Source organism: Homo sapiens, chromosome 11, assembly GCF_000001405.40.
Source record: "Homo sapiens chromosome 11, GRCh38.p14 Primary Assembly".
NCBI classification, from domain to species: domain Eukaryota; kingdom Metazoa; phylum Chordata; class Mammalia; order Primates; family Hominidae; genus Homo; species Homo sapiens.
This window is the reverse complement of record NC_000011.10, coordinates 58,266,368-58,338,456: the sequence shown is the minus strand read 5'-3', so window position 1 is coordinate 58,338,456 and position 72,089 is coordinate 58,266,368. Positions and strand designations below refer to the sequence as shown.

General features: G+C 37.4%; 1 protein-coding gene and 2 pseudogenes across 1 annotated transcript; all 3 read left to right on the top strand.

Moving 5' to 3' along the window:
• On the top strand, positions 19,984-20,817 carry OR5BC1P (olfactory receptor family 5 subfamily BC member 1 pseudogene; annotated as a pseudogene).
• On the top strand, positions 45,686-46,628 carry OR10Q2P (olfactory receptor family 10 subfamily Q member 2 pseudogene; annotated as a pseudogene).
• On the top strand, positions 70,197-71,665 carry OR10W1 (olfactory receptor family 10 subfamily W member 1). Its single transcript, NM_207374.3, has one exon. The coding sequence runs from the start codon at positions 70,599-70,601 to the stop codon at positions 71,514-71,516; it is 918 nt and encodes a 305-aa protein (NP_997257.2). The 5' UTR covers positions 70,197-70,598; the 3' UTR covers positions 71,517-71,665.
• The last annotated feature ends 424 nt before the right edge of the window (positions 71,666-72,089 follow it).

Below are 72,089 nucleotides of genomic sequence, written 5' to 3'. Positions count from 1 at the left end.
AGAGATAGAGCTAGTATATATAGAATACATACATATTAATATATGCACACAACTACACTTATTTTTATATCTAGAAAGTATATGTGTGTTTATATCTATATCCCATTGCTATTAAGCTAAACATGGCTTCCTATCAATATTTCTGACTCCAATCCAGTTCATTTAATCTTCCCCCCTTTCTTATCTATGACTTCCCTTTCTGACAGTTAGAAACTTAGCTCTCCACAACCCCTATTTATAGACTTATTTTTTGACTCCAATACACAAGTAAGGCAGTTCCATAGTTGTTCATCATAATGAGAAGCAACTTTAGCAACAACAGAACCATATTTATGTATAATTCCTTTTACTTTTAGACAAAGTTTTTGGTCAACACACTGTTTTCCAATGTTACTTAGATCAACGTTTTTTTTTTCTCGTCTACCTTCAATGAAATTATGTCATACATTTGTAATACAATTTAATTACTTCATCATCATCTGCTTAAAGGTTAAGCAATTATTATTCTCAATAAAGATTTTTACAAACATTTTGAAAGAGGTTTATGGGAACATAGAGTTTTAGTTTACACTTTACATTTAGTTCCTTTTTGGCATATGGACAAACAATTGTTGTGGCACAGTTTGTTGAGAGAATATATTTTGTCTTTGTTCATTTGTGCTGGCTGCTATAACCAAATAGCACAGACTGGATAATTAATTATAATGAACAGAAATTTATTGGTTCACTGTTCTAGAGGCTAGGAACTCCAAGATCCAAGGGGCTGACATTTGGTAAGGGGCTTCTTTCTGCATCATTTCATGATGAGAAAGCAAAGAGAAGGTAAGAGAGAACAAGAGGGGGAAAGCTCACCCCTGCAATAATGAACCCATTCCAGTGATAATGACATTAGTCTATTGATAGGGTACAGCCTTCATGACTTAAATATATCTGAAAGATCCCACCTTCCAATACCATCACAATGGCAATTAAATTTCAACCTGGGTTCTGGAGGAACAAATGCTCAAAACATAGCATATTTTCTCCATTGGTCTGTCTTTCCATCTTTCACAAAATTCAATTTATTATCTACCTGTGGATCAATTTCTGTATCCCGTAATCAATTCCATTGATTTATGTGCATACCTTTTGCTCAATACCATATTGTATTGACTTCTATTATAAAGGTAAGACATGAAACCAGGTCATGTACATGCTTCAGCTTTGTTCTTTTATAATTATTTTGTCTATTCTGCTAGGTTTGCTGTTATGCAAAAAGTTATAACCAGTTTGTCAGTATTTACCCAAAAAAAAGCTCACTTGAGTTTCAGTTGAGATCATATAAAGTCTGGAAAATAGTCATCTTGAAGTCTGCCGATCCATGAATATAACATATCTTTATGCTCATTTAGATGTTTTATTTTTAACTGGTGTTCTGTACTTTTGGCATTTTTAAGACAAATATCTTAAATATGTTCATAGAGCTAAAGGAAGTCTTGAACAAAGAACTAAATGAAACCAAGAAAACAATGTATCAAAAAGTTTCTAAAAATTAATAAAGGGAGAGTAATTATAAAATATTACCATAATAGAAATTGTGGAACAGTAACCAATAAGAGATTAAGTATACCATGAAAAGTAATGGCTCAGATTGCCTGATTTAAAAATATTAATATCTTTTATGCTATCAAACTACTGTCATTTTCATTGCCACATGAGAGTAGGAGCACAGCTTATGAGGAGGGGTAGAAGGTATCTCATTTTGTGAATTAAGAAGATATGGCCATGGCAAATCTATACCCAGCTCTTTATGAACAGACCTAGGATTATAATTGATCTTGTGTTTTGCAGTACAATTTTATCCACATGCCTGCATATCTGAATTTCTAGATGAAAAACAGTCATTTCTTGCTGCTTTATACCTAGAAGTATATATAAGAGAGTGGGCAGTGCATTGGCTTCTTGGTATTTTAGTGGAATACAGAAATTAGTTATTTTTCAAAAATAACTTTAATTAGATGAACATTTTATATGTTTTATCACAGTGTGGCAACTCACAGAAGAAGAAAATTCATGTAGGGTGCTCTGGCACATTCTGAACATTTTCATGGTGATTTCATAACATATTATAGAGATATTAATTATATCACTTATTACTGTTTGGGTGCTTATTTACAGAGCTTATTGGCTCTGCCCCCATAATAAGTAATCACGTTATTCACTTTTTAATAACAGTGATTAACACAGAAACTGTTATAAAGTCAGAATTCAGTTCTCCTTAAATGTATTAGGTCAAAGAGATTCAAGCTATGCCTTCTGTGTTAGAGCTGGGAAAACTTTATATTTTAATTCTGAGCACATGGTAGAACATATTTATTATAAAGTGATCACAAGTTCTAAAGCTTTGCATATGTGCAAATCTATCTAGGAGGAGAATGAGTACTTAGTCTGAAGCAAACATTACACTAAGTATTCTATATAATCTATTTTATTTTATTCATCTATTATAAAGGGAGAAAAATATTATTTTTTCAATTGTACAGATGAGGAAAGTAATACATAGAAAAGTTAATTAATGTGACACAGAATTTTGGAAAGATGGTTAAGATTGTGCACTTTAGATGGAGTCTAATCTCATTTAAGAGTTGGAAACAAATGAAACAAAAATAGCAATGTGAAATATGAAAAGAAAACCAATAAGATAACATAAAAAATATACATTCACAACAGTTTTATACAATTTTTGATTGAGGGGATAAATATTAAACTAGACAAAGTTAAATTGAGAAATATAGTTCAAAATACAGTTCAGAGAGCAAAGAGATAGAAAATACAAAAAAGAATTTAAGTCAGGATGTAGAGATGCCAGCAAGATGGCAGAGTAGAAATGCCCAACTTTGTCTTCCACAGAAACACCAATTTGCCATGATGTGTGGATCAAAATAACTTTACGGGAAGTGCAGAATCTAGTTAAATAGTTGCAGTACCCCCAGACAAGTACAAAACTAAGAACAGTCACATTGAAACATGTAAAAAGAGCAATTTCACTTTACCATATCAGCTCTTTTTTCAAGTTGTCACAGCTCGGCACCAACTGAGAGATTGCCTCAGTCTAAAATTTTCTCTCGGAGGGAGAAGAAAGTGGGGCATATATTCAATCTTCTAGTCTTTCAGCATGCTGCCAAAGCCAGTTTGTAAAGACTGGGAAAGGGGACTTTTTATTCAAACACAGACACCAAGGCAAAGCTACAAGAAACACAAAGAATCAGGAAACCATGACACAATCAAAGGAATGAAATACATGTCCAGTAATGAAATGTAATATAAGGTTATTCTTTGTTGCCTCAGTGGCTCTAAAGTAGTTGCATTCTCTCTGCTTGTTTTAAACTTTTACCTAGTCATTGTCCACTACCAAGCACTCATCTCTCAACATATGTGGCCAGGCAATAAGTCATATGATGACCTTTCCATTTGATGTCTTCCTTTCCCTGTTTTGACCTAGTTACATTTAAATTAACCAACAAAAATACTGCCTTCATGCTATGGCTGCACCACCTATGACTACCCCCAATAAAAATGCTCACCCATGAGTCATCTCCTCTGTCTGTTTTCCTGACAACCAAGCTCAACCCACAGCTTTTGGTGAATTATGTGACCCTCTGGTAATACTGTGCCTCTTCTTTAAGACCTGTGAGTATAATAAAATTTTAAGTTTTTATGTTTCTCTCAGTGCTTTTGATCTGTGTAGAAGTGATCCTTGAAGGACCCCAACAAGGGTGCTTAGCCCTGTTTACACAATACTGACCCTAATGTAATGGAGATCTATAACTTTCTTGTCAAAAAAGATAATGATCTTAGAGGAGCTAAGTGAATTAGAACACAGATGATAAAAGAAAATCAGGGAAATGATACAGGAACAAAATAAGAATATAACAAAAAGTAATGATAAAAAGGAAACACATAGAAATTCTAAACCTGAAGAAAAAAATAACTGAACTGAAAAATTTATTAGAGGGATTAAACAGAAGACTTCATCAAGCAGAGGAAAGAATCATTAAACTTATAGACGACTCACTTGAAATTATACAGTCAGAGAAAAAAACAAGGAATAAAAAAGTGAAGGAAGCCTAAGGGAATTAGGATGCAAAATCAATTGAAACGATATACATGTTATGGGAGTTTCAAGGACTCAACAGATAGAGAAAAGAGCAAAAGATTTATTTAAATATATCATGGCCCCAAATTCCCAAATCTGGGGGAAAAAATGAATATCCACATTTATGAAGCCCAAAGGACCTCAAACAGGATTACCCAAAGACACATTATAATCAAATTGTCAAAAGCCAAGGACAAAGAGAGAATTTTGAAAGCAGCAAGACAAAAGTAATTAGTGAAGTACAAGTGAGCCTCCATTAGACTACCAATGGATTTTTCAGAAGAAATGTTGCAGGTCAGAGGAAGGGGATAAAATCTCCAAAGTGCTAAAAGAAATAGAAACTACCAATTAAGAATACGATACCTAGAAAAACTGTCTTTCAGAAATGAAGAACAGCTAAAGACCTTTCCAGAATGCCAAAGGGGAGAGAGTTCATCATCACAAGACCAGTCTAATAAGAAATGCTAAAGGAGGTACTTCAAACTAAAATGAAAAGACATGGTGGGGCGTGGTGGCTTACCCCTGTAATCCCAGCACTTTGGGAGGCCAAGGAGTGTGGATCATCTGAGGTCGGGAATTCAAGCCCAGCCTGGCCAACATGGTGAAACCCTGTCTCTATTAAAAATACAAAAAATTAGCTGGGCGTGGTGGCAGGTGCCTGTAATCCCAGCTACTCGGGAGGCTGAGGCAGGAGAATCGCTTGAACCTGGGAGGTGGAGGTTGCAGGGAGCTGAGATCATGCCACTGCACTCCAGCCTGGGTGTGACAGAGGGAGACTCCATCTCAAAGGAAAAAAAAAAGAAAAGAAAAGAAAAAGAAAATATACTAAAAGCAACATGAAACCATATGAAAGTATAAAATAAAGGTAAGTCCATAGATAAATACAGAATACTGTAATACTGTAGTGGCAGCGTGTTAATCAATTTTAATTCTAGTATAAAAGTTAAAACACAAAAGTATTAAGAATAACTATAATTAAAGAATATTAATATGTTAATGGATACACAATATATGAATTGTGACATCAAATATGGAGGGTGGACAAAAATAAAAATCTAGAGCTCTATGTGATGGAAGTTATTATCAGTTTAAAACAGACTGTTATATGATGTTGTATGTAAGCCTCATAATAACCACAAGAAAGATAACTGTGGAATATAGACAAAAGATAGAAAATCAGAAATTAAAGCATACTAGTATAGAAAATCATCTAATCCCAAAGGAAAATAGCAAGAGAGAAGAAAGAAAGGATTTACAAAACAACCAAAAAAATTATTAAAGTGTCAGTAAAAGTTCTTACCTATTAATTACCTTAAATGTAAATGGACTAAATTCTTCAGTCAAAAGACATAGAGTAGCTGGAAGGATTTTTTAAGAGATACAGTTAAACTCTGCTGACAAGAGACTCAAGAGATTCACTTTGCCTTTAAGGACACACATAGATTGAAAGCAAAGAGTTGGAAAAAGATTTTCTATGGAAATGGAAATGAAAAGAAAGCAGGAATAGCTATATATATGTGTGTGTATATGTGTGTATATATATCATATAAAATAAATTTCAAGTTAAAAAACTATAAAAAGAGACAAAAAGGTCATTATATAATGACAAAGAGGTAGGTCCATCAAGAGTAATTGTAATTGTAAATATACATATTTACAATTGTAAATATACATATACGAACACCCTACATTGGAGTACCTAAATATATTAAGCAAATATTAATAGATACGAAGAAAGAGATAGCCTATAATATAATAATAGTAGAAGGCTTCATTACCCCTCTTTCAACAATAAACAAATCATTCAGACAAAAAATCAGTAAAGCAAAACATTGGACTTGAACTACATTTTCAACCAAATGGAGCTAACAAATATAAACAACATTTCATCCAACAGTAGCAGAATACACATTAATCTCAAGCACATACAGAACATTCTCCAGGGGTAGATCATATCTTAGGTTACAAAAAAGTATTAATAAGTGTAAGAAGGTTGAAATTATAGCAGGTATCTTTCCAACCACAATGGTATGAAACTAGAAATCAATTATGGGCAGAACTTCAGAAAGTTCACACATACATGGAAATTAAACAGCACGCTCCTCAACAACTAATTAGTCAAAGAATAAATTAAAAGATAAATTATAAAATATCTTGAGGCAAATAAAAATGGAAAAACAATTTACCAAAGCTTATGGGATATAACAAATGCAGTTCTAAGGGGGAAGTTCATAGCAACAAATATTTTATTTCATCCAAAAAAGAAGAAATAATTTAAGTAAACAATATAATTTTACACCTCAAGAAATTAGAAAAAAGAAGAATACTATAAGCCCAAAATTAGTAAAAGCAAGGAAATTTTAAAGATCAGAGCAGTGATAAATAATTTAGAGACTAAAAATGATCAACAAAAGTAATAGTTGGTTTCTTGAAAAGATTAAGAAAATTGACAAACCTTCATCTAGACTAATTAAGACAAAAATAAAGAAGACTAAAGTTTAGAGATAAGAGATGCCAGAACTAATATCAAAGAAATGCAAAGGATCATCAGTGACTACTGTAAACAATTACATGCCAAGAAATTGGATAACCTAAAAGAAAGAATAAATTCCTAGACTCATATAGTCTACCAAGATTGAATCATGAAGAAGTAGAAAATCTGAACAGATCAATAACAAGTAGAGATATTGAATAAATAATAAAAATTCTCCCATCAAAGGACAGCTCAGAAACTGTTGGCTTCACTGTTGAAATCTACCAAACATTTAAAGAACTAATATGAATCTTTCTCAAATTCTTTCAAAATATTGAAGAATAAAAGATGCTTTTAAATTCATTTTAGAAGGCCAGCATTACCTGGATACTAAAACCAAACAAGGACACTACAAGAAAAGAAAATTACAGATGAATATTCCTGATTAACATAGATGAAAAATCTATTCAAACCAAAATACTAGCAAACCAGACTCATCAGCACCTTAATAGGATCATTCACCATGATTAAGTGAGATTTATCCCTAGAATGCAGATGATTCAACATACAAAAATCAATTTTGTAAACACACCACATTAACATAATAAAGGATAAAAATTATATGATCATTTCAATCATTGCAGAAAAGGCACTTGATAAAATTCAACATCCTTTCATGATAAAAACACTACAGAAACTAAGTATGGAAGGAATGTACCTCAAGACAGTACGGTCTGTGTGAAAACCCCCAGCTAACATCTTACTCATCATAATGTTATACTTACTGTGGTAATTTGTCTGAAAGGACAAACATAGAATTTGGACTACAAATAGGAATGAAGATTACCAAGATTCAGGAGAAAGTTGAAACCCAATTCAAGGAATCCAAATAATACGATAAAGTGACACAGAAGCTGAAATTCAAATTTGCCATGTTTTTTAAAAAACAACCAAACTGATCTGATAGAGCTGAAAAATTCACTTCAAGAATTTCACAATACAATCACAAGTATTAACAGCAGAATAAACCAACTTGAGAAAAGAATCTCAGAGTTTGAAGAATGGTTCTCTGAATTAACTCAGTTGGAAAAAAAATAAAGAAAAAAATGAATATAACCTCTGAGAAATACAGAATTATGTAAAGAGACCAAATCTAAGACTATTGGCATCCCTAAAAGAGAGGGTGAGAAAGAAAGAAACATGGAATACATATTTGAGGATATTATCCATGAAAATTTTTCCAACCCCACTAATGAGGCCAACATTCAAACTCAGGAAATGCAGAGAACCCCTGTGAAATACTACACTATACAAGATGACCATCCTTAAGACACATAAGTATCAGATTCTCCAAAGTCAACATGAAAAAAGATAACATTAAAGGCAGCTAGACAGAAGGAGTGGGCACCTATGAAGGAAACCCCATCAGGTTAACAGTGGACATGCATTCTTAAAGAAAAGAAACCCCAACCAAGCATTTTATAACCAGCCAAACTAAGCTTCATAAGTGAGGGAGACATAAGATCCTTTTCAGACAGGCAAGTGATCTGCCTTATAAGTAGTCCTTAAGGGAGTGCTAAATATGGAAATGAAATACTGTTACTAGCCACCACAAAAACACCCTTAAGTACATAGACCATTGACACCATAAAGCAACTAAAAGTCAAGTCTACTTAATAACCAGCTGACATCATGACAGGATCCAATCCATGCATATCAATATTAACCTTGAATGTAAATGGGCTAAATGCCCCCAATTAAAAAGCACAGAGTGGCAAGTTGAATAAAGAAGCAAGACCCAGTGGTATGCTGTCTGCAAGAGATCCACCTCACTTGCAATGACAATCATAGGCTCAAAGTAAAGAGACAGAGAAAAATATACCAAGAACACAAACAAAAAAACAAAAAGCAGGGTTTGCAATTCTAATTTTAGACAAGACAGACTTTAAATCAATAACAATACAAAAGACAAAAAAGGCATTATAATAGTAAAAGATTTAATTCAACAAGACTTAACTCCCCTAAATATATGTGCTCCCAAAACAAGAGCACTCAAATTCACAAACCAAGCTCTTAGAGACCTACAAAGAAACTTAGACAACCACACAAAAATAGTAGGAGACATCAACAACACACTTCAGTGTTAGGTCACTAAAGCAGAAAACTAACAAAGATATCTCAGACCTGGTTGGATGCAGTGGTTCACACCTGCAATCCCAGCACTTTGGGAGGCTGAGGTGGGCAGATTACTTGAGTCCAAGAGTTCAAGACAAGCCTGGGCAACATGGCAAAACCCCCTCTCTACAAACAAAACAAAACAAAACAAAAAAACCAACCTGAACTCAACACTTGACAAAATGGACTGAACAGACATCTAAAGAGCTCTTCACCCAAAAGCAACAGAATATACATTCTTGTCATCTGCACATGGCACATATTCTAAAATCGACCACAAAATTTGCTACAAAATCATCCTCAGCAAAATTAAAAAAAAAGCAATATCATATAGAACACATTATCAGATCACAACACAATAAAAATACAAATCAACACTAAGAAGATTGCTCAAAACCATACAATTACATGGAAATTAAACCCCATGCTCCTGAATAACTTCTGGGTAAACAATGAAATTAAGACAGAAATCAAGAAATTATTTGAAACCTGTGAGAACAAACATGTAACACCAGAATCTCTGGGACAGAAATAAAGCAGTGTTAAGAGGGAAATTTATAGCACTAAATGCCCACATAAAAAATTAGAGATATTTCAAATTAACAACCTAACATCACACCTGAAAAGTGAGAAAAACAAGAGCAAACAAATCCTAGAGCTAGCAGAAGGCAAATAATAACCAAAAAGAACAAGGAAATTGAGACATGAAAAAATATAAAAAAGATCAACAAAACAAAAGGTTTGTTTTTTGAAAGAATAAATAAGAATGAAAGACAGCTAGACTAATGAAAAAAGACAGAAGATACAAATAAAGAAAATCAGTAATGACAAAGGGGGAATCACCACCAACCCAACAGAAATACAAAAAATATTCGGACACTATTATAAACACTTCTATGCATACAAAACAGAAAACACATGAAAGGGAGAAATTCCTGGAAACAAACAACCTTCCAAGACTGAAACAGGAAGAAACTGAAACCCTAAACAGACCAATAACAAGACCCCAAATTGAATCAGTAATAAAAGCCTACCAACCAGAAAAAGCCCAGTACCAGAAAAATTCACTGCTGAATTATCCTAGATGTATAAAGATGAGATTATACCATTCTTACTGAAACTATTCTAAAAAATTGAGAAAAGGCTTCTTAATTCTTTTTATAACACCAGCATCCTTTGGATATCAAAACCTAGCAAAGACAAAACAATAAAAAAAGAAAACTTCAAGCTGAAAAATTTGATAAATGTAGATGCAAAATACTAGCAAACCAAATCCAAGAGCACATCACAAAGCTAATCTACAATGATAAAGTAGGCTTTACCCCTGGGGTGTCAAGTTGGTTGGCAAATCAATAAATATGATTCATCAGATATAGAGAATTAAAACAAAACCTTATAATCCTCTCAAGTGTCGTAGAAAATGGTTTTGATAAAATTCAACACTTCATGTTAAAAACTCTCAAAAATAGGCATTAAAAGAACATACTTCAAAATAATAAGAGCCATTTATGACACAGCCACAGCTAACATCATACTGTATCAGCAAAAGTTGGAAGCATTTCCCTTGAGAACTGGAGCAAGACAAGGATGTCCACTCTCACTACTCCTATTCAACATAGTACTGGAAGTCCTAGCCACAGCAACTAGGCAAGAAAAAGAAATAAAAGGCATTCAAATAGAAAGAGAGGAGGCCAAAGTAACCCTGTTGGCAGACAATATGATTCTATACTGAGAAAACCCCATGGTATCTGTCTAAAGGCTCCTAGATCTTATAAACAATTTTAGAAAATTTTTAGGATACAAAATCAATGTAATTAGGACTGCATACCAACAATGTCTGAGCTGAGAGTGAAATCAAGAATGCAATCATGTTTGCAATAGCCACAAAAAGAATAAAGTAGCTAGGAATACAGCTAGCCAGGGTGGGGAGAGATCTCTACAATGAGTTACAAGACACTGCTAAAAGATGTTATTGATAACAAACAAATTGAAAAACATTCCATGCTCACGGATACAAAGAATCAATATTGTTAAAATGGCCATACTTCCCAAAGCAATTTATAGATTTAATGCTATTCCTGTCAATCAATTAATGAAATACTTCACAGAATTAGGAAAAACTGTTCACAATTCATATGGAACCCCCCAAAAAGCCCGAATATCCAAAGCAATCCCAAGAAGAAAGAATAAAGATGGAGGCATCATATTACCCAATTTCAAACTATCCTACAAGACTGTGGTAGTCAAGACAGCATGGTACTGACACACACACACACACACACCAATGAAACAGAGTAGAGAGCCCAGAAGTAAAGCCATACACCTACAACTATCTGATATTTGACCAAGCTGACAAAAACAAGCAATGGGAAAGGACTCTCTATTCAATAAATAGTGCAGGGATAACTGACTAGCTATATGCAGAAGATTGGAACTGGACTCCTTCCTTACACCATATACAAAAATCAATTAAAGATGTAAATGTAATACCTAAAACAAAACCTAGGAAATACTATTATGGACATAGGCCTTAACTAGTGTTTCATGATGAAGATGCCAAAAGCAATTGCAATAAAAACAAAAATTTAAAAATAAGACCTAATTAAACTAGAGCTTCTGCACAGGAAAAGAAACTATCAACAGAGTAAGAAGACAACTCACAGAACAGAAGAAAATTCTTGCAAACTATGTATCCAATAAAGGTCTAATATCCAGAATCTATAAGAAATTTAAACAAATTAACAAGCAAAAAACAAACAACCTTATTAAAAAGTGAGCAAAGTACAAAGTACAAAGAAGACATACACATGGCCAACAAGCATATGAAAGAAATGCAATCCTAAGGAAAAATAACAAAACCAGAGGCATCACATTACCTGACTTCAAACTATACTACAAGGCTACAGTAGCCAAAACAGCATGGTACTAGTACAAAAACAGACACATAGACCGATGGAACAGAAAGAACCCAGAAATAAGGCCACACACCTATATATACCTGATCTTCAGCAAACCTGACAAAAACAAGCAATGGGAAAGCATTGTCTATTCAATAAATGGTGCCGAGATAACTGGCTAGCCAGCCATATGCAGAATATTGAAACTGGACCCCTTCCTTACACCATATACAAAAATTAACTCAAGATGGATTAAAGACTTAAATGTGAAACCTGAAACTATAAAAACCCTGGAAGACAACCTAGGCAACAGCAATTTGGACATAGAAGCAAGGATTTCATGATGAGGATTGCAAAAGCAATCACGACAAAAGCAAAAATTGACAAATGGAATTTAATTAAACTAAAGAGGTTATACACAGCAAAGACATCTATCAAAAAAGTGAACAGATAACCTACAGAATGGGAGAAATTTTTTGCAAACTATGCACTATCCAGCATCCATAAGGAACTTAAATTTACAAAAACAAACAAACAAAAAAAAAACAGGCACTTTTCAAAAGAAGACATACATGTGACCCACAATCATATGAAAAAAAAGCTCATCATCACTTATTAGAGAAATACAAATGAAAACTACAATAAGATACCATCTCACGCCAGTCAGAATGCCTATTATTAAAAAGTAAAAAAAAAAAAAAAAAAAAGATGCTGGTGGGGTTGTGGGAGAAAAAGGAATATTTATGCACTCTTGGTGGGAGTGCATATTAGTGTAACCATTGTGGAAGGCAGTGTGGCAATTCCTCAGAGACCTAAAAACAGAAATACCATTCAACCCAGTGATTCCATTACTGGGTATATACTCAAAGAAATATACACTGTTCTATTATAAAGACATATATGTGCATATGTTCATTGCAGCACTATTCACAATAGCAAAGACATTGAATCAACCTAAATGCCCCTCAATGGTAGACTCATAGACTGGATAAAGAAAATGTAGTACATATATACCATGGAATACTATGAAGCCATGAAAAAGAATGAGATCATGTCCTTTGCAGGAACAAGATGGAGCTGGAAGTCATTATCCTCAGCAAACTAACACAGGAAGAGAAAACCAAATATAGCATGTTCTCACTTATAAGTAGGAGCTAAATGATGAGAAAACATGGACACAAAGAGGTAAAAAACCACACTGGGGCCTATCGAAAGGTGAATGGTGGGAGGAGGGAGAAAATCAGAAAAAAATAACTAGTCAGTACTAAGTTTAATACCTTGGTGACAAAATATTCTATACAGCAAACCCTCATGACACAAGTTTACCTATATAACAAGCCTGCACATGTACCCCTGAACTTAAAATAAAAGTTAAATTTAAAAAAACAATCAATGGCTCAAAAATAGACCTTAAGAAAAATTATAAAATTCTTAGTAATTATTAAAATAAAAACAGTATAACAAAGCATGTAGCATGTAGCAAAACCAGTGGTCAGCAGGAAATTTAAAGCTGTAAATGCCTACATTAAAAAGAAATAAGTCTAAAATCATTAAACTAATTTTGCGCCATGAGAAACTAGAAAAAGAAGAGAAAGCTAAACCCAAAGCTAGCAAAAGGTAGGAAATAACAAAGATTAGCATAGAGATAAATAAAACTGAGAACAGAAAAACAAGTAAAAGAATCATTGAAACCAAAAGTCGGTTATCTGAAAAACTTAAAAAATGAAAAATTTTTATTTTATTGACAAAGAAAAAAAGAAGACACAAATAACTAACACCCAAAATAAAAGTGGTGATATTACTACTGACCTTATAGAAATTTAAAGGATTATAAGAGATTTGACTAACAATTGTGTACAAATATATTAGGCAGTAATTAAAATAAATTCCTAGAAACACAAAAATTACCTGAAATGACTCAGGAAGAAATACAAAATCTTATCGAATGGACGTGTCTCAAGTAAAGAGATTAAATCAGTAATAAAAAACCATCCATAAAAGAAAAATCCAGGACCAGATGGCTTCCCTAGTGAATTCCACTACACATTTAAAAAAAAATAACATCAATCCTTCTAAAATTCCAAAATACAGAGAAGGGAACACATTCCAACTTATTATCTGAGGAAAACTTTGCCCTGACATCAAAGCCAAATAAAGACATCACAAGAAAAGAAAATTATGAAGAAATATCCCTTACTAATATAAATGCATATTTTAAACAAAATATTAGCAAACCAAATCAAACAGTATATTAAAATGATTATGTACTATAACCAAGAAATATTTATCCCAGGAATGCAAGGGTGCCTCAACATGAGAAAATCAATCAATGTAATACACTACATTATTTGAAGAAGGAAAAAAATCACATGATCATCACAATTGATGAAAAATTGCATTTAACAAAATCTAACACCCTGTTAAGAATTAAAAAAAAAAAAAACGAAATCTAGGAATAAATAGAACCTCCTCAACTTCTCAAGGGTATTTATAAAAAATTCAAGGCTAACCTCATATTCAATGATGGAAGAACTGAAAGCTTTCTCCCTGAGATGAGGACCAAGAAGCAAGAAGCTAATAAATGAATTTAACTAAGTTTTCAAGGTACAAAAGCAACATGAAAAAAATCACTTGTGTTTTTATACACTAGCAATGAACAATTTGAAAATGAGATTAAGAAAGCAATTTCATTTATAACTGTATCTAAGATAAAGGCTTCTCTTATCAGTAATTGAATACAGCATTTTGATAAGGAGCTAGTATCCAGAATACACATAGAATGCTTACAACTTAACATTAGAAAGATAAGTAGCCAAATTTTAGAATGGGCAGTATATTTGAATGTATATTGCTCCAAAGAAGACACACCAATGTCCAATAAACACAGAAAAAGATGTTCAGCATCTTTAGTAAAAGCAAATCAAATCCATAGTAAGGCAGTATGGTGGTTCATGCTTGCAATCCCAGCACTTTGGGAGGCCTAGGTGGGAGGACCGCTTGGGACTGGAAATTCAAGACCAGCCTGGGCAACGTAGTGATATCTCATCTCTACAAAAAAATCAAAAAATTAGCCAATTGTAGTGGTGCGTGTCTGTAGTCTCAGCTACTCTGGAGGCTGAGGTAGGAGGAGTGCTTGAGCCCAAAAGTTTAAGGCTGCAATGAGCAGTGATTGCACTATTGCACTTCAGCCTGAGTGAAAGAGTGAGACTCTGTAAGAAAAAAAAAATCCACAGTAAGATACCACTTTATACCTGCTAGGATGGCAGTAATGAAGGAAATGGACACAACAAATTTTTGAGTTATTGTGGAGAAATAGGAACCCTAATATCTTGCAGGGGAGGGGGATGTAAAGCAGTCAAGCAGCTATGGTTTGGCAGTCCGCAAAATGTTAAACAGAGTTACCATATATGACCCGATGATTTTGCTTCTAGGTATATATCGAAGAGAAATGAAAACATATGATCAGGCAAAATTTGCATATGAATGTTCATAGCAGCATATTCAAAATTGCCAAAAGGTGAAAAGAACCTAAATATTCATCAAACGATGAATACATGAATTAAATGTGGTATATTCATAAAATGTAATATTATTCAGTCATAAAAAAGAACAAAGTACTGACATGTGTTACAACATGGAAGAACTTTAAAGATGTTATGCCAAGTAAAAGAATCCAGATACCAAAAGACAAATATTATATAATTCCACTTATATTCAATATCTAGAATAGGCAAATCAATAGAAACAGAAATTCGATTACTCATTGACAGCGGATTTGGGGATAAGAGGAATGGAGGTAACAACTAACATATACGGAATTATTTTTTGTGGTGATAGAAATGTTATGAAATAAGATATTTGTGACGGGTACAAAACATTATGAACATGAAAAAACAGATTGTGCACTTTAAAATGATGAATTTTAGATTGTGAATAATATCTCAATAAAAATATTTCAAGGAAAACATATGAAGTTGAATCCTTTCTTCACACCACGTGCAAAAATTAAACTATAGGCATAAATGTTAAGAGCTACATCTGTAATACTCTTAGGAGAAAATAGAGAAGTAAATCTTTGTGAACTTTAGTTGGGAAAAGACTTTTTACATACAACACTAAAAGCAGAACAGCAAAAGAAAAAATAGGTACATTAGATTTCATCAAAATTAGTATATTTTTTGTTCTAGAGGGCAGCATCAAGAAAGTAGTATTTACCCACAGAGCAGGAGAAAATATTTTCAAATCTTATGAAGGTCTTGTATTTAGAGTATATTAAAAATTCTTATATCAATAATAAAAAGATAATAAATGGGCAAATATATGAATAGGCATTTTTCTAAAGTACATATACAAATGTCCAATTAGCACATGAAAAGATGCTCAACATCATTAGCCAATTGGGAAATACAAATCGGAACCACGATGAATATCACTTTCCAGTAGAATGGCTAAAATAAAAAGGATGGATAGTAGTAAGTGTTGGAAAGGGTGTAGAAAAATAGCAACCCTAAAACATCACTGTTGGAAATGTAAAATAGTGTAGCTTGTTTGAAAAATAGTCTGAAAAACATGTTTGAAAAACAGCTCCTCAAAAGTTTAAACCTAAGAGTTATCACATGATCCAGAAATTTAGCTCAGGTATGCACCCTAAAGAAATGAAAGCATATGCCTACACAAAAAAATCATACAAATTGCATAGTTCAAAATTGCCAAAAGTAGAAACAACAAAAATGTCCATCAACTAAAGAATGGATAAAATATGATATGTCCTTACAACGTAATATTATTCAGCAATAAAAAGAAATGAAGTAATGATAAATGCTACAAAATGGATAAACCTTAAAAACATTATTCTAAGTAAAAGAAGACAGTCGCAAATGATGACATATTGTATGATTCTAGTTAGCTGCAATGTTCATGTTAAACAAATATATAGAGACAGAAATTAGATAAGTGGTTTTCTAAAGCTTGTGGTGGGTGGGGGCATGGAAGAAAATGGGAGTGACTGCTAATCAGTACAAGATTTTTTTTTCAGGTTTTAAAAATGTTCTAAAATTGATTGTGGTGATAGATGCATAACCCAAAGTATACAAAAAAATCATTGAAGTTTATATTTTAAATGGATAAATTTTATGGTCAGTTAATTATATCACAATAAGCCTATTATATAAAGAAACAAGAAATGAATGATAAGGAGAGTGGTTCCCAAGAGCATGTCATTTGTTCAAAAAAATAAAATACATAGACAACAAAATGTACTTAGTTTATTATATGTAATAGACTGGGGAGACTAAGTTACACCACCATAACAAATAAACTCAAAAGTCCAATAATTTAAAACTACTAATATTTATTTATTACTTCTGCTAATATATGTGCATCACAGTTTGTCTAGGAAAGGGGCAGTCTCTCTCCACATGTTTACTCAAATACCCAGGCCAATGGAAGTTTTGCCCTCTGTAGCCACATTCTCTGGAAGATGCAGACTCCCCAGTTACCATAGCAGAGGGAGAGGCAAATGGATGGTTTTGCTTGGGCTTTTCTATACTTCAACCCCAAAATAACTCATACTGCTTCTTCTCCAGTCCATTTTATAGAGCTAGTTCATGGTTCTACCTAGTTGCAAAGGGACAGGGAAATATGAGGAGCAGGTGTAATGTTTGAGCACCACAATTTTTGTTCCACATGAGATAGTAATTTTTAATTTATGATGAAATAGTGGTACTTAAATGCATTGATCTCTTGATATGTTCCAGATATCATGACCTGCTTTGTATATATATCATTTCATCTTTATGATTCTCCTATGAGATACATAGGATAATTATCTTATTATCTCCTTTATATAGGTGACATACTGAAGTTTGGAGAGATTAAATAATTTGGCCAAGGTCACATTGCAAAAGGTGACAGGACTAGGATTGAAGCTAAGCCACATGACCACACAGCTCACATTTATAATAACTACACTTGACTGCATTGATAAAAGAGAGATAATTCTGCCTTGTAGTTGGTGGGATCAGAGGCAACTATGCAGAAGAAAGAATGGATTCATTTCCTTAGGTTGAAAAGTAAGGAAAAAGATCCCCAGACCACTCTAGTTGTAAGACAAATAGGTATTTTGTTTTTAAAAAAATAGAAAACAAAAATGAAAGAAAATCCTGGGGAGATCACTAAACATTTGAGAAAAAGCTAGATATGAGAAAGTTTGCATGAGGTCCTGACATTACCTTAGCTAGATATTTTAGTGAGGCTTTTATTTTTGCTCCTTAACATGGCTATGGCACTGATGATTTGATGATTGGAGGCTCTTCCCTCTAAGCTTCCATTTCTCCATGTCTTCATAAGCATTCCCAGCCCAAATGCAAACTATCTTCTGCTGTCTTCAGTCAAGGTCAGATGGGGAGGGCCAACCTGGGATCAGGAACCTCCTGAGATATCCACTGGCAGGATGCTAAATGTTTCTCCTGAGATTGGTCTCTGCCACTGCCTTGATATTTGTAAGAGCACAGCCTAGATTATGTTCCACAACATAGAGTTCCACAGGTGGGGAGTTTCTCTAGCATGATGCTTTTCTGGATGTGGATTTCCAGTCAATGGTCTGGACTTGAAGGTTTTCCATACCCTGTTCTTTGTATCCTCAATTTGTCTGTTCCTAGGACAAAAGTAAGTATCAAAAAAAAAAAAAAAAAAAAAAAAACCCTCACAATCATAGCCAGTTAGAATTGCAAGGGGTGCTAGAAGGTCTAATCATTTTTCTTTACGAACAAATACACAAAAGGAAAATAAAGCCTTCAGCAGTTAGAGTCTACCATAGACACCCTGCTGGCTAGCTGTCTTCTGACTCCTTGTCCACTGCTCCTTCCACTCTACTAAGCTGCTCTACAGCACCCAGATTTCCACACTCATTACCCTCTGATGACTTGTATAAATGGTTGGGGTGACGGTTATACTCAAAAGGGAGACCATACTTCCTAATTTGCTTTTAATTAGAATGTGCTATACACATAGCAGTGCAAAGATCTTACCTCCCTTTCTGAATTTCAGGAGTTGTAACACTTTCAACATCTATTTGGGGATATCAAATATTAGGTTATTTACTTTAGAAACATTAAAGTTTGGAAACTCAATATTGGCTGCTTATACTGCAGTAACCAAGAAGAGATGCAATGAGCTATAAAAAGTAATGGCTCAGATTGCCTAATTAAAATTGTTAGTATCTTTTATAATTTTAAAAGAACCTTCAAATTCATTGTCACATAAGAGCAGAAAAGCATACGAGACAGTTGGAGAATGATTTTCACCTTGGCTAGTCTCAATAAGGGCTATATCATTACCTGCCTTGAATATGAAAGATTATTAAACCAAAAGAAACAACTGTGACTCAAGACTGCAGATTCAGAAGGTCCCTTGAATTGAAAGGGCCTCTCAGTACTATAAACATGGCAACAGAGTAAGATGTCACCTGATCCACCACTGGAAGTAAGTATCACTAGATACACTATGTAATACAGTAGGAGGTCTGTGACTTGATTAAGGGCACGGAGTTTCTAGAGGAGAACAAAAGTGACTTTTTCGATCTTCCCCTATTCTCCCTCCCCACAAATAATGCAAAGACATGGGTGATGGTGGGAGATGAAAACATCAGCCCATAAGAAAAAAAAAAAGATTGTGAGATGAAGAGAAAACACCTAAAGCTTTGCTTCAACCTTTTGAAAACTGTTCCTTTGGTTTTTTAGTTACTGAGTGACACCAACACATCAGTACGAATGTGCATCACAGATCTTGCAGTTTCTTTTAGTGGCCAGTGAAGCACCCAATTAAGGGCCCTGATAAATTAGGCAGAAAAGTGTGGGTGTCCCTAGAGAAGGGCCTTGAATTTTTGCATGTTTTCAGCTATTAAGAACAGATTTTTAAGATGTCTATGAGAGATGGGAACTGCATGTGACAGGACTTGTCAGCATCACATACCAAAGAATGATCAAATATTTCCTGTATTTCGCTTTCTGTTGAGTAAGATTTTTACGTAAATAAGAGGGCTTCAAAGATACGGCAAGTAGTGAAAAAGGGTGTTGTGTGATTTAGTGTAATAGAGTATATCATACACTAGGAAAGCTGAAATGTGCCCCAGAGATATAATACAGACCACTGAGCCAGTCATGGTCAGCAGAGACATGCCAGTATCCACACTGCTTCAGCATTAATGGCCTCACTCAACCCACCCCTACCCAGAATCTGGTCCAACATCTTGCACACAGACTCCTGCACTGGACAGGAAGCTGAGATGTGAGCAAGAGACCTGGCCACACTTTAGCTCCCATGATAGTGATCAGTTAGCATAATTTTGTGTTTTTTCATCATAGGTAACTCTCAGGATAATTCCCAAATGACTTTGATGGATAACATTTCAGAAGTGACAGAATTCGTTCTCGTGGGGTTAACAGATGTCCTAGAGCTTCAGGTCCCTTTATTTATCATCTTTACTGTCATTTATCTCACCACTCTGGTTGGGAACTTTGGGATGATCATGTTGATTCTGTTGGACTCCCGGCTCCACATTCCCATGTACTTTTTCCTTGGCAAACTCTCTCTGGTGGACAGTGTTTGTCCTGCTAGTCACTGGCTCCTACATCTGTGGACTCTTTCAATCCTCCATCCATGTTGCTTTTACTTTCCATCTCTCCTTCTGTCATTCTAATGTGGTTAATCACTTTTTTTGTGATATTCCACCACTCTTAGCTCTTTCTTGCTCTGATATTTACGCACATGAGATTGTGCTCTTCATATTGGCAGCATTTAATATCTTTTTCACTCTCTTGATTATCTTGAACTCTTATGTTTTTATTTTTATTGCTATCCTGAGGATGCATTCAGCTGAGGGACAAAAGAAGGTCTTTTCCACCTGTGCCTATCACCTCACTACTGTTTCCATCTTCTATGGGACAATCACCTTTATGTACTTACAGCCAAGTTCTGGTCATTCCATGGACACAGACAAAATCTCATCTGTGTTCTACACCATGGTCATCCCCATGCTTAACCCTCTAGTCTATAGCCTGAGGAACAAAGAAGTCCAGAGTGCATTCAAGGTGGTTATTGGAAAAGCAAAGTCTTCATTGGGCTTAGCCTACTATTTATAAATTGGTTGCAAACATGTTGAAATTTCACTGGATCTCCAGTGTCTAATAATTTGTTTTATTTTAATTATTTCTTGTCTTTAATTTCTCTGAGCACTTCCTTCACACATGAGATCTGTTCTATTCATATTTTGGGAATATGATTAGGTTAGAGAAAATTTTGGATGTCTTTTACCAGAAATAAAATGCCACTTCTATTTTACTATCAAAATTATAATCCTAGATAGTATAGAATTTCACACTACATCATACTATTAGTGTAAAGTGCTTTGCAGGTAAGCCTCACAGGTGTATAATACCGGAATCATATTCTCAATTCCTAGAATTCAAAACAAATCCATGGTTCTTGTACACAGCAAGGAGCCATCGTTCTTAGAAATTAGTGCAGCTGTGAATCACCCTGAGAGATTCTCAAAAGGCAGAATCCTAGGATCTAATCCAAAATAATCTCTTTTAGTACATCTGTGGTGAATCCAGAAATCCATTGCAGTATCTTTCACTATCCACATCTATCTGGATCCTGAGCTTAAAAACTGTGAGGCTTCCAGTGGTGAATTTGGATAATTAGGAATACTGTATAATCTAAATGTATTTCGTTCCTGAATTTCAAAGATCAAAAACAGAGTTCAGAGGGCAAGAATCAATCCAAAAACATATCTGTATCTCTTTCTTATCTGAATTCTAGACAGAAGTTTAATGATGTCTAACACTTGGACAGCAACATTTCCTGTCATATATGCTTCTGTAAATTTCTAATAAAAATAAAAAATGAATTTCTAAAGCTCGAAATTTGTGTGTGGATTATTTCTGTGAATGGAAGCATTGAGAAGAGAAAAATGAACTCAAGTTTTTCCCCAAACTATTAACTGTGACTTTGACATCTAACAAGACACTGAAGTCAAGATCAACGGTGAGGGGACATCTTTTCAGGTGGGATACAGGGAAATGAAATAATATCATTAGTCACCAAGAGGGGTTCAATCAGGCACAGTCAAACTCACAGCCAAGATGGAGTCATCTGTAAGTTAAAAAATGATCTCTAGAACTGGTAACTAGAGGGAGTTGTGCACTCTTGAGGACTGGCATCAACTCATATATCAGCCCTCTCATTCTTCACCAAGCTTGGTTTTTTATACTATCAAAGTCATTAAATGCCCACTCAATGAAAAAATAAAATAAATCGAAATTATTAAATAATTACATAAATGAATGAGGGAATATATGAGTGGATGATAATATGGGTGAGTAAATGAATGAGTATGTGAGTGAGAGGAAGTGGAACTGAGATGGAAAAGAATGAGTCAGCAGCAAACTGGATCCCTAATAGCTAATCACAGGATTCAAGAGCTACTCATTCTATGTAGCCAGAGAGAGGACACCTCTCAGATCACAAATATGTTCAAATTTTAGGAATCTTTCTGTGCTTCAGTTACCGTGTCAGTAAAATGTGCATAGCAATAGTACCTACTTCATAGGATTGGGTTGATATTTAATGAGATAGTACATTTTAGTCACTTTATTGTAAAGAAATAAATGCAACATATTTTTATTATACTTTTAGCAAAAGCAATAGAGAACCGGACCATCCCACCTCTCTGTTCCTCTCCCATTACAGAACTGCCTCACTTTTTTCTCTATTTCTTTGGATTCTTAACCTGTGCTCATATTCAACCTCCACCTAGAGACATTTTTCTGAAGCCAAGGACCTTACAGATAAACCATAACGAGGACAGATTTCCCTTTCTGCCTTTGTTTAATCTGATCAGTAAAGCAATGTTTAACATTGTGACCTCTGCTGCAGATTCCTCTCATTCTTCTCTGCTTAAGTTGTCCAGGAAATGTGTTAAATATGGAAGACTTTCATGTCCTTCTCAATAGAGGCACTAAAATGCAAATGACAATTTAAAAAACTTCAGGCCGGGTGCGGTGGCTCACGCCTGTAATCCCAGCACTTTGGGAGGCTGAGGTGGGCAGATCACGAGGTCAGAAGATTGAGATCATCCTGGCCAACATGATGAAACCGCGTATCTACTAAAAATACAAAAATTAGCTGGGCATGGTGATGCGCACCTGTAGTCTCAGCTACTAGGGAGGCTGAGGCAGGAGAATCGCTTGAACCTGGGAGGCGGAGGTTGCAGTGAGCCGAGGTCGCACCACTGCACTCCAGCCTGGTGACAGAGCGAGACTCTGTCTCACCAAAAAAAAAATAAATAAATAAATAAATAATAAAAAATAAAAAAAATTCAAATAATGAGATTCATTATATTCTTGGGACATCTGTCCCTGAAACGCATGCACATACCATATAGCCTCTTTACCTCTTTAGTCCTTTCTGATGTTCTAGGAGTCAGATTTACTTTGCAATAACATATGTACATTTTATTAGTGGCTTTCTTAAGACAGTGTTATTTGTTAAGAAATTGAGTGAAGGGTAAAAGCAGAGGAAGCATAGTATAGCAAAGATATTGAGTACATGTAGGTATAAGAGAATATCATAATGTCGTATCATGAGAGGATTTCCTTCTTTTATAATACAAAATCCATTTCCATAAAGTTGTTGATGACTCCATCAAGTAAAGTTTATTCCAATTTCAAATTCAATCATGAGTGTATGTGTCAGCATCATTATATGGGCAAACATTCCCGAACTTATTGATTGGGTTAAACTTTATTGATTGGAAGGTTGGAACATTTTAAACCCAATAAAGGTAATCTGCTGTGTAATATATCAATATTTTCTATAAGGGCCAATTTAAATTTCATCAGTAAGTAGCCCATTAAGCAACTGAAAAGAAAGTAAGGGAAAAATGTCTTCTTCCACTACTCTAAACACATAGAAATTATATACTATGTATTTAAAAATAAATACTTTGGCTCAACACCATGTATACAAATATCTGTAGCCCAGAAAGCACAGGAAACTTCAATGATGAGTGAGATATGAGCCTGTGATCTACTAAGCTCTGGGAATGGAACAAAATGTTGAGCCCTTGATAGAAACATCCCTGGGGAATAATGAACAAACATGTTCAGTAAGTGTCAGTAACAGATTACCTTTGAAAAATAGGAAATCTATATGTGATTCCTTCCCATAACTGGAAGCTAAGTTAAATCTCTTAATACCGTCTTGGTTTATCTCCATAACCAGTCCTCATGCCTTCCTCATTTGCTTGATGAAAAACAGGATCAAACCATCAGTGCCAAAACTCTGATACACTAATGTAAGATCTGTGAATATTAGGAATTTTGGCCATTGAAACTACAAAACCAATTGACAGAGAGAGAGGGCTTATTCAATAAAGAGAAAACAAAGTACACCAATATGAAATGAGCTCTTAAATAAATAGGGGTATATTAAATGTAGGGGAATCCGAATCTCAATAATAAAACACAGTCAAGAGACTCAATAAACATAAAAGATAAGACCCACAAAAAAATATTATGTGCAAAGGGAAAATAAATCATAGTGTAAGACATAAACTTTAAAATAAGCATGCTTAAAATACCCACTAGTTATTAAGTAAGTACATCCATAAAATCAGAGCAATAAACAAATAAAACAAAACATAAGTGGCTACTAATCTGCACAGGAAAAATGAAGAGGAAACAAATAAGAAGACTTGAAAATAAAATTTACTTTATCAAAAATGTTGCAAAATTCTTCAATGAATGGCATATATACAAACGTAGACAAAACTGAATTTGGAATTAGCATATAGATGTTAGAACTTTAAAAATGTTCAAAATACCACTTAGAAAGAAAAAAGATGAAAAATATAAGAGTTGGTTTAAGAGATACACAAGCTATGTTGAGAAACTGGAAACTCTCTTCCCTCTCATTTTCCCTTTCCCAACTTGGGACCCTCAGTGGATATCAGCTATGAATGGAGAAAATTGCAGGTCTCTGACTGGAGCTACACTCTGGTTGAACAAAATGATATCTGTGTGGATACATCTAATAAAATCTGTATTATACCAACATCTACTAGGAATTTCAGAAAGAAAAAACAAAATAAACAGGAGAAAATCAACATCAAAATAGAAAATTATTAAGAAGTTGGTAAATTGAGGAAATTTATAAGTCGCACCAATTTCTGAAAGGGATACATTTTTTAAACCTTTATCTGATCATATTGTTGTGAAATTGGAAAATCAAGAAGAAAACATTTTTAGATGCCAGGGAGAGAAACATACAAAGCATTAATAATCAGAGTGAAAACAGACTTCTCATAAAACCATAAAAGCCAGCAGACAGTGGATTAATATTTTTCAAGGGTTGAGGAAAGTTTAATACCACTCCAGATTTTTATACTCAGATAAAGTATCATTCCTGTGTGATGACAAAATGAGGATATCTTCAGATGTACAAAGATTGAAAGTTACTTTACTATTCACAAGTGCTGAAGTACAAAGAGGGTATTTCAGCAAGGGTGAAGAAAGGCAATTTATCTGATTGGGGATTTGGGAAGAAAGAATGAAGGCTTCCTGGTTCATATGTTTCTCTCTCTTTTTGCTCTCCCTATCTCAGCAAGGGAAACTTCTTGATATGGTTTGGCTGTGTTCTCATCCAAATTTAACCTTGAATTGTAGCTCCCATAATTCCCACGTGTCATGGGAGGGACCAGGTGGGAGGTAATTGAATCATGGGGGTGGGAGATTTTTTTGTGCTGTTCTCATGATAGTGAATAAATCTCACAAGATCTGATGGGTTTATAAATGCGAGTTCCCCCGCACACGCTCTCTTGCCTGCCACCATGTAAGATGTGCCTTTGATCCTCCTTCACCTTCTGCCATGATTGTGAGGCCTCCCCAGCCATGTGCAACTGTGAGTCCATTAAACCTCTTTTTCTTTATAAATTACCCAGTCTTGGGTATGTCTTTATTAGCAGTGTGAGAACGTGAGAGGTGAAGCCAGCTGGACTTCTGGGTCAAGTGGGGACTTGGAGAATTTTTCTGTCTCACAAGAGGAATGTAAAATGCATCAATCAGCACTCTGTAGCTAGGGTTGTAAAATGCACCAATCAGCGCTCTGTGGCTAGCTAGAGCTTTGTAAAATGTGCCAATCGGTGCTCTGTAAAAATGCACTAATCAGCACTCTGTGGCGAGCTAGAGGTTTGCAAAATAGACCAATCAGCACTCTGTAAAATGGACCAATCAGCAGGACATGGGAAGGGTCAAATAAGGGAATAAAAGCTGATTATCCCAGCCAGCAGTGGCAACCCACTTGGGTCCCCTTCTACAGGGTGGAAGCTTTGTTCTTTCCCTCTTCACAGTAAATCTTGTTGCTGCTCACTCTTTGGATCCGTGTCACCTTTAAGAGATGTAACACCATGAAGGTCCACAGCTTCATTCTTGAAGTCAGTGAGACCATGAACCCACTGGAAGGAACCAACTCCGGACACATCTTGGTGACCATGAAGGGACTATCACCAAGTGATGAGTAGCATTGGACCCCTTTCACTTGCTATTCTGTCCTATTTTTCCTTAGAATTCGGGGGCTAAACACTGGACATCTGTTGGCCATTTAAAAGAGACTAACGTGGCCACCAGACTAAAGACACAGGTGTCAGGCTTTCTGGGAAAGGGCTCTCTAACAACCCCTGACTCTTTAGAGTTGGGAGCTTTGGTTTGCCTGGAACCGGCTTCCACTTTTCCTGTATTCCCAGACTGAGCCGAGGGTCGACAGAGGAAAGCCATTCAGCTCCGGGGTCCTAACAAAACATTGGTTAACCCTGCAGCCATGAGCAGAACTCTCAAAGTCACATTACCCAAGTGAGACTTGTCCATCTATCCTATCTATCCTGACCCTTGTGTCCTGGGTCATAATGCCTGTCAGACATATTTCCTCCTGCCTTTCTTCTCTGAGGCTAGTCCCACTTCTAAACACCACTCCCTGTCTCTGGTGCTCTTCTAGTTTCTCCTATAAGAATGACTCCTAGTATAAATTTCAGGACCCCGTTCCTTTCTTTAGGCACTCAGTCTCACCAATCAGAAAGACATAATTTTTGCCCAAAGCCCTGTCAGATGGGGAGACTCTCTGGAATTTTAGGATCCCTCCTCAGACTAGCAGGCCTAACAAAGATTATTCCCGAAGCTAGGATATGGGGAGTCTCAGAAATGATATCCTTCCTATCCATATGAAGAGAAGTAAGGACAAAAGGTGTCACTCTTCCAACCCTGGAGATCCCTTCCCTCCCTCAGGGTATGGCCCTCCACTCCATTTTGAAGCATATCATCTTTGTAGGACAGGAGTAAGGTCCCAATACTAACAGGAGAAAACACTTAGGACTCTAACAGGTTTTCGCGAATATGTTGGTAAGGGCCACTAAATCCGATTTTTCTCAGTCAGTCCTCTTTGTGGTCTAAGAGGAAAGGCAAGGGTGCAGGTTTTTGAGAATGCATTGGTAAGGGCCACTAAATCCGACTTTTCTCAGTCCTCTTTGTGGTCTAGGAGGAAAACTAGTGTTTCTGCTGCTGCATCGGTGAACGCAACTATTCTGATCAGCAAGGTCCAGGGACCGTGGCGGGTTCTTGGACAAGAGAGGGATCTGCTGCCATGTCAGTGAGTACAACTATTCTGATCAGCAGGGTCCAGGGACCGTTGCAGGTTCTTGGGCAGGGCGGGGAAAAAACAAACCAAAACCACGGGTAGTTTTTTTCTTTCAGATGAGAAATGCTCAGGCAAAAACAGGCTCACCCTTGAAATGCATTCTAAGCCATTGGGACCAATGTGACCTGCAAACCCTGAAAAAGAGGCAGCTCATTTTTTTCTGCACTATGGCCTGGCCCCAATATTCTCTCTCTAATGGGAAAAAATAGCCACCAAAGGGAAGTATAAATTACAATACTATCCTGAAGCTTGACCTTTTCTGTAAGACGGAAGGCAAATGGAGTGAAATACCTTATGTTCAAGCTTTCTTTTCATTGAAGGATAATCCATAACTATGCAAAGCTTGTAATTTACATCCCACAAGAGAACCCCTCAACTTACCTCCATATCCTAGCCTCCCTACAGCTCCCCTCCCTATTGATAAGACTCCTCTAATCCCCCCCACACAGAAGGAAACAAGCAAAGAAATCTCCAAAGGACCACAAAACCCCCAGGGCTATTGGTTGTGTCCCCTTCAAACTGTAGGGGGAGGGCAATTTGGCCCAACCCAGGTACATGTCCCCTTCTCCCTCTCTGATTTAAAACAGATCAGGGTAGACCTGGGAAAATTTTCAGATGATCCTGATAGGTACATAGATATCCTACAGGGTGTAGGGTAAATCTTTGACCTCACTGGGAGAGATGTCATGCTATTGTTAGGTAAAACCCTGGCCTTTAATGAAAAGTATGTGGCTTTAGCTGCAGCCCAAGAGTTTGGACATACCTGGTATCTTAGTCAAGTAAATGATAGAATGACAGCTGAAAAAAGGGACAAATTCCCTACTGGTCAGCAAGCCATCCCAGTATGGATCCTCACTGGTACCTTGACTCAGATCATGGGGACTGGAGTCACAAACATCTGTTGACCTGTGTTCTAGAAGGACTAAGAAGAATTAGGAAAAAGTCCATGAATTATTCAATGATGTCCACCATGACTCAGGGAAAGGAAGAAAATCCTTCTGCCTTCCTCAAGCAGCTATGGGAGGGCTTAAGAAAATATACTCCCCTGTCACCCAACTCCCTTGAGTGTCAATTGATCCTAAAAGATAAGTTTATTACCCAGTCAGCCTCAGATATCAGGAGGAAGCTCCAAAAGTGAGCTCTGGGCCCTGAACAAAATCTGGAGGCATTATTAAGCCTGACAACCTCGGTATTCTATAATAGGGACCAAGAGGAACAAACCAAAAAGGAAAAGTGAGATCAGAGAAAGGCCACAGCCATGGGGTGATGGGAGTGGAGCCAAGATGGCTGAATAGGAACAGCTCCAGTCTACAGCTCCCAGCATGAGCGACACAGAAGATGGGTGATTTCTGCATTTCCAACTGAGCCTTGAAGAGGGGAGTGGTTCTCCCGGCACACAGCTGGACATCTGAGAATGGACAGACTGCCTCCTCAAGTGGGTCCCTGACCCCCAAGTAGCCTAACTGGGAGGCACCCTCCAGTAGGGGCAGACTGACACCTCACATGGCCGGGTACTCCTCTGAGACAAAACTTCCAGAGGAACAATCAGGCAGCAACATCTGCTGTTCACCAATATCCGCTGTTCTGCAGCCTCTGCTGCTGATACCCAGGCAAACAGGGTCTGGAGTGGACCTCCAGCAAACTCCAACAGACCTGCAGCTGAGGGTCCTGACTGTTAGAAGGAAAACTAACAAACAGAAAGGACATCCACACCAAAAACCCATCTGTATGTCACCATCATCAAAGACCAAAGGTGGATAAAATCACAAAGATGGGGAAAAAACAGAGCAGAAAAACTGGAAACTCTAAAAATCAGAGTGTGTCTCCTCCTCCAAAGAATGCAGCTCCTCACCAGCAATGGAACAAAGCTGGACAGAGAACGACTTTGACGAGTTGAGAGAAGAAGGCTTCAGACGATCAAACTACTCCAAGCTAAAGGAGGAAGTTCGAATGCATGGCAAAGAAGTTGAAACCTTGAAAAAAAATTAGAAATTAGACGAATGGCTAACTAGAATAACCAATGCAGAGAAGTTCTTAAAGGACCTGATGGAGCTGAAAACCAAGGCACGAGAACTACGGGATGAATGCACAAGCCTCAGAAGCTGATTTGATCAACTGGAAAAAAGGGTATCAGTGATGGCAGATGAAATGAATGAAATGAAGTGAGAAGGGAAGCTTAGAGAAAAAAGAATAAACAGAAATGAACAAAGCCTCCAAGAAATATGGGGCTATGTGAAAAGACCAAATCTACATCTGATTGGTGTACCTGAAAGTGATGGGGAGAATGGAACCAAGTTGGAAAACACTCTGCAGGATATTATCCAGGAGAACTTCCCCAGTCTAGCAAGGCAGGCCAACCTTCAAATTCAGGAAATACAGAGAATGCCACAAAGATACTCCTTGAGAAGAGCCACTCCAAAACACATAACTGTCATATTCACCAAAGATGAAATGAAGGAAAAAATGTTAAGGGCAGCCAGAGAGAAAGGTCGGGTTACCCACAAAGGGAAGCCCATCAGACTAACAGCTGATATCTCGGCAGAAACTCTACAAGCCAGAAGAGAGTGGGGGCCAATATTCAACAATCTTAAAGAAAAGAATTTTCAACCCAGAATTTCATATCCGGCCAAACTAAGCTTCATAAGTGAAGGGGAAATAAAATCCTTTACAGACAAGCAAATGCTGAGAGATTTTGTCACCACCAGGCCTGCCCTAAAAGAGCTCCTGAAGGAAGCACTAAACATGGAAAGGAACAACCGGTACCAGCCACTGCAAAAACATGCCAAATTGTAAAGCCCAATGAGGCTAGGGAGAAACTGCACCAACTAACAAGCAAAATAACCAGCTAACATCATAATGACAGGAACAAATTCAAACATAACAATATTAACCTTAAATATAAATGGGCTAAATGCTCCAATTAAAAGACACAGACTGGCAAATTGGATAAAGAGTCAAGACCCATCAGTGTGCTGTATTCAGGAAACCCATCTCATGTGCAGAGACACACATAGGCTCAAAATAAAGGGATGGAGGAAAATCTACCAAGCAAATGGAAAACAAAAAAAGGCAGGGGTTGCAATCCTAGTCTCTGATAAAACAGACTTTAAACCAACAAAGATCAAAAGAGACAAAGAAGGCCATTATATAATGGTAAAGGGATCAACTCAACAAGAAGAGCTAACTATCCTAAATATATATGCAACCAATACAGAAGCACCCAGATTCATAAAGCAAGTCCTTAGAGACCTACAAAGAGACTTAGACTCCCACACAATAATAATGGGAGACTTTAACACCCCACTGTCAACATTAGACAGATCAACGAGACAGAAAGTTAACAAGGATATCCAGGAATTGAACTCAGCTCTGCACCAAGTGGACCTAATAGACATCTACAGAACTCTCCACCCCAAATCAACAGAATATACATTCTCCTTAGCAGCACACCACACTTATTCCAAAATTGAGCACATAGTTGGAAGTAAAGCTCTCCTCAGCAAATCTAAAAGAACAGAAGTTGTAACAAACTGTCTCTCAGACCACAGTGCAATCAAACTAGAACTCAGGATTAAGAAACACACTCAAAACCACTCAACTACACGGAAACTGAACAACCTGCTCCTGAATGACTACTGGGTACATAACAAAATGAAGGCAGAAATAAAGATGTTCTTTGAAACCAATGAGAACAGAGACACAACATATCAGAATCTCTGGGACACATTCAAGGCAGTGTGTACAGGGAAATTTATGGCACTAACTGCCCACAAGAGAAAGCAGGAAAGATCCAAAATTGACACCCTAACATCACAATTAAAAGAACTAGAGAAGCAAGAGCAAACACATTCAAAAGCTAGCAGAAGGCAAGAAATAACTAAGATCAGAGCAGAACTGAAGGAAATAGAGACAAAAAACACCTTTCAAAAAATCAGTGAATCCAGGAGCTGGTTTTTTGAAAAGATCAACAAAATTGATAGACCGCTAGCAGGACTAATAAAGAAGAAAAGAGAGAAGAATCAAATAGACACAATAAAAAATGACAAAGGGGACATTACCACTGATCCCACAGAAATACAAACTACCATCAGAGAATACTATAAACACCTCTATGCAAATAAACTAGAAAATCTAGAAGAAATGGATACATTCCTCGACACATACACCCTCCCAAGACTAAACCAGGAAGAAGTTGAATCTCTGAATAGACCAATAACAGGCTCTGAAATTGAGGCAATAATTAATAGCTTACCAACCAAAAAAAGTCCAGGACCAGATGGATTCACAGCCGAATTCTATCAGAGGTACAAAGAGGAGCTGGTACCATTACTTCTGAAACTATTCCAATCAATAGAAAAAGAGGGAATCCTCCCTAACTCATTTTATGAGGCCAGAATCATCCTGATACCAAAGCCTGGCAGAGACACAACCAAAAAAGAGAATTTTAGACCAATATCCTTGATAAACATTGATGCAAAAATCCTCAATAAAATACTGGCAAACCAAATCCAGCAGCACATCAAAAAGCTTACTCACCATGATCAAGTGGGCTTCATCCCTGGGATGCAAGGCTGGTTCAACATATGAAAATCAATAAACGTAATCCAGCATATAAACAGAACCAAAGACAAAAACCACATGATTATCTCAATAGATGCAGAAAAGGCCTTTGACAAAATTCAACAACCCTTCATGCTAAAAACTCTCAATAAATTAGGTATTGATGGGACGTATCTCAAAATAATAAGAGCTATCTATGACAAACCCACAGACAATATCATACTGAATGGACAAAAACTGGAAGCATTCCCTTTTAAAGCTAGCACAAGACAGTGATGCCCTCTCTCACCACTCCTATTCAACATAGTGTTGGAAGTTCTGGCCAGGGCAATCAGGCAGGAGAAGGAAATAAAGGGTATTCAATTAGGAAAAGAGGAAGTCAAATTGTCCCTATTTGCAGATGACATGATTGTATATCTAGAAAACCTCATTGTCTCAGCCCCAAATCTCCTTAAGCTGATAAGCAACTTCAGCAAAGGCTCAGCATACAAAATCAATGTGCAAAAATCGCAAGCATTCTTATACACCAATAACAGACAAACAGAAACTCCCATTCACAATTGCTTCAAAGGGAATAAAATACCTAGGAATCCAACTTACAAGGGATGTGAAGGACCTCTTCAAGGAGAACTACAAACCACTGCTCAATGAAATAAAAGAGGATACAAAGAAATGGAAGAACATTCCATGCTCATGGGTAGGAAGAATCAATATTGTGAAAATGGCTATACTGCCCAAGGTCATTTATAGATTCAATGCCATCCCCATCAAGCTACCAATGACTTTCTTCACAGAAATGGAAAAAACTACTTTAACGTTCATATGGAACCAAAAAAGAGCCCGCATTGCCAAGTCAATCCTAAGCCAAAAGAACAAAGCTGGCGGCATCACACTACCGGACTTCAAACTATACTACAAGGCTACAGTAACCAAAACATCATGGTACTGGTACCAAAACAGAGATATAGACCAATGGAACAGAACAAAGCCCTCAGAAATAATTCCGCATATCTACAACTATCTGATCTTTGATAAAACTGACAAAAACAAGCAATGGGGAAAGGTTTCCCTGTTTAATAAATGATGCTGGGAAAACTGGCTAGCCATATGTAGAAAGCTGAAACTGGATCCCTTCCTTACACCTTATACAAAAATTAATTCAAGATGGATTAAAGACTTACATGTTAGACCTAAAACCATAAAAACCCTAGAAGAAAACCTAGGCAATACCATTCAGGACATAGGCATGGGCAAGGACTTCATGTCTAAAACACCAAAAGCAATTGCAACAAAAGCCAAAATTGACAAACAGGATCTAATTAAACTAAAGAGCTTCCACACAGCAAAAGAAACTACCATCAGAGTGAATAGGCAACCTACAGAATGGGAGAAAATTTTTGCAAGCTACTCATCTGACAAAGGGCTAATATCCAGAATCTACAATGAACTCAAACAAATTTACAAGAAAAGAACAAACAATCCCATCAAAAAGTGGGTGAAGGATATGAACAGACACTTCTCAATAGAAGACATTTATGCAGCCAAAAGACACACTTGAAAAAATGCTCATCATCACTGGCCATCAGAGAAATGCAAAAATCAAAACCACAATGAGATACCATCTCACACCAGTTAGAATGGCGATCATTAAAAAGTCAGGAAACAACAGGTGCTGGAGAGGATGTGGAGAAATAGGAACACTTTTACACTGTTGGTGGGACTGTAAACTTGCTCAACCATTGTGGAAGTCAGTGTGGTTATTTCTCAGGGACATTGAACTAGAAATACCATTTGACCCAGCAATCCCATTACTGGGTATATATCCAAAGGATTATAAATCATGCTGCTATAAAGACGCATGCACACGTATGTTTATTGTGGCACTATTCACAATAGCAAAGACTTGGAACCAACCCAAATGTCCAACAATGATAGACTGGATTAAGAAAATGTGGCACATATACACCATGGAATACTATGCAGCCATAAAAAAATGATGAGTTCATGTCGTTCGTAGGGACTTGGATGAAGCTGGAAACCATCATTCTCAGCAAACTATCACAAGGACAAAAAACCGAACACTGCATGTTCTCACTCATAGGTGGGAATTGAACAATGAGAACACATGGACACAGGAAGGGGAACATCACACACCAGGGCCTGTTGTGGGGTGGGGGGAAGGGGGAGGGATAGCATTAGGAGATATACCTAATGTTAAATGATGAGTTAATGGGTGCAGCACACCAACATGGCACATGTATACATATGTAACGAACCTGCACGTTGTGCACAGGTACCCTAAAACTTAAAGTATAATAATAATAAAATAAAATAAAATTTTTAAAAATCAAAAAAAGAAAATAAATACATAAATCAACACTGGGGGAAATATAAGTTCTGAAAATGAACTTATACCAGAATACATAGAGAATAAAAAGTCATAAGTAATTAATGAAAATAGATAAACAGCATAATTTTTTAAATGTCAAAACATTGACCAAATACTTTGCAAAGAAAGACATACATATGCCCAATATTCCCATTAAAAAAGTTTTCAACATTATTCTCCAAGGAAATAAAAATTAAAACCACAATGATAATGTGATTTTAGAATGTCTAAAATTTAAAGGACTGCCAAAACTAAATGCTGGCTAGAATGTGGAGCAAATGAACTCCAATACACTGATGATAAATGTGGAAAGCAATATGATGGTTCTTATAAAATTAAAAATCCTTCAATTCTATGATCCAGAAATTTGACTCCTAAGTATTTAGCCAGGACAAATGTTTTTCAGCAGAACAGATCAGTAATTTCAGTACACTCATACAATGAAATACTGTTCAGCAATGAAAAGAGTGAAGTGCAGATACACCCAACAAAGTGGATAAATCTAATGAGAGAATCCAGACAACAAAGGAGTGCATGCTGTATGACTCAATCTGCATGAAGTTCAGTAGCAATCAAAGCTAACCTATAATTTCAAAGAAAAGAAAGAAAGAAAGAAGTGTTGTGTTTCAGGGCAGGTATTTGCGAGCTAGGGACACAGGGAAACTTTCTGGGGGCAATGAAATATTGGTAAAGATGTAGATTACATGAATTCATGCATTTGTCAAATCTAATTGAAACGTATACTGCATTTCACAGTATGAAAACTACACTTCAATTTTTTAAGTTAAAAAGTATATAGACTTTGTTTTTCTAATTTAGCTATAATTTTTTATTAAAAATTAAGTACTATAAAAGCAACACTTAAAAAAGTTGTTTTAAATGTTTTCATTTTCCTTTGGATATGTACCTAGTAATGGGATTGCTGGGTCAAATGGTATTTCTGAGACACATGCACACGTATGTTTATTGCAGCACTATTTACAATAGCAAAGACTTGGAACCAACCCAAATGCCCATCAATGATAGACTAGACAAAGAAAATGTGGCACATATACACCATGGAATACTATGCAGCCATAGAAAAAGAATAAGTTCATGTCCTTTGAAGGGACATGGATGAAGCTGGAAACCATCATCCTCAGCAAACTATCACAAGGAACAAAATCAAACACCTCATATTCTCACTCATAGGTGGGAGTTGAACAATGAGAACACTTGGACACAGGGAGGTGAACATCACAAACTGGGGCCTGTCGAAGGGTTGAGGGAAAGGAGAAGGAGAGCATTAGGATAAATACCTAATGCATGCAGAGCTTAAAACCTAGATGACAGGTTGATAGGTGCAGCAAACCAGCATGGCACATGTATACCTATGTAACAAACCTACATGATCAGCACATGTAACCCAGAACTTAAAGTAAAATAAAATAAAATGCTATCTATCTATATATAGCATTTTTCAATGCTGTTTATTAAAAGCTATATACACACATGCAAAAAATGCTCTCATTTTCTCATATATTTGTATTATTTTAGATTACATTTGACGTGCTAACCTTAAAATATCATACAAGTTAACATGTTCTATGGTTCATTCCACTATACCATTCATGCTGGATGAGATTCATCACACAGAAGTGTGGCCACACCAGAACTGGTCTATATTCAACAACATGAGAGGGAAGATTGCTGGGTCAGTGGTATGGCAATGTCAAATGGCTCTAAAAGTTTTGAAACTTATTCTCAATTTTTATGTATATCTTTTATGAAACCAGCAACAAACATTTCCCGGATTACACTGATCCTTATGCTACCTTTTGAGTAGCAGAGTTTTAGTTGAGATCCTCATTGGAAAGTAAATGGAGAAAATATATTCTTAGAAAAGAGGAGGCTTAAGCATATGTTAGACTTCTCAATGTTATTTGGGGAAAATGCTTAATTTTGTGGTATTCTTATTAGGACAAATTCTAGGATCAGTTTCTTTTATAGAGAAAATAAAATAAATGTACATGAAACCTTCTAATTCTACTCTAAACACGTTCCAATAACAGGAAAAAATTAAACTTTATGTAACCACCAGAGTCAAAAATAATATTAAAATTCCTGAAAACCAGAAATAGAATTGAAACCACAGTGATTACTGATGACTAAATGTAGAAGACTATGGAATATTGAAAACAGAAATAGTCAGTGGAGATAAGGATTTCAATCCCAGTCAAGAATGAGGACTTAACATGCCCAGTAGGGACAGGAGACAGGAACTAGGTTCCCCACAGGCAATAGAGACATACTTATAATCTGACTGATAGAAGCTGGTAGAAGCTGGTGATAGAAGCTGAAAGTACCATGACTACTTAGTTGGGATGTATCCAGAAATAATGCGCTTACTCATGGCAAAGGCAGCAAAGCAAATGCACACAAATGAATAATAATTAAGCCAAGCCATACGCTTTGTGGGACCTTACATTATAAATATAAATAGGAACATAATAATACATTATAAATATAATATCCATCAGAACAAGGACTCCTAATACAAAAGTACATAACAGGGAGGGGATCTCTCCATGGACTCCAGATGGTGGTTGTCTGTGATTGTCACATGAAGAGTTGCCCATAACTTTGTTCCAGTTTATTAACCCAGGAAATTTCTCTGAAATATGATTTTAGTTGGATTTGGCTTGAAAAAAGCCACTAGGGAAATTTCTTCCCTTTGGAGACTCATTAGTTAAAAGAGACATCATATAGGGCACAAAATTATGTGGATAAATCAGGCTGAATCAGAGAATCGCCTCTGAGTAAAAAGAAGAATGCAGACACAGAGCCTGGTCTTCCCATGCAGGAGACTGGTTTAGGATAACTGCGTGGTATTCTTTTTTTCTCTCTCTCTCTTTTTTATTATTATTATACTTTAAGTTTTAGGGTACATGTGCACAATGTGCAGGTTAGTTACATATGTATACACGTGCCATGCTGGTGCACATATACACCATGGAATACTATGCAGCCATAAAAAATGATGAGTTCATGTCCTTTGTAGGGACATGGATGAAATTGGAAATCATCATTCTCAGTAAACTATCGCAAGAACAAAAAACCAAACACCGCATATTCTCACTCATAGGTGGGAATTGAACAATGAGAACACATGGACACAGGAAGGGGTATTCTTACTTTCTTGGTATCCTTCTTTCTTTTGCTGTATCCCAAGCACAGCTTTCTAAAAACTTCCCTCTTTTCCTGAACACCAGCCTACTCTTTCCTTTTTTGCTTGTTGTTTGTTTGTTTGTTGTTGTTTGTTTGCTTTTTTTTTTTTTTGAAACCAAGTCTCGCTCTGTCGCCAGGCCGAAGTGCAGTGGCACAATCTCAGCTCACTGCAACCTCCGCCTCTGGGGTTCAAGAGATTCTCCTGCCTCAGCCTCCAAGTAGCTGGGACTACAGGTGCGGGCCACCACGCCCAGCTAAGTTTTGTGTTTTTAATAGAGACGGGGTTTCACGATGTTGGCCAGCATGGTCTCGATTTCTTGACCTCATGATCCGCTTGCCTCGGCCTCCCAAAGTGCTGGGATTACAGGCGTGAGCCACCGCGCCTGGCTTTTGTTGTTGTTGTTGTTCTTGCTCTGTTCACCCACGCTGGAGTGCACTGGCACAGTCTCGCCTCACTGCAGCCTCCTACTCGTGAGTTCAAGCGATTCTCCTGCCTCAGCCTCCCAGGTAGCTGGGATTACAGGCACCTGCCACCACGCCCGGCTAATTTTTGTATTTTTAGTAGAGACGGGGTTTCACCATGTTGGCCAGGCTGGTATCAAACTCCTGACCTCAGGTGATCCGCTTGCCTCAGCCTCCCAAAGTGCTGGGATACAGGCGTGAGCCACCGCGCCCGGCTGTCTTTCTCATTCCTATGTAGATGTTTCAAGGTCATTACCTTCTGTTCACTTGTTAAAATATTTCTAGAAGATTTTACACTTCAAGAGTCCATGTATTCTTATCGCATTTTGTCCCTTAAGAACATGATATATAGGGCAGGAAAGCATTCTGAACGAGTTCCCTTAATCATCTATGGCAGAAACTTTTAGCATTTCTGAAAAAAAGTTTGCTGGTATAAATTTTCTTTGATGACTGATGAAATGAAATGAATTGCAAAGAGGTAAGGAACCATCTTCAGACGCTTTACTGTTTAACAACTAATTGGCTCTTCTATTTCCTGACTGATATTAACTTATACTGTTTAATACTTTATAGCAAGGGTAGGCAAGTTAGACCTAAAGTTAAAATCCAGCCTTCTTTTTACAGCCATTTAACAAAGAATGTGTTTTACATTTTTAAGAAAAAACGAGAGACAGGAGGGAGGAAGAGAAGAGAGGGAGGAAGGGAGGCAGGCAAATTATGTTCAAACAACTGATTTGGCCCATGATGCCTAAAATTTTACAATCTGGCCCTTTATAACAAAAGTTTGCCAATCCCTGCTTTCAACTGTAGGGAGCACAGTTGAAAAAGAATTGAATAACTCAAATAACATAATGGATTGGGTATCTACACTTCCCAGATGAAGAAAATGAAGCTTTGATTGTGGCTTACCCAACAGAGCCCAAACTCAGGTCTTCATTTGCTAGATTCAATATGCTTCAGCTTAAATCTCAACTCCACCACTGACCAGCTGCTTGATCTCGGACTAGTTACCTAATCTTTTGGGACCTCAGCTCTTTATTTGCAAGAAAGGCATTAAAATATTGCCTGTCCCATGGTGTTGCTGTGAAGTGTAACTGAATTAACACATAAAGTTAGCTTAGATACTGCCTAAATATCACGATGTAACTTATTATTATATTTGAAATGCTTTTTACAGCATCTAAAGAGGCTTTTATGAAATGTTAGTTGAACTGTGTGAAAAAACATTTCATACAGAAATAAATTTTTTTAAAAGAGTTAAATTTATACATATTTCTCATGTATAATACATAATTCTCAGAGGCTTTTAATGCTAATATCATTGTGGATCACAAAGAGATACAATTTTTAGTGTTTCCCAAATGTGCTTGACTATGGATATATGCATCTTTGTACCTACTTATGTTTTTATGCGTTACTCTATTTATCTATGGATCTATCCATTCATCTGTCTATCTGTCTATCTATGCATCTATGTATCTGTCTATCTATCTATCTATCTATCTATCTATCTATCTATCTATCTATCTATGTATTGTTGTATTTGGGAGAAGGAGTATTTTGTATCTATTTTTCTAAAAAGATAATTTAAAAAACCTTAATTTAGAAGATTTTTTTCCCAGATTTCATTAAATGTCAGATCTCCTTTATATGACTGGGGACACGGCCTTTTTTTTTTTTTTTTTTTGAGACGGAGTCTCGCTCTGTCACCCAGGTTGGAGTGCAGTGGTACAATATCGGCTCACTGCAACCTCTGTCTCCCAGGTTCAAGCGATTCTCATGCCTCAGCCTTCTGAGTAGTTGGGATTAAAGGCACATGCCACCACACCCAGCTAATTTTTGTATTTTTGTAGATATGGGGTTTTACCATGTTGGCCAGGCTGGTCTCAAACTCCTGACCTCGTGATCTGCCCGCCTCGGCCTCCCAAAGTGCTGGGATTACAGGTGTGAGCCATCATGCCCGGCCAACAAAGACTCTTTTTAATATAATTTTATTTCATATTCCCCCACAGAGCTGAGAATATGATTTCAGCATGTAAAATGCTCAATAAAGGCCAGCTAGCTTCCTTGCTTATCTGCTTGCTCACTTGTCAGCAATTAGCCTGATGCAGGGCTAACCATCTTGTAATTGAGAAACATGCACAGTTCTGCAGTAGTTCATAGGAGGAACACCTTATCCTGAAGGTGAGAGGAAAATGAGAATTAGGGTTGCTTTCTAGATAACTGATTTTTGAGCTGAATCCTGAGCTGCAAGCTGCAGAAATTAGCTAAGAAAATGAAAGAATGAAAAGGTTGTCAGGCTGAGGGAGTTTCCATGATTTCAAGGAGATAAGATAGTATTCAAGTGATTGGAGAGGGTAAGGGAGTGGGAAGGGGTGAGCCCCTATTAAAAGCTAAACATACTAAGCGAAATAAGTCAGTCACAAAAAGATAAAAACTGTATTATTTCACTTATATGAGGACCCCAAAATAGTCAAAATTATAGAGACAGAGAGTAGAACAGTGATTGCCAGAGGCTGGGGATAGGGAGAAATGGTAGTCGTTGTTTAACAGTTTAGAGATTCAGTTTTGCAAGATGAAAAGAGTTCTGGAGACAGATGGTAGTGAGGTGATGGTTGCACAAGAATATAAATGTACTTAACACTGCTGAACTGCACTTAAAATGATTAAGATGGTAAATTTTATGTTACATGTGTTTTGCAATAAAAAACATGTTCTCACTCATAGATGGGAATTGAACAATGAGAACACATGGACACAGGAAGGGGAACATCACACTCTGGGGACTGTTGTCGGGTGGCGGGAGTGGGGAGGGATAGCATTAGGAGATATACCTAATACTAAATGACGAGTTAATGGGTGCAGCACACCAGCATGGCACATGTATACATATGTAACTAACCTGCACATTGTGCACATGTACCCTAAAACTTAAAGTATAATAATAATAACAATAAAAAAACGTTTTGGGAAAGAAAAGCTGGGCACAGCACAGGGCACTTTCCATATATGGTTTTTTTTACTAATATTCACACTAGTTCTGCAAGATAGCTAAGAAAACTGCTTTGTAAGCTTTATTTACTAAGTAAATTTCACAAAGCCAGAGACCTGGCATGGGGCAGCGTCAGGATTAAACGCAGGTGGGAAGAGTTTAAAGCCTGCGTGTTTTCTTGTTGGAATGCATAGCAAGAAATTCCTTCACAGTGCCAGTGCCTTTAGAGGGATACTGAGGCAGGAGATATTTTTGGAGGCTTCTCAACTCTCAGTTCATAGAAGATTGCCTCCCTCTCCTACAAATTTAGACCCAGACAGAGTTTGGGTATTTGTTTCAGACACTGCAACAGAATTGTTCAACTAATATGTCTTTTCTGCGCATATTTTTGCAATGTCTATGACTAAATTGCAAAGCAATTGATATATATTAAAAGTGCAAAATCCAAGAACCAAAGATTGCAAGGTGGATTCCACCTTCTAATAATTAAGCTTGCTGGAATGAGGTCTTAGTTTTGTCCTTAACTATACATAAGTCTTCTATTACCTTTATGATTTCTCTTTTTGAGAATATAAATTTTGATCATCCAAAATAAACTTCAGTTATAGTAACAGGAAAATGATGTCAAAACAAATATTAGCCCATTATTCCAAAGCTGTGGTTATTTGAAAAACAGTAAGAACTGACATTTAGTGGATGTTTATAGGCACTAGCTTTAAGTGCCTTTTATTTGTTTTCATCATATCATCACAGAAACCCTATTGGCAAGTACATTTAATATTCCCATATTATAGGTGAGAAAAATTGAAGTATAAAGATTTTATGTAAAGTGTCCAAGATTACTTAGAACACAAGTAGTCTGATGGCAAAGAGCTCTGAACCACTCTGTTTTGCTATCTTGACTTTACTGTGTATTTAAGACTCATATATTCATGGGTATTTTTGTTTTATGGAACTGTCTCTCTATTCCTACACTTATTTTTCATTTCTGATGCAATTATAATACATTATGTATTTATGAAATATTATAATTTATGCAATATTTTAATTTTTAGTACAAGTTTCACTTTTGTTCTCTTTTAAACATCTTTCTTAGCATTTTAATGGTTTTTAACATCTACTTTAACATCTTATTCTCATTTAGCATGTAAATGAGAATATATCTAAATATTCTTATTTAACATCTACTTATTCTCAATTGATTATTCTTCCAAATAAACTTTAAAATCACATTATAAAGTACATGTGCATACACATACATAAATTCTCTTGAAATTCTTATCAGATTTTCAGCAAAATTGTGTGTTATTTTGAAGACACATAATATTCTTAAAATATTAAGTTTTACCATCAAAAAGCTTTAACAATTGCCTTAAATTTGTGTCAGTTATTACATGTTACATTTATTGATATTTTATATTTGTATGACTTTTGGTATTATAATTTTCTAACTAGTTATTGTCGATATGGAGACAACTATTGTGTTTTACGTATAGTAAAAGCCCTTTTATCCAAAGCAGCCAGTGCTTGATCAATTAATTGAAAAGTCAGTTACAAGGAAATTAATTTTTTAAATGTATACATTATAAAAATTTAACTTAAAACATATAAATGAACATTTTTACCCCTAACCCTCTGATGTATGATCAAGCCTTTTTGTGTATGTGTTTTGTGTGGGATGATTATTGCAAACTGAAGTTTTCTTATGTGAACCACATTCCCAAATCATTGTCTACAATTTGCAATATCAGTGTCTTTAAGGATTCTTGTGAAACAAAATGCATGCTACATTATCCAAGATTTTTATGATCTTTTCCCTCAAACACATATAGTAGCTCTGCCCATCTTAGCTAATTCATCAGTAAGTTATTGTTTGTTTGCAATTCATTTTTATCAAATAATTTCAAAATATTTACATTGATATCCATTGAAAGAATCCTTTCACATTCATGGTTCAATAGTGTATACAACGTTTCATGCACTATTAACTTTTGCAATATTAAGTGTACTTGGTTTATTGACAGTTGGAAACAAACACAGTTGACTTCACAAGCAAAAACCTCAAATGGTGGGAGTAGAAGTGTTCAGATGTACTGGAGTGAAATCTTGCTTAGAACTGGGTGTCCTATGGAATCTCCATAGAGGGAAAGAGAACAAAGTGACTAAATGGAAATTAGTTAATTATTGGTCATCTTAAGGAATTTCCATATTAGTTCTAACAATTTCTTAGTTGTCTTGAGGTTTTCATAGGGACAGTCAGATATCTATCATCTTTATTGGTTGGAGGACATGGCTTATTTCACTTTGTAGAACTTTCTGAAAAAACATTGAATAAAAGAATAATAGGTTTTCCATGGTGCTATTTTTTGCTTCTTAAAAACATTCTTTTGCTTCTTGAATCAATCTAAACATCTTTTTATAGGAGATATATGCCTATCAACATTTATTGTAATAATTGATATGTTTTATTCTGCTTCCCAAAACTTTTTAAAAAATATTTTTGTTCTATATAATTTCTTACCTATTTTTGTTTGCTTCTTTTTCTTTTGAACAATAGTTTCATTCTTTTATTTTTTTCTTATTTTGAGGGAAAAGATAGATGATAGACACAATGCATATTTGAAAAAGTACATTCTATTTGTACTTACTATTAGAGTAATTAATATTAAAAGGTAAAGAATATAAGTAGAATAAACTTTTCTACAATTATTCACATCTAAGTGATATTATAGTTTATACTGAATCATTTCTTAAACAGTTTGAGGAAATTAGCACAATATTACCTATCTTCTCCCCTACCCGCTTTTCATACTTTTCAAAATCAGTTGAGATATTAGATCCAGATTACTTTTTTTTTTTTTTGAGATGGAGTCTGGCTCTGTCGCCAGGCTGGAGTGCAGTGGCGTGATCTCAACTCACTGGAACCTCTGCCTCCCGAGGTCAAGTGATTCTTCTGCCTCAGCCTCCCAAGTAGCTGGAACTACAGGCGTGTGCCACCACATCCAGCTAATTTTTGTATTTTTAGTAGAGATGGGGTTTAAAAACTGTTTCCCATAATGCATTTTTCAAGAACTATACTTGAAATTTTTGCTCTTTATAAAACAATATTTGAAATAATTACATAGATATAACTGTGTTTTACTATGCTTTAATTCTCTCCACTTTTCTATTACAAATACCCAATATTGACTTTTAATTTTGATATTTTTAACTAACTAAAATTTTTAGTTGTTTTCAGCATAGATATGAAGGACAGAATTCCAGAGCATTGGCAAATCTAAAAAATTCCGACAATTTTATTGAGCATAGGATTCATTGATCAGAATGCGTTTTTCTTAAAACATCACATCCTGGGTTTTTATGCCACAAAATAGATATTTTAGATAAAAATTTGCCTGAAAGTAATTTTTTAGAAAGCAGAGTTTTTTTTTCTGCTATGGAATTTTTAGTTTCCTCATCATCTTTCCTTATTTCAGCTAGCTTCACTCTTGTGACTGCCTATCAAGCAACTAAATGCCTTTACGTGTCAATCTATTTGATTTCCAAACACAGTTGAAGTCTTACAGAAAATACTTCAATAAATAAAAATAAATAACATACGTCAGAATAAAATTGCAATAAAGTTGTATTCCCAGTCCTCTGTAAGACCAAAACACTGGGATTAATAAGAATGATTGAATCATCTAATATTTTATCTATAGACGTTTACCGTTATACAATTATGAAACTTTAGCAGAAACAGAGACCTAACTCATAAATCTATGTTTATTACATTTATATTTTATTGTGTATATTTAAGGTGTACAACATGATATTTTGATATACATATACATAGTGAATTATGTAGTATATTCAAGCAAATTAGCATATCCATCACCTCACATAGTTGGCACTTTTTTATGGTAGGAGCAACTAAAATCTACTCTCTTCACAAATTTTCAGTGCATACTACAGTATTAACTATAATCCTCATGCTATATATGCATTAGATCCTGCACTTATTCATCCTACACAGCTGCAAGTTTATACCTTTGGACTTACCTATCCTATTTCCTCTCCCTCTCTCCCCTAGTAACCACTGTTCTACTATCTTAAACTTATATTTTAAAGTAAACATATTTTAAAGTGTAATGTAGAAACACTTTAGAAATCTGTTTCCTTCTCTTCAAGAAAATACACATGAAGATTTTGGAGGAAAATAATTACCTATGTTTAACTACAATTAGAGTATCAGGTTGGGTGCAGTGACTCATACCTGTAATCCCTGCACTCCAGGAGGCTGAGGCTGGAGGATAGCTTGAGCCCAGGGGTTTGAGACCAACCTGAGCAAGCAAGAAAGACTCCATCTCTACAAAAAATATAAACATTAACTGGAATAGTGGAGTGGGCCTGTAGTTCTAGCTACTCAGGAGGCTGAGGTGGGGGAATCACCTGAGCTTGGGAAGTAGAGGCTGCAGTGAACTGTGATCACGCCACTGCACTCCAGCCTGGGTAACAATGTGAAACCCTGTCTCAAAAAAAAAAAAAAAAGGAATCTCAATGACAATTAGGTAATTCCCACCTCAGAAACAAAGTCCTCCCTCTTTATTTTACTCAGGCAATAAGGCAACTCAGCCAAGGACGGCTCAGTGCTTTTGCACAAGGCATGCTTGCGTGGTAACCTGTCTTCAACCAGTCTGCCCCACTGAGTTTGTGTTCCGTGTGTTCACCACAGTCCCTGAATTTCAGGTTCTTCTCTTCCTTCTCTTCCTCCTCTTCTACTTGATGATCCTCTGTGGCAACACAGCCATCATCTGGGTTGTGTGCACATACAGCGTTCTCCGAACCCCAATGTATTTCTTCTTGTCCAACCTGTCCTTTGTAGAGATCTGCTACACCACCGTTGTGGTGCCCTTGATGCTTTCCAACATTTTTGGGGCCCAGAAGCCCATTCCATTGGCTGGATGTGGGGCCCAAATGTTCTTCTTTCTCACACTTGGTGGTGCTGACTGTTTCCTCTTGGCGATCGTGGCCTATGACCGCTATGTGGCCATCTGCCACCCTTTGCACTACCCCTCATCATGACCTGCAATCTGTGCGTGCAGATGCTGGGCGGCGCTGTGGGCCTGGCCCTCTTCCTCTCCCTGCAGCTCACCGCCTTAATCTTCACCTTGCCCTTCTGCGGCTACCGCCAGGAAATTAACCACTTCCTCTGCGATGTACCTCCCGTCCTGCGCCTGGCCTGCGCTGCCATCCGTGTTCACCAGGCTGTCCTCTATGTCGTGAGCATCCTCGTGCTGACCGTCCCCTTCTTGCTCATCTGCGTCTCCTACGTGTTCATCACCTGTGCCATCCTGAGCATCCGTTCTGCTGAGGGCCGCCACCAGGCCTTCTCCACCTGCTCCTCCCACCTCACCGTGGTCCTGCTGCAGTATGGCTGCTGTGCCTTGGCATACTTGCATCCCCAGTCCAGCTCCTCTGCAGATGAGGATCGCCAGTTTGCCCTTGTTTACACCTTTATCACACCATTACTCAACCCTTTGATTTACACCCTTAGGAACAAGGATGTCAAAGGTGCCCTTGAAAAAAGTGCTCAGTACCAAAGGGACACCTGAGTCCTTCTGAAGGCTCCGAGAGACTGAAAGGGGCACCTGGGCATGGGACAATGGTAAAACTCTTCCATCCAAATGCTAGATTTGCCTTTATTGTATCAGAATTTGGACTTTCATTAATTCTCTGTGCCTGATGTACTTAGTTGCTACAGATCATTCTCATTTTTAAAAAAGGTCTCCCAAAACCTTAAAACTCCAAAAAGTGTAGACTGCTATCATTCATTTAACTCCAAATTTATAATTTTACCTTTCCTCTAAAGCAATATAAAGGGAAAATTTTATTTTAAGAAATTGGCTCATGTGACTGTGGGGGTGAAAGCAAAGAGGGGCCAGGTGTTGTGGCTCACACCTGTAATCCCAGCACTTTGGGAGGCCAAGGTGGGTGGATCCCTTGAGCCCAGGAGTTTGAGACCAGCCTGAGCAACATGGTGAAACCCCATCTCTACAAAAAAATATATAAAAAGTAGCTGGGCATGGTGGTACATGCCTGTATTCCCAGCTACTTGGGAAGCTAAGGTGGGAGGATCACTTGAGCCTAGGAGGTCGAGGCTGCAGTGAGCTGGGATCACACTACTGCACTCCAGCCTGGGCAACAGAGTGAGACCTTCTCTAAAGTAAATAAATAAAAGCAAAGAGGAATTGTGGGAGTCAGTCCTATTGTCCTATAAGGCAGTTACCTCAGGGGATGCCATTAGAGAAAAAGTAGAGTTAATCTCAGTCAAGGGTGAAGTGGCTGCTTTACTGGCAAAACACTCACCAGAATTCAGGGGTTCTATATTCCCAGCTTCATCAGAATCCTCTCATATGTCCCCATTTCAATTTTCTAGAGCCCATTTCTTCTCAATACATGCCCTCACTTTAACAGTACACATCTTGCAAGGATGGGAATTCGATATGCATTGTAAATCACCAGTTCACAGCATGAGATTCTGCATTTGGTAATCAAAAACCTCAGTTCTACCACTACAGGAGATATGGGTCACTTTGAGGACAGACATACAAGTTTTCACATCATTTATGCAGTGCTTGAGCTTAGAATTTGAGCTCCTGAACTCATCCTTTCTTTTCCACTTGGTCTAGTGAAATTATGTAATAGAAGCAGCCAGTCAATTTCATTATACTCATTAGTTTGACAATAGTATGTGAAAGTATTATATGCACGTTCACCCAGAACTTTGCCTCTTATAAATATTTGATTGGATGTATCCAATAGTGATATTTTGCATATCCCTATTGCCACATCACACCATGGACCTTTAGCATTATGGAAGGTAATTTGCTTACCCAAATCTACTGATTTAAATATTAATCTCATCTGAAAGATAATCTCACAGGAGTGTCTAGACTAGCAAAGATAACACATACAACTAACCATCACAGCCCAGAAGATGACAAAGAATCTGATATAAGTTTAAATCTCAATGGTATTATGTTTCTTCTATACAAAACTCTAAGGAAAGGCTTGTAACAATAGTTAACTATAGAAATAGAAACTCATCAGCTGGGCATGGTGGCTCATGCCTGTAATCCCAGCATTTTGGGAGGTCATGATAGGGGTATCACGTGAGGTCAGGAGTTCAAGACCAGCCTGGCCAACATGGTGAAACCCCGTCTCTACTAAATATACAAAAATTAGCCGGTCACAGTGGCGTGTGCCTGCAGTCCCAGCTACTTGGGAGGCAGAGGCAGGAGAATCGCTTGAACCCAGGAGGCGGAGGTTGCAGTGAGCTGAGATTGTGCCATTGCACTCCAGCCTAGGCAACAGAGCAAGACTGCATCTCAAAAAAAAAAAAAAAAAAAAAGGGAAATAGAAACTCCTCATGTGAAATATTGCTTTGAAACATAAAGCCATCAACTGAGTCTTAAATACAATATATATTTAGTTTCAAGAAATTCTAATTCTTACTGTGTTTTAATTTTTTATTGATAAATAGTTGCATATATTTATGGGATACATCATGGTCTTTTGAGATATGTGTACAGTAATCCCCCCTTATCTAAAGGGGATACATTTTAAGACCCCCAGCGAATGCACAAAACCATGGATAGACAGAACCCTATATATGCTATGCTATGTTTCTTTCATACATATATACCTATGATGAAGTTTAATTTTAAATTAGGCACAAAAAAGGTTAACAACAATAACTAATAGCAAAACAGAACAATTACGACAATATGCTAGCTTTGCAACTCTCGCACTTTGGAGGCCATTGTTAAGTAAAATAAGGGTCACTTGAACACAAGCACTGGGCTACAGCAACAGTTGATCTTATACATGAGACAACTAACAAGTGACTAACAAGAAGGTAGCACGTACAGTGTGGATATGCTGGACAAAGGGATGATTGACATCCTGGTTTGGGGAATTTCATCATGCTACTCAGAACAACATGCAATTTAAAACTTTTGAGTTATTTCTGGAATTTTCTATTTCATATTTTCAGACCTCAGTTGCCTATGGGTAACCAAAACCTCAGATAGCAAAACATGAAAAAGGGAAGACTATTGTATACAGTAGAAAGATTAAATCAAGCTAGTTAACATATCCATCATCTCACCGACTTATTTTTTTTTGTGGTGAGGATGTTTAAAATCTATTCGTTTAGCAATTTTGAAATACATGGTACATTATCGTTCATTGTGGTCACCATATAGTACAATAGATCATTAAATCTTATTTTTCCAGTCTAACTGAAACTTTATACCCTTCGATCAAAATCTCCCTTTTCTCCATCCTTCCCCAGTTTCCAGACTCTGGTAACTGCCTTTTTTATATTGATTCCATATCTTGGCTATTGTGGACAGTGCTGCAATGAAGCACTTCATAAAGACAATAGGATTTTCAAAATCCTCATAATCAAATATGCCTAATCAAATTTTAGTAGCTTGTTGTTTCAGACATGCTTTCTTCCAGCTTCAAGTCCTTCACAAGTTCTATTCCCTTTCCCCTTTGTTTGAACTGCTTTTCTCCATAATTTCATAGCTATTTTTTTTCTTAATTTACAGAGTTCATCACAAATGTCACCTCTTCAAAGAAGATGCTTTTCATGGCCTCTTCTTCTAATCATTCTCTATCCCATTAACTTGTTGTATTTTCTCCATGGAGTTTATCACTGTCTGATAATATCTCATGTACTTATTTAACCTGTTGATCATCTGTTTCACTAGATATAATGTGAATCTTGCCTGTTTTATTCATCTTTGTATCCCCAAAACTTAGAACAGTGATGGACACATCATATTACATATAAATATGTTTAATCATCAGTCAACGGTGAACCAAACTCTAAATAGGTGAACCTTAAGATTGTGTAATTATCACCTAGAGTCATAGTCACATCTCAAAGAGTACATATCAAACATATGTTCCATTGTAAAGATCTACTATACCAAGGAAAATGAGAAAAAGATAAATATAATAAGAACAAACATTTTTTAAATTAGCAGACTTTAATATGGCAAGATAATATCTGGGCAGGTACATGCTCAAAACCTATGAAATTTTTGTGGCATGTTGAGTGAATATGTATGCTTTCTTCAAATTCTGGAAAACCATAATAAGGGAGTTATTTTTAAAGTAACAGAGGAAAGTAACAAAAGAAAATTAAATGTCTTCCATTGTTCCTTTATCCAAGCCAAGGTATCAGAGCCTCCTTTTTTGCATATAAAATATAAATATAGTCTCAGTTTTCCAGGGCAGTAAGAATTTGGGACTTGGGCTGAACCTTGCTATGACAGACATAATGGGAATAAACTTGAAACAGGAGGCTCAGAGGACGGTGTTTAGGGAACTTTGTATTTGTTGGAAAATTATTTTGAGCACCAAGAATATTCCTAAAGGGTAATACTGGTCTTTATTTTGACATGTATACTCCAATATTCCATTGACTGGAGATGCTGCACTGTTTTAAACAACCAGGTCTCATGGGAACTCACTCACTTTCACAAGAACAGCACCAAGGGGATGTTGCTAAACGTTCATGAAAAATCCACCCTCCATCATCAAACCACCTCCCACCAGGCCCCATTTCCAACACTGGGAATTAGAAGTTGACATGAGTTTCGATGAGACACAGATCCAAACCGTATCACTGACTACAGTAAAATTCTCAAAGTTAATCATTATGACACAGATTGCAAAGACCTCCATCATAATATAGATAGCAGAATAGCCTTTAAATGTCTTTTGTTGTAGCCTTCTATAAACTGTGTCCTTGAAGAATAATTTTTTTTTCACAGTGCAGCCCAACTGTTGGATGCAAAGTTGTTTTCCTTAAAGGCCCCTAAACAAGTAATTTGACTAAGAAATAATCTTTTTCTCCTTTTTTATTTGTATAAATACAACAGGTAGAAGTGCAGTTTTCTTACATGGGTAGGTTGTGCAGTGGTAAAGTCTGAGCAGTCAGTGTAACCATCATCCAAATAATATTTTATCCATTACGTAGTTTCCTATCCCTCACCCCCTTTCCAGCCTCCCATCCTTCCAAGTCTCCAGTGTCTGCTATTGAACACTGTATGCCCACTGTACACATTATTTCTCTCCCACTTATAAGTGAGAACGTGTGGTATTTGTCTTTCTGGGTCTAATTTGTTTCACTTAAGGTAATAGCCTCCAGTTCCATCTATGTTCTGCAAAAGACATGACTTCATCCTTTCTTATGGCTGAATATTATTCCATTGTGTATATATACCACATTTTCTTTATCCATTGACCTGTGGATGGACACTTAGGTTGATTCCAAATCTTTGCTATTGATAATAGTGCTGTGATAAATATATGAGTGCAGGTATCTTTTTCATATGATGATTTCTTTTCTTTTGGGTAGATATCCAGTAGTGGGGTTGTTGGATCTAATAGTAGTTCTATTTTTAATTCTTTGAGAAATCTCCATACTGTTTTCCATAGAGGTTGTACTAATTTACATTCCCACCAACAGTGTATAAGCATTCTTTTTCTCTGCATCCTCACCAAAATTGACTTTTTAATAATAGCCATTCTGCCTGGTGTAAGATGATATCTCATTGTTTGCATTCTTTATCTGTCATTACTGACTTTCCATTTTGGGTAGGGACCATTGCTGGAGAGCTAGTGTGATCCTTTGATAGTGTCGTCACATTTGGATTTTTCACAGCTCAGAATTCTTACACTTCTTCCCTCTCATCTGGAAAGACTGACACTTCTAATATTCGTAATTATTTTCATGCAGATAGGATTTTTTGTTTGTTTCTTTATATATTTTTTTCTTGACATTTCCTCCCCTTCCTAGGGTGTGTGACTGTAGAATATGCTGGATAGGGTCTTAGGCTATGCACTTTCCTAGGCAGGTTTTATATTGGGCTGTGCAGTCTGGCCTAAAGACCAGTAGATGGTGCTTATGAGTAAGAGCCAGCTGTGGCCCTATATGTTCCTTTGAGAAGGAGCTCACCAAGTTAGTGTCTCTTTTGCACAGGTTCAAGGGTAGTCCTACTTGATGACAACCCACCAAGTCTCTCTGACACCTGCTCACCAGTCTTCCTGGACCTGAAATCTTGCTCAGATTTTCCAGAGCATTTTGCATTTCTGTAAGTGTGCCCATTGTTTTCTGAAGTTTTGATTTTTTATTTATGCTATTTCGCTGAATGTTTTTCCCTTCACTTCTTATATCATTTTTTTTTATTCCCTTACATTGTGCTTTGCCTTTCTCTGTTGCCTCCCTCATTAGCTTAATAACTAACCTGAATTCTTTTTCAGGTAAATCAGGGATTTCTTCTTTGTTCGGATCCATTGCTAGTGAGCTAGTGTGGTGTTTTGAGGGTGTTAAAGAACCTTGTTTTGTCATATTTCCAGAGTTGGCTTTCTGGTTCCTTCTCATTTGGGTAGGTTCTGTCAGAGGGAAGGTCTAGTGCTCAACGCTGTTGTTCAGATACTTTTGTCCCACGGGGCGTTTCCTTGATGTAGTACTCTCCTCCTTTTCCTAGGTATGTGACTTCCTGAGAGCTGAGCTGTAGTGATTGTTATCTCTCTTGTGGATCTAGCCACCCAGCAAGTCTACCAGGCTCTGGGCTGGTACTGTGGGTTGTCTTTAGAGTCCTGTGATGTGAACCACCTGCGGGTCTCTCAACACTTGCTTCAGTGGAGGTAGCAAGGGTGTGAAGTGGACTCTGTGAGGGTTCTAAGCTTTGGTTGATGAGTGCACATTTTGTGCTGGTTGGCTTCCTGCCAGGAGGTGGCACTTTCAAGAGAGCATCAGCTGTAGTAGTATGGGGAGGAACAGGCGGTGGACAGGGCCCTAAAACTCCCTAGATTATATAACCTTTTTCTTCAGTTACCAGGGTGGGTAGAGAAGGACCATTAGGTGGGGGCAGGGTTAGTCATGTCTGAGCTCAGACTCTAGTTGGATGGGTCTTGCTGTGGCTGCTGTGGGAGATAGGGGAAAGCTTCCCAGGTCAATGGAGTTGTGTTCCTAGGAGGATTATGGCTGCCTCTACTGTGTCCTGCAGGTTGTCAGGGAAGTGGGGGAAAGCCAGCAGTCACAGGCTTCACCCAGCTCCCATGCACCCCAAACGGCCTGTGTCACTCCCACTGTGCCCCTGCCAACAGCACTGAGTCTGTTTCCAGGCAGTGGGTGAGCAGGGCTGATAACTTGCCCCAGGCCACCCACCTCCCAGCTGTGAAAGCAAATATGGCTTTCCTTCTTTTCTGGCCTATGGAGTCTGCATGCTGGATTCACGCCCTCCCCAAAGTTCTGGCCAGGAGACTTCTCTATGGGTTCAAATTGTTACAAAGTTCAGCTGGAGGTTTCTTCCTCCCTAGGACACTTCCCAGTGCCTCTGGCAGCCCTCCTCAAAGACCCCTGAGAGGTGAGGCAGAAATGGCTTGCTAGGGGACCCAGCAAGCTCACAGGGATTTTCCTGCTGCTTCCTCTACCCCTGTATTTTGCTTGGCTCTCTAAATTGACTCCGTTCCCAGTAAGGTCAGAATCTTCTCACATAATCTAGACCTCAGATTCCCCAGTGGGGTGTGTGTGTTCAGGGGCAGATGATCTCCCTTTCCCACTTCCACAGTTTGGGCACTCACAGTATTTGGGGTGTCTCCCAGGTCCTGCAGGAGCAATCCACTTCCTTCAGAGGATCTGTGGGTTCTCTTGGCTTTCCTAGTGTATTCCTGCAGACGTTCTGGAGAAAAAGTTCACAATGCGAGACTCCACACGCTGTCCTGTCTGTCTGAGTGGGAGCTGAAATCTAGTCTTGCCTCCCATCTGCCATGATCTCCAAATTATAGTTTGCCTTTTTTCACTCAGACTATTGGATTTTTTGCTATTGTGTTGTTTGAATTCATTATATATTCTGGTGATTAATCCTTTGTCAGAGGGGTAGTTGGCAAATATTTTCTCCCATTCTGTGGGTTCTCTCTTCACTTTGTGGACTGTTTCCTTTGCTGCGCAGAAGCTTTTTAACTTCATGTTGTCCCATTTGCCCATTTTTGCTTTGGTTGTATGTGATTGAGAGTATTACTTAAGAAATCTTTGCCCAGACCAATGTCCTGGAGAGTTTTTTCAATATTTTCTTATAGCAGTTTTATAGTTTGAGGTCTTATATTTAAGCCTTTAATCCATTTTGATTTATTGTTTGTATATGTGAGAGATAGGGGTTTACTTTCACGCTTCTGCAAATTCAGTTTTCCCAGCATCATTTGTTGAAGAAACTTGTCCTTTCCCCAGTGTATATTCTTGGCACCTTCATTGCAAATGAGTTCACTGTAGATGTATGTATTGAGTTCTAGGTTCTCTATTCTGTTCCATTGTTCTATGTGTTTTTATGCCAGTACCATGCTGTTTTTGTTACTGCAACTCTGTAGTATAATTTGAAGTCAGGTAATGTGACGATTCTAGTTCTGTTCTTTTTGCCCAGATGGTTTTGGCTATTCTGGGTGTTTTGTGGTACCATAGAAATTTTAGGATTATTTTTTCCATTTTTAATTAGGCATAAGATAGCTCTTCAGCAAATTAGGTAGAGCCCTCACTAAAGTGTGAATCCAGTATCTTCTGGTTAAACTGTTTTTCTCAGTGAAATTATTTCATAAAGAATCTCTTTGATGATCTGGCAAGATGGCCAAATAGGAACAGCTACAGTCTGCAGCTTCCAATGAGACCAACACAGAAGGTGTATGATTTCTGCATTTCCAATGGAGGTACCCAGTTCATCTCGTTGGGATTGGTTAGATAGTGGGTGCATCCCACGAAGGGTGAAGCAGGGTTCAGTGTCACCCCACCCAGGAATTGCAAAGGACCAGGGAACTCCCTCTCCTAGCCAAGGGAAGCTATGATGGACTTTGCCATAAGGGATGGTACTATCTGGCCCAGATACTACACTTTTTCCATGGTTTTTGCAACCCACAGACCAGGAGATTCCTTCAGGCACCTGAGGGCCTGGGGTTTCAAGCACAAAACTGGGCAGCCATTTGAGCAGACACTGAGCTAGCTGAAAGAGTTTTTTGTTTTGTTTCGTTTGCATACCCCAGTGGTGCCTGGAACACTAGAGATACAGAACCGTTCACTCCCCTGGAAAGGCGACTGAAGCCAGGTAGCCAAGTGGTCTTGCTCAGTGGGTCCCACCCCCACAAAGCCCAGCAAGCTCAGATCCACTGGCTGGAAATTCCCACTGCCAGCACTGCAGTCTAAAGTCAACCTGGAATGCTCGAGCTTACTGAGTCTTGAGTAGGCAGTTTTCCCTGCACAGTGCAAAAAAAGCCACCAGGAAGTTCAAACTGGGCAAAGCCCATCACAGCACAGCAAAGTGTCTGTTGCCAGACTACCTCTCCAGATTCCTCCTCTCTGGGAAGGGTATCTCTGAAAGAAAGGCAGCAGACCCAGTGAGGGGCTTATAGATAAAACTTCCATCTCCCTGGGACAGAGCACTTGGGGAAAGGGGCAGCTGTGGGTGCAGCATCAGCAGACTTAAACATTCTTGCCTGCCAGCTCTGAAGAGAGCAGTGGATCTCCCAGCACAGTGCTCAAACTCTGCCAAGGGACAGACTGCCTCCTCAGGTGGGTCCCTGACCCCCATACCTCCTGACTGAGAGACACTTTCCAGCAGAGGTTGACAGACACCTCATACAGGAGAGCTTCAGCTGGCATCTGGCAGGTGCCCCTCTGGGATGAAGCTTCCAGAGGAAAGAGCAGGCAGCTATTTTTGCTGTTTTGCAGCCTCTACTTGTGATACCCAGGCAAACAGGTTTGGAGTGGACCTCCAGGAAACTCCAGCAGACCTGCAGTAAAGGGGCCTGACAGTGAGAAAAAAACTAACAAAGAAAAACTAATAATATCAACATCAACTAAAAGGATGCTCATGCAAAAACCCCATCCAAAAGTCATTAGCATCAAAGGTCAAAGGCAGATAAATCAAGGAAGATGAGGAAAAACCAGTGCATAAATGCTGAAAATTCCGAAAACCAGAATGCCTCTTCTCCTTCAAAGGATCACAATTCCTCACCAGCAAGGAAACAAAACTGGACAGAGAATGAGTTTGATGAACTCACAGAAGTAGGCTTCAGAAGATGAGTAATAACAAACTACTCCAAGCTAAAGGAGCATGTTCTAACCCAATGCAAGGAAGCTAAGAACCTTGATAAAAGGTTACAGGAACTGCTAACTAGAATAATCAGTTTAGAGAAGAACATAAATGACCTGATGGAGCTGAAAAACACAGCAAGAGAACTTCATGAAGCATACACTAGTAACAATAGCAACATCAATCAAGCAGAAAGAAGAATATCAGAGATTGAAGATCAACTTAATGAAATAAAGCATGAAGACAAGATTAGAGAAAAAAGAATAAAAAGGAATGAACAAAGCCACCAAGAAATATGGGACTATGCGAAAAGACAAAACCTATGATTGATAGGTGTGACTGAAAGTGACGGGGAGAATGGAACCAAGTTGGGAAACATATTTCAGGATATTATCCAGGAGAACTTCCCCAACCTAGCAAGACAGGCAAACATTCAAATTCAGGAAATACAGAGAATACCACTAAGGTAATCCAAGAGAAGAGCAACCCCAAGACACATAATCATCAGATTCACCAAGGTTGAAATGAAGGAAAAAATGTTAAGGGCAGCCAGAGAGAAAGGTCAGGTTACCCACAAAGGGAAGCCCATCAAACTAACAGTGGGTCTTTCTGCAGAAACCTTACAAAGAAGAGAGTGGGGGGCCAATATTCAACATTCTTAAAGAAAAAAAAAATTCAACCCAGAATTTCATATCCAGCCAAACTAAGCTTCATAAGTGAAGAAAAAATAAAATCCTTTACAGACAAGCAAATGCTGAGGGATTTTGTCACCACCAGGCCTGCCTTACAAGAGCTTCTGAAGGAAGCACTAAATATGGAAAGGAAAAACTGATACCAGCCACTGCAAAAACATATGTGAAGGAACTACATCAACTTATGTGCAAAATAACCAGTTAGCATCATGATGACGGGATCAAATTCACACATAACAAAACTAAACTTAAATGAAAAGGAGCTAAATGCCCCAATTAAAAGGCACAGACTGGCAAATTGGATAAAGAGTCAAGACCCATTGGTTTGTTGTATTCAGGAGACCTATCTCACATGCAGAGACACACATAGGCTCAAAATAAAGGGATGGAGGAACATTTACCAAGCAAATGGAAAGCAAAAAAAAGCAGGGGTTGCAATCCTAGTCTCTGGTAAAACAGACTTTAAACCAACAGAGATCAAAAAAGACAAAGAAGGGCATTACATAATGGTAAAGGGATCAATGCAACAAGAAGAGCTAACTATCCTAAATATATATGCACCCATATATGCACCCAATACAGGAGCACCCAGATTCATAAAGTAAGTTCTTAGAGACATACAAAGAGACTTAGACTCCCACACAATAATAGTGGGAGACTTTAACACCCCACTGTCAATATTAGACAGATTAACAAGACAGAAAATTAATGAGGATATTCAGGCTTGAACTCAGCCTGGACCAAGTGGACCTAATAGACATCTACAGAACACTCCACCCTAAATCAACACAATATACATTCTTCTTAGCACCACATAGCACTTATTCTAAAATTGACCTCATAATTGGAAGCAAAACACTCCTCAGCAAATGTAAAAGAACAGAAATCATTACAAACAGTCTCTCAGACCACAGTGCAATCAAATTGGAACTCAGGATTAAGACACTCACTCAAAACCGCACAACTTCATGGAAACTGAACCTGCTCCTGAATGACTACTGGGTAAATAACGAAGTTAAGGCAGAAATAAATAAGTTCTTTGAAACCAGTGAGAACAAAGACACATGGTACTAGAATCGCTGGGACACAGCTAAAGCAATGGTTACAGGGAAATTTATAGCACTAAATGCTTACATGAGACAGTGAGAAAGATCTAAAATTGACACCCTAACATCACAATTAAAAGAACTAGAGAAGCAAGAGCAAACACATTCAAAAGCTAGCAGAAGGCAAGAAATAACTAAGATCAGAGCAAAACAGAAGGAAATAGAGACACAAAAGACCCTTCAAAAAAAATCAATAAATCCAGGAGCTGGTTTTTTGAAAAGATCAACAAAATAGACCACTAGCCAGGCTAATAAAGAAGAAAAGAGAGAAGAATCAAATAGACACAATAAAAAATGATAAAGGGGATATTACCACTGATCCCACAGAAATACAAACTACTATCAGAAAATACTATAAACACCTATTTGCAAGTAAACTAGAAAATCTAGAAGAAATGGATAAATTCCTGGACACATATACCCTCCCAAGACTAAACCAGGAAGAAGTTGAATCTCTGAATAGACCAATAACAGGCTCTGAAATTGAGGCATTAATTAACAGCCTACCAAACAAAAAAAGCCGAAGACCAGACAGATTCACAGCCAAATTCTACCAGAGGTACAAAGAGGAGCTGGTACCATTCCTTCTTAAACTATTCCAAGCAATAGAAAAACAGGGACTCCTCCCTAACTTATTTTATGAGGACAGCATCATTGTGATACCAAAACCTATCAGAGACACAACAAGATTTCAATCTTGTTGTTGAAATTTGAAAACAAATTTCAGGCCAATATCCCTGATGAACATCTATGTGAAAACCCTCAATAAAATACTGGCAAAACAAATCCAGCAGCACATCAAAAGCCTTATCCACCATGATCAAGTCAGCTTCATCTCTGGGATGCAAGTCTGGTTCGACATACACAAATCAATAAACTTAGTCGATTGCATAAACATAACCAATGACAAAAACCACATGATTATCTCAATAAATGCAAAAAAGGCCTTTGATAAAATTTAACACCCCTTCATGCTAAAAACACTCAATAATCTAGGTATTGATGGAACATATCTCAAAATAATAAGAGGTATTTATGACAAACTCACAGCCAATATCATACTAAATGGGCAAAAGCTGGAAGCATTCCCTTTGAAAACCAGCACGAGACAAGGATGCCCTCTCTCACCACTCCTATTCAACATAGTATTGGAAGTTCTGACCAGGGCGTTCAGGCAAGAGAAAGCAATAAAGGGTATTCAAATAAAAAGAGAGGAAGTCAAATTGTCACTGTTTGCAGATGACACAATTGTATATTTAGAAAACCCCATTGTCTAAGCCCAAAAACTCCTTAAGCTGATAAGCAACTTCAGCAAAGTCTCAGGATACAAAATCAATGTGCAAAAATCACATGCATTTATATACACCAATAATGGACTAACAGAGTGCCAAATCATGAGTGAACTCCCATTCACAAAGAGAATAAAATACCTGGGAATGCAACTAACAAGGGATGTGAAGGACCTCTTCAAGGAGAACTACAAACCACTGCTCAAGGAACTAAGGACGCAAACAAATGGAAAACATTCCATGCTCATGGATAGGAATAATCAATATCAAAAAAATGGCCATACTGCCCAAAGTAATTTACAGATTCAATACTATTCCCATCAATCTGCCATTGACTTTCTTCACAGAATTAGAAATAAACTACTTTAAATTTCATATGGAAATTTCAAATAAGAGCCTGTATAGCCAAGACAATCCTAAGCAAAAGAACAAAGCTAGAGGCATCATGCTACCTGACTTCAAACTATACTACAAGGCTACAGTAACCAAAACAGTATGGTACTGATACCTACTCAGCTATATAGACCAATGGAACAGAACAGAGACCTCAGAAATAACACCACACATCTACAACCATCTGATCTTTGACAAACCTGACAAAAGCAATGGGGAAAGGATTCTCTGTTTAACAAATGATGTTGGGAAAACTGGCTAGCCATACGCAGAAAACTGAAACTGAACCCCTTCCTTAAACCTTATACAAAAATTAACTCAAGATGGATTAAAGACTTAAACTAAAACCATAAAAAAACCTAGAAGAAAACCTAGGCAATACCATTTAGGACATAGGCATGGGCAGAGACTTTATTACTAAAACACCAAAAGCAATGGCAACAAAAGCCAAAATTGACAAATGGGATCTAATTAAACTAAAGAGCTTCTACATGGCAAAAGAAACTATCATCAGAGTGAAAAGGCAACCTACAGAATTGGAGATTTTTGCAATCTATCCATCTGACAAAGGGCTAATACCCAGAATATACAAGGAACTTAAACAAGTTTACAAGAAAAAAACAAATGACCCCATCAAAATGTGGGCAAAGGATATGAATAGATACTTCTGAAAAGAAGACATTTATGTGGCCAACAAACATATGAAAAAAGCTCATCATCACTGGTCGTTAGAGAAATGCAAATCAAAACCACAATGAGATACTATCTCATGCCAGTTAGAATGGTGATCATTAAAAAGTTGGGAAACAACAGATGCTGGAGAGGATGTGGAGAAATAGGAACACTTTTATACTGTTGGAGGGAGTGTAAATTAGTTCAAACATTATGGAATACAGTGTGGCGATTCCTCAAGGATCTAGAACCAGAAATACCATTTGACTCAGCAATCTCATTACTGGGTATATACCCAAAGGATTATAAATCATTCTACTATAAAGACACTTGCACACATATGTTTATTGCAGTACTATTTACAATAGCAAAGATTTGAAAAACTCAAATGCCCACCAATGTTAGACTGGATAAAGAAAATGTGGCACATATATACCATGGAATACTATGCAGCCATAAAAAAAGAATGAGTTCATGTCCTTTGCAGGGACATGGATGAACCTGGAAACCATCATTGTCAGCAAACTAACAGAGGAACAAAAATCCAAACATTATGTGTTCTCCCTCATAGGTGGGAGTTGAACAATGAGAACACATGGACACAGGGAGGGGAATATCACCAGAGCCTGTCAGAGGGGTGTGGGCCTAGGAGAGGGATAGCATTAGGAGAAGTACCTAATGGAGATGATGGGTTGATGGGTGCAGCAAACCACGATGGCACATGTATACCTATGTAACAAACCTGCACTTTCTGCACATGTATCCCGGAACTTAAACTACAATAAAAAAGAGACACAACTGACAAAAAAAGAAACTCTCCAATCATTCACATAAAAATGTGCACACAAGCACATGTGAGCTCCCACTATATATATGTGTGTATATATACACACACACACAGATAATCTACTTGTAGATGAGATATATATAGATACAGATATCTAAAGAGGAGAAATGAGAGAAATAGCTAAGAATCTCGGCCTTACACATGACACAAAAATGTGAACAGAGAATTTTATGGAATGCTGACTTAACAAACATAATTTATGCCTGGGTGTACTACAGAGTTCACCTACAATAATGTAATTGTCTTTTGAATTTGCCCCATACTTTGTGTTAATGTGCCTATGTGCCATGTAGGTATGGAATACATAAATGAACTTGCCCATGCTTGTCCTAGTAAAGTACTAACTTTATTATCCCTTCTGGATAGTGATTTCTTAGAATAGAGACAGGGATTTGTGCTATAGGAAAGCTTTACAGACTGCCAAATTCAAAATAGTAGGATGAACAAACAAATTCTGGTTCAAACCTGAGTTTTTATAAAGTAGTATCTCTCTATGGGCTGTCAGCTGGCTCCCTGCATCAGCATCACTGGCAGCATTTGCTACCCCAAGGTCCCATACCCAATACAAACATAATTTATGCCTGGGTGTACTACAGGGTTCATTTACAATAATATAATTGTCTTTTAAATTATAATTCCCCCAATTACATTTGGGGGAATTGCTACCCCGAGGTCCCATACTCAATACCACCCACTCAGATCTTCTGCCAATAGCGTAAAAATATCCATTTAAAACAAATTTTCAGTGACTTTATGTATTATGTAATAATATTATGTATCTACATAACAATCCAAAGTTTATATGTCAAACATTTGCAAATCAAATCTTCTTTTTACATTGACCCACATTAAGATACCAGAGCTTATTTATCTTCATTTTTACTGATCTTTCTGAATCACTGTTAATCATCCTTAGGTTTCAGCTGTTGAGGTCACATCCCCAGTGATCCACCCCCCATGAAGCTTCTCTCTGTGAAGTCCTCGTTTTGTTTTGTTTTTTGCTTGTCTAAACTAGGACATGAAAGTCCCTAAGATGATGGCATTTACAGGAATTCCACAAGGAGGCTGTCTGCTTTGATAATTGTGAACCCCACTCACATTTTTGGAGTTTTTAATTTTCTTTTTTTAAATTTTGGTTTCTTAAAATATCGGCTTTCTTGAAGGAAAGTATGCCTGTATCCTCAACTCCTTTTGCTCAAGTTCCCTTTGGGATTAATTAAATACAGTCTGTATATCAAGGTGGAGGGGAGTAGAATTATTGCAGCAGCAAATTACTCATTTCATGAAGTACTTGGTCCATTACTATAGTATTTCCCGATAGTTACTTTGTAAAATATGGAACATTAGAACACCATTTTTGGTTGATTGGATACCTGAGTTTCCTTCATCTACTTCTCCAAATATTTTCCCCCAGAGAGATGATGAATGGGAATGTGAGTATTTGTGAGACTGGGGACAATGGCTCTAACAACACACCCCTGCTCTTATAGAAGGACAGTGGTTGAACCAGGATGCCAACCCATGCCAAGGCCAACCAAAGACTTATAACTTTCTATTTTGCTGTGGTCTGGTATTTTATATGCATGCGTGTGTGTGAATACATGTGATTATTTGTGCATCTGTAACTGCATAGCATGAAAGATGGAGAGACTTCTGGACAAATGGACTACTTGATGGGGAAAAACTAAAGAGACTTCCTTGGTGTGATATATTTTATCCCATTTTAATACATACACCCAAAAAAACTTTATATGTTGAAGTCCTAACCTCTGATACCTCGGAACGTGACTATTTGGAGACAATACATTTTAACTTAATTACTTAAAGAAGTAATTAAGTTAAATTACTTAAATTACTTAAAGAAGTAATTAAGTTAAAATGAGATCATTAGGGTGGACCCTAATCCAATATGACTGGTGCCCTTCTAAGAAGGACAGAGACATGTACACAAGGAAGACCATGTGAAGACACCGGGAAAAGACAGCCATTGGCAAGCCAAAGAGAAAAATCACAAAAGAAAGCAACTCTGACAACACCTTGATCTCGGACTTCAAGCCTCCAGAATTGTAAAACAATAAATTTCTGTCACAGAAGCCACCCAGTCTGTGGTACTTTTATGGCAGCTCTAGCAAACTAATACACATATCTACCAGACAAAAACTTGCAGTACCACTCTCTCACTCTCTAATGTAGCTTAGAGAATAAAAATGTTTTCATCACATAGTATTCAGAATCATTAAATATGTCATATTCTTCACACATACATGCATTGTAACAGCATTCTCCCTACCCAGTCACCTGAAAATAACTTTTGAAATCATGCTACACGATTTCCTGTTCCATAGTCTATTCTTTAGACTCTTACTTGAAGTCAGGAAGTAGCAGACCAAGATTTTAACATCATTATTGTCATATAATTCCATGTTCTACTTATAGAGGTAGAAGATTATAGGAGAAATTATTGAAGAAAGTACAAGAAGCCCTATATATTTTCACAGTCATACGTCCTCTATGTTACCCCCTCAGTTGTATCTAATTTCATAGCACGAGTTGTAGGACCCTTCACTTGTTCCCTTATTCCCCTAAGCAAGAACCCACATAGACAACTTGCTTCTGAAGAAAATTTGCATACATACAGAAGTTAATCTATATTATTCAAAATGGATAGTTGGTAAGGAGGAATTGTTGGTGTTTCATTAGAATTGATCAAGAAGAATGCTCTCATTCTAAATTAGATTACTATTCTTCATCCATTTAACTGAAGTATCACTACAACAGTAAAGAAAATGCATCAGTGTACCATGGATGGATGAGAAAAAGACAAATATACAGTCTAGACATCTACAATTCTATGCTCACCTGCCAACCTCCCCATCTTTATCTTGAGTTGAAAGATTCATTTCCATACACTTCCAGATGTGAATCTTGAGTTATTTATTTAATCATTTAATAAATAGTTTTGAGTATCTTCTATATGTCTGTTCCAATGGTTCTTAACTGGGCCAATTTTGACTGCCAGGGGACCATTTGGCAACATCTGGAGATATTTTTTATTAATACAACCAGAGTATGGTTACAATGCATGTATGTTTCATCTAGTGGGTAGAAACCAGGATGTTGTGAAACAAATATCCAGCCTAAAAGGTCAGCAGTGCCCAGGCTGGGAAATCCTAGTCTAGCCTTTTGTTACTCATATTATATGCATACAAGTTGAGAAAAAGGAGACTTGGTTGTTGCCGTCACTGCGCTTATACATGAATAGGAGAGATAGAAGTTAATCAAATAGTAAACAAATATAAGTAAAATTGTAATGGTTGCAATGATTGAGAGGTCAGTGAGATTCCAAAAGGAACATTCCAAAAGATGCATTTGACCCTGACATAACCAAGGTCAAAAAATCTTCCCTGAGGAAGTTGTCATACAACTGGGACAAAGGATAATTAGAAGCTTATTAAGTAAAAAGAAAAGAGAAAAGACATTCCAAGCAGAGTCAACAGTCTGTGCAAAGGTCTGGTGGTGAGAGGAAGCATGGTGAGAAGAAGGGACTGAATGAAGGACAGAGTCACTGGAGAAAAGAGGAGACTAGAAGTTAGCAGAGATTAAACCTTATATTGGCTTTGTAACCTATATTATGGTTCATCCTTGTATTATAATATATGCCAGATTTCACTTTCACTGAAAAGCAATTGAGGTTTTTTAGTACCCCAAAAGCTACTGACATAAAAAAATTGTTTAAAGAATACAGAGTCGTGTCAGAAAGACTCAGCCAACTTGAAGAGGTTCCCACTAGTCAAAAATGGAGTAACATTATGAGGATAACTACAATGGAGAGGGAGGAAGTTCTAACTATTTTTAAGTCAGAGCATGTGGAGAGATTTCTGGAGTGGCTGTCAAAGTTCTTTCCCTTGATCTGAGTGGTGATTACAAAGGGATTTGACTGATAATATTTCACTAAGCTATATGGTTGTTTTGTGTGGTCTTTCTTCTGTGTTTTTGTTTTATTTCACAATAAAAAGCTATGAAAAATTTTTTAAAAAGCAACTGAGGGCAATGTGGCTGGGTGAAGTTTGATGTAGAGGGAAGAATATACCTTAGGATCAGGCAAACTTCATTTCAGCTACTTGCCGCATCTATTCTTGGACAACAGGAATAACAATAACTTCGCAGGCTTATTACAAGGATTAAATGATATAATGTATACATGTGATACCAATAGTATCTCCTTCTTAGTGGTGTTGCACAAATGAAATTACTTAATATGTGCAAATTGTGTGGAATTTAGTAAGTGCAATATTAGGCTTAGCTGTTATGATTATTATACTGCTTGGCACATAGCAAATAGTTAATACATTTTGCTTCCTACCCCTCCCATTCCCTCTCTCCTCCATTTATTGGCACCAAAGGTACCTCAGGAGTCCCTGACTCTCTCAGATATCCCAGCCCTGATTGCTGTTGGGATCTGGCCGTCCTCTCCACAGACACACAGACACACACACACACACACACACACACACACCCCAAAGAACTACCTTAGTTACTCTAGACCTCTTCAGAATTGCCTGTGAATAAGTGGGCACTTGGATACATATATTCACACACAAACATGTAAATATATGTTATAAAAATATAAATATTTTTACACATGACCAACCAACATTTTTTCAAAGGAATTAAACTAATTTGCTAAGATCTATGGGAATGTCTCTGCTCAAAGAAAATTAACAAAGAAGGATATCATGGAAAGTTTAATGTATGAAACCTATTTAATTGCATAATAAATGTTAATTTATTATGATCAGGCAAACAACGTGATAATTATTAATTGAAGCACTATTAATAACATAACAGTATGCTAGGACCCATAGCAGAAAGATAAAAATAAAGTCTCAGTTCTCTGGGGCAAAAATAATTTGGGAATTATTATTACAACAGACATGGTAGGAATAGACTTGAAACAGAAGGCTCAAATGGCCTTGATTAGGGAACTTGGTGTTTTTCAGGAAATTATTTTGGGAACTGAGAATGTTACTAAGTGGTTGAATGACAAGCATACTCTAGACCCTCCATGTGACAGGGGATTTCAAGTGGAGACACAGTTTTAGTTTGGACTAATTATCTGGTAACAGGAGACGAGGTCAACAATCACTAAGCTACCTTCTTCTGGGAGATGGAACTTATGAGACAAGACCCTAGATTACAAAGCAATTGACTTGCTACATGGCTTTTGTTTGGGAGGTTACATAAGGCTCAGTCCCACTGGGCAGGCTTTCCAGGCTCATGACCCTCCGTTCTTGATCTACCAGAGCAGTCAGACATCACTGCTAGGTCCTCTCTTTTATGAATATCCCAGCGGAGGCTGGCTCAGTGTATCTCTCTCCTTTTCCAAGTTTAAGGTAAGAGAATCTCTTACCTTCTTCTAGATTTGCAGTGTTCCAACACTGACTGACACTGAGCTAGAAAAGTAAAATAGTGGCTTTACAAATAAAGACTACAGGATTTCAGAACTAGTTCAGCCTATGACTTACAGTGTTTTCTCTGAAATTCACTGGGAAGCCCAATTTTTCTGGTTAGAATGGTAATAACTAATCTCGGTCAAAGAAATTTGAGGGATTTAATAAATATAAATTGCTACAAGGTTTAAGGGTTAATAAAAACTTTTTATTCATATGGTACCCCATTTAATCTTCTGCTGTAAGGAAGATATTATTATCATACCCTTAATAGATACAATGAAAGCAGGGAAGAATTAACATTTATTATGCAACTAAATAGGTTTCATACATTAAACTAAGTGTTTTATAAATACTTTATCTCACCTAATTTCATCACAACTCCATTATGTAAGTATTATTATTTGCATCTTTTAAACATGAGGAAACAGAAATTAACGTGAGATGATCTTCCAGGGGATTATGTTATTAATAGTACACTGAGAATCTAGCTCAGGTTTGTTGAATGACAAATCCACTAAACCCCTTTTTTACACAATTCTTACTAGACATTTGTAGAGTTGTTCTAGCCTAGAGTATCTGGATTTCCAGAATGAACAGAAATAATGTATCTCAGGACATTCTTGCCAACTTGAGGAAGGCTACCTGGAAAGGAAAGAAGGAAAGTAAGAGAATGATGTGAAGTTTGACCTGGAAACACTGAGATCTTGGGGGAGGTTTCTGAGGATGATGAAGTGTTCTTATCTTGCGTCTGTCCTATGCAACATATTTAGTAACAACTTGGAATGGCAAGTTGATGGATGTGTTGATAAAACAATTTTCACTGTCTTGGAACCATGAACTCCACTATTTTATCTGTCTAGATCTATTTAATGTAACCATTCCTGTGATCTGTCACAGGCTGCACAATTTTTTAAAAGATATTTTAAATGAGAACACTTCCAGAGCTTAAATTGTGAGACACATCAAAACCATGTCATATGAGAAATAGCAAAAGGAAATTAGGAAGAAAAAAAAACAGGGCTACAGGATAACAGCGCTTTAGCATCTGGTGTTTTGAGTAGAAACGGCCATATTGGGCCGGGTGCGGTGGCTCACGCCTGTAATCCCAGCACTTTGGCGGGTGGATCACCTGAGGTCAGAAGTTCAAGACCAGCCTGGTCAACATGGTGAAAGCCCACCTCTACTAAAAATACAAAAAATTAGCTGGGCCTGGTAACAGGCACCTGTAATCCCAGCTACTTGGAAGGCTGAGGCAGGAAAATCGCTTGAACTCAGGAGGCAGAGGTTGCAGTGAGCTGAAATCATGCCATTGAACTCCAGCCTGGACAACAAGAGTGAAACTCCATCTAAAAAAAGAAAAAGAGAGAAAGAGAGAAAGAAAGAAAGAAAGAAAGAAAGAAAGAAAGAAAGAAAGAAAGAAAGAAAGAAAGAAAGAAAGGGAGAGAAAGAGAGAAAGAAAGAAAAAAATGGCCATATTGTGTAGAACAAAGGAACATTTAGAAGTTGCACAGAGGCAGGCTTCAGTTTATTACAGAAATGACTTTCAGAGAATCCAGTCTTTCCACAGCAGAGCAAGCAAACCAGGAGATAATGGGATTCCCTGGGCATTGAAGGTGACCCAGTGTCTACACACTGTATTGGAAATTCAAGTATCTAATAACTGGGGATCAAATTGGCCATTTTTGAGGTCCCTTCTTGCAGTTAGAATTTATGACTTATAATAGCTCTGATGTAAATATTTTAAATATTTTATTATAGGTGGAGTGTTCAGATTACAAATATTATAGAGAGCAGTATTCAGATGATAACTATATGACATGACGGATATGCTGATTAGCCTGATTTGATCATTCCACAATGTGTATATGTATCAAAGCATCACATTGTACAATTATTATTGTCAATTAAAAACAAAATATAACTTTTTGAAAAGATGATATGAATGTAATAGACTACAATAAAATTCTCAGAAGTTGTCATTGTGACACAGATTTCAAACTGTCTCTGTATAATAATATAGATGGTAGACTAGCCTTTAGATGTGTGCCTGTTGTAGACTTCCATATGCTATGTTCTTGAATGATAGAATTATTTCCACAGTGCAGCCCAAATCTTAGATACGAAGTTGTTTTATATAAGGACTCCTAAACAAGTGATTTGATTATGAATAATCTTAAATCTTTCATTGCACGGCAAAGTGAAAGTAGAAAATGAAGAAAATGTATAAATAACATTTTCAAGCTGTATTATCCATTCGACATATAATTATTGAGTGTCTAAAATTTGCACAACATTAGGCGTGCTTATATGGGATGATCAAAATGTAAATAAAGCAGAATGGCTGCCCTTGAATTTATAAATAATAATGATGATTATCTTTTATTAGGTTGCCATTACTATGGACAGTTCATTGTGATATCTTACATTACTATTGCATTTAAACTTACAGCAATTCTTTTGTCTAAGTATAATTATTATTCCCATTTTTCAAATACAGAAATTGAGGCTTAGAGAAATTATATATTACCTAACATCATGAAGCCAGGAGCTGGAATTATTCAAACCACATCACTTCCCTTCACTGCTGATTTCACATTGATACACTGCCCCTCCTCCACATGATATAGTATAATGTGCAATATGCTAAGTGGCATTAGAAACCACTCAAAGCATTATTGAAGTTCAGCTCAGGAAAAGAGACCAACTGAAATAGATACCACTTGTTAGCTGTTGGAAAAACAGCAGAGAGCCATTTCTGCCCTAGGTGCTCTTAATATTTGTAGCTGCCTACTCATATTTTTCCCCATGCTTGTGACACTGAGGTGGGTTTGTGTGAATAATTTTTACTGGAAGTGGTGCCTCTGGGTAGAGATTTCTCTTCAAATCTCATATTCAATGACAGGAAATATTAAAATTTGGCACGTTGAAACAAGGCCACACATTACGTCTTTTCCACCTTATTTAATATGAGTTGGTCTGGGAAAAGAAGTGGAATGGATGCCCTTTGCAAATTACGTCTGTTTATTAAAAGGTTTTTGTGGAAAAGATATGGCTTCTCCCAGATTTCACATTAGCTTCTGAGAAATATGAAAAATAGATGGGCTTAGACTTTCATAATCATGCCCAAATTCACAGGAAGGCTTCTTAGATTTCCAACATCTTGGGATCACATATTTTCTCATACCTCCACCCACGCCAGGAGGAAACATATGATAAAACACCTTGTTTCCTTCAAGCCTTATACTTCTGGTCAGATAAGGATAGAAAAACCAATAGTAGACAGGGCTTTGCTTTCTGAGGCGTATCCCTGACACTGTCATACTCAGGCCTCTGTTAGCCCTTTGCTTCATGGGTAATTTTTTTTCTTTCTTCACTTCCCATCACTAGTTTTGAGAGTTACATTGACATATCACTTATTCAATACCCCAGGAGATATTGAGTGTAAATATTAGGTTGGTGCAAAAGTAATTGCAGTTTTTGCCATCAAAATGGCAAAACCGCAACTACTTTTGCACCAACCTAATAAATATGTGAATGAATAAGTGAATGAATAAATGGCTTATCTCCCTTACCTTAATGATTTCTAGCCCCAAGAATTCCTTGACACTTTCTTGTGAATTTGCTGAAAGAATTGAATTTTCATTCCACTCTTTCTGAAAATAGCTCCTGAATCCCACCCACTTCCTCTGCCATTTTTCTTCAATAGTATCTTACATAGTTTGGCCCAACTCTTGGCAGGTAGAAATTGAGGTGTAGATATTAATGTGGAGAAACTTGGTAAAAGTGGAGAAAAGAAAAAGAACTAGTCTTGATCCTTCCAGTTTCTAACTCCAGTGCTGATTACATTAGATTCATGGCTCAGAGTGTAACTTAATTTATCTTCAGTCTGATTCTTCCTTCTGTACTTGTAGCTCTCCACAGAGAAATACTGTTAGCTCAATTACCTGGGAAAATCACTCAGTGTTGATGGAATTTGTGTTCCTGGCCTATCCCTCCTGCCCAGAACTGCATATTCTGTCCTTCCTTGGGGTCAGCCTGGTTTATGGTTTGATCATCACTGGGAACATTCTCATTGTGGTGTCCATTCACACAGAAACCTGTCTATGCACATCCATGTACTATTTCCTGGGCAGCCTTTCTGGGATTGAAATATGCTACACTGCAGTGGTGGTGCCCCATATCCTGGCCAACACCCTACAGTCAGAGAAGACCATCACTCTCCTGGGCTGTGCCACCCAGATGGCTTTCTTCATTGCACTGGGCAGTGCTGATTGCTTCCTCTTGGCTGCCATGGCCTATGACCGCTATGTGGCCATTTGCCACCCGTTGCAGTACCCTCTCCTCATGACATTGACTCTTTGTGTCCACTTGGTTGTGGCATCAGTCATCAGTGGTCTGTTCCTGTCCTTACAACTGGTGGCCTTCATCTTCTCTCTGCCATTCTGCCAGGCTCAGGGCATTGAGCACTTCTTTTGTGATGTGCCACCAGTCATGCATGTTGTTTGTGCTCAGAGTCACATTCATGAGCAGTCAGTGCTGGTGGCAGCCATACTAGCCATTGCTGTGCCTTTCTTCCTCATCACCACCTCCTACACCTTCATAGTGGCTGCTCTGCTCAAGATCCACTCGGCTGCTGGCCGCCACCGGGCCTTCTCCACCTGCTCTTCCCACCTCACTGTGGTGCTGCTGCAGTATGGCTGCTGTGCCTTCATGTACCTGTGCCCCAGCTCCAGCTACAACCCCAAGCAAGATCGGTTCATCTCACTGGTGTACACATTGGGAACCCCACTGCTCAACCCACTTATCTATGCCCTGAGGAACAGTGAGATGAAAGGGGCCGTAGGGAGAGTTCTTACCAGGAACTGCCTTTCCCAGAACAGCTAGGAAAGACGAGGGGACAGCCTATCAGGCAAGTATTTGGTTCCAGCCCACCAAATCTGTATGAAACTGAGATTTCTATCATTTGGTGTTAAAACTCATCTAAAAGATGGTATAAATTATATGGATACTGTTTATGTGTGCCAAAGATTTTTAAATATTTCTACAATTTGACTCTGTAATTTCTCTTCTTGGAAAGAACTACATGAGCATAAAGTGATATAAAGTGGCAAGTATAATACTTTGTCCAGTTACCAGCTGAGAAGAGATAGCTCACTCAATAGATTTTTAACTAAAAAAATATTTAAAAAGGGTTATCTGCAGTGGTTATAGGTAAGGAAACCAATAAAATGTGGCAGAGCACTAACACGCTAGCAATAGCAGGAAGCTTTCTCAGCCCTAGACTTAAAAGGTGTGCCATAGAAGAAGGGTGCAACATTATCAGAGTCCAGTGACAGTTAGATCTAAGCAGATAAACCACTTGGTAGAAACTGTGGCATCAGAAATAAAAAGAAACTATGACAGAACTATGGCCATGCAAGGAAGAGACAGGGAGGCAAATACCCCAGCGTCTCTTTG

What these genes read in the sequence shown, in the direction of transcription:
- OR10W1 (NM_207374.3), top strand. Translation starts at nt 70,599, where the DNA reads ATGGAATTTGTGTTCCTGGCCTATCCCTCCTGCCCAGAACTGCATATT.